The sequence below is a fragment of the Brassica rapa genome, chromosome A03, assembly GCF_000309985.2.
Source record: "Brassica rapa cultivar Chiifu-401-42 chromosome A03, CAAS_Brap_v3.01, whole genome shotgun sequence".
Taxonomy (NCBI): domain Eukaryota; kingdom Viridiplantae; phylum Streptophyta; class Magnoliopsida; order Brassicales; family Brassicaceae; genus Brassica; species Brassica rapa.
The window spans coordinates 3,498,394-3,562,403 of NC_024797.2; the positions used below are offsets into that span (position 1 = coordinate 3,498,394).

General features: G+C 35.7%; 20 protein-coding genes, 2 non-coding genes and 1 pseudogene across 29 annotated transcripts; 13 read left to right on the forward strand and 10 right to left on the reverse strand.

Moving 5' to 3' along the window:
- The first annotated feature begins 7,069 nt into the window (after positions 1–7,069).
- On the forward strand, positions 7,070–9,787 carry LOC103856266 (transcription factor MYB56). The gene is made up of 3 exons (XM_009133363.3): positions 7,070–8,197; positions 8,493–8,936; positions 9,411–9,787. Exons 1-3 carry the CDS (start codon positions 7,864–7,866, stop codon positions 9,572–9,574), a joined length of 942 nt encoding a protein of 313 aa, XP_009131611.1. The 5' UTR covers positions 7,070–7,863; the 3' UTR covers positions 9,575–9,787.
- A 351-nt stretch (positions 9,788–10,138) lies between these two features.
- LOC103856267 (peroxidase 57) lies at positions 10,139–14,042 on the reverse strand. Its single transcript, XM_009133364.2, has 3 exons — positions 12,127–14,042; positions 11,227–11,675; positions 10,139–10,712 (listed from the first exon to the last, which is right to left on the reverse strand). Exons 1-3 carry the CDS (start codon positions 12,322–12,324, stop codon positions 10,427–10,429), a joined length of 933 nt encoding a protein of 310 aa, XP_009131612.1. The 5' UTR covers positions 12,325–14,042; the 3' UTR covers positions 10,139–10,426.
- A 271-nt stretch (positions 14,043–14,313) lies between these two features.
- Positions 14,314–15,462, reverse strand: LOC103856268. Its single transcript, XM_009133365.3, has 3 exons — positions 15,209–15,462; positions 14,684–14,945; positions 14,314–14,594 (listed from the first exon to the last, which is right to left on the reverse strand). Exons 1-3 carry the CDS (start codon positions 15,347–15,349, stop codon positions 14,530–14,532), a joined length of 468 nt encoding a protein of 155 aa, XP_009131613.1. The 5' UTR covers positions 15,350–15,462; the 3' UTR covers positions 14,314–14,529.
- Positions 15,463–15,594: 132 nt separating this feature from the next.
- LOC103856269 (50S ribosomal protein 6, chloroplastic) lies at positions 15,595–16,206 on the forward strand. The gene has a single exon (XM_009133366.3). The coding sequence runs from the start codon at positions 15,681–15,683 to the stop codon at positions 16,020–16,022; it is 342 nt and encodes a 113-aa protein (XP_009131614.1). The 5' UTR covers positions 15,595–15,680; the 3' UTR covers positions 16,023–16,206.
- Positions 16,207–16,768: 562 nt separating this feature from the next.
- On the forward strand, positions 16,769–22,253 carry LOC103856272 (microfibrillar-associated protein 1A). 2 transcript variants are annotated; one of them, XM_033287158.1, is made up of 4 exons: positions 16,769–16,884; positions 20,096–20,142; positions 20,326–21,543; positions 21,877–22,253. In XM_033287158.1, the coding sequence occupies exons 3-4, from the start codon at positions 20,366–20,368 to the stop codon at positions 21,986–21,988; spliced, it is 1,290 nt and encodes a 429-aa protein (XP_033143049.1). In that variant the 5' UTR covers positions 16,769–16,884; positions 20,096–20,142; positions 20,326–20,365; the 3' UTR covers positions 21,989–22,253. The 2 variants fall into 2 exon arrangements, with proteins under 2 accessions (XP_033143049.1, XP_033143050.1); XM_033287159.1 differs by having other exon boundaries at positions 16,785–16,887; positions 20,098–20,142.
- Positions 22,254–22,727: 474 nt separating this feature from the next.
- LOC103856273 (AT-rich interactive domain-containing protein 4B) lies at positions 22,728–28,375 on the forward strand. Of its 3 annotated transcripts, XM_009133374.3 has the most exons (4): positions 22,728–22,906; positions 23,295–26,282; positions 26,619–27,829; positions 28,113–28,375. In XM_009133374.3, exons 2-3 carry the CDS (start codon positions 23,343–23,345, stop codon positions 27,816–27,818), a joined length of 4,140 nt encoding a protein of 1,379 aa, XP_009131622.1. In that variant the 5' UTR covers positions 22,728–22,906; positions 23,295–23,342; the 3' UTR covers positions 27,819–27,829; positions 28,113–28,375. The 3 variants fall into 3 exon arrangements, with proteins under 3 accessions (XP_009131622.1, XP_009131618.1, XP_009131619.1); XM_009133370.3 differs by having other exon boundaries at positions 26,619–28,322; XM_009133371.3 differs by having other exon boundaries at positions 22,783–23,108; positions 26,619–28,322.
- Positions 28,376–32,036: 3,661 nt separating this feature from the next.
- On the forward strand, positions 32,037–36,455 carry LOC103856274 (5-methyltetrahydropteroyltriglutamate--homocysteine methyltransferase 1). The gene is made up of 11 exons (XM_009133375.2): positions 32,037–32,220; positions 32,799–33,164; positions 33,265–33,352; positions 33,701–33,828; positions 33,919–34,310; positions 34,394–34,557; positions 34,641–34,721; positions 34,816–34,982; positions 35,062–35,167; positions 35,294–35,544; positions 35,634–36,455. The coding sequence occupies exons 2-11, from the start codon at positions 32,815–32,817 to the stop codon at positions 36,202–36,204; spliced, it is 2,298 nt and encodes a 765-aa protein (XP_009131623.2). The 5' UTR covers positions 32,037–32,220; positions 32,799–32,814; the 3' UTR covers positions 36,205–36,455.
- Positions 36,456–36,964: 509 nt separating this feature from the next.
- Positions 36,965–37,787, reverse strand: LOC103856275 (auxin-responsive protein SAUR19). The gene has a single exon (XM_009133376.3). The coding sequence runs from the start codon at positions 37,391–37,393 to the stop codon at positions 37,115–37,117; it is 279 nt and encodes a 92-aa protein (XP_009131624.1). The 5' UTR covers positions 37,394–37,787; the 3' UTR covers positions 36,965–37,114.
- A 264-nt stretch (positions 37,788–38,051) lies between these two features.
- Positions 38,052–38,689, forward strand: LOC103856276 (auxin-responsive protein SAUR21). Its single transcript, XM_009133377.3, has one exon. It carries the CDS (start codon positions 38,217–38,219, stop codon positions 38,499–38,501), a length of 285 nt encoding a protein of 94 aa, XP_009131625.1. The 5' UTR covers positions 38,052–38,216; the 3' UTR covers positions 38,502–38,689.
- A 274-nt stretch (positions 38,690–38,963) lies between these two features.
- Positions 38,964–39,035, reverse strand: TRNAW-CCA. Its single transcript has one exon. It is a non-coding gene; the product is annotated as a tRNA-Trp (tRNA).
- A 60-nt stretch (positions 39,036–39,095) lies between these two features.
- LOC103856277 (auxin-responsive protein SAUR21) lies at positions 39,096–39,791 on the reverse strand. The gene has a single exon (XM_009133379.3). The coding sequence runs from the start codon at positions 39,545–39,547 to the stop codon at positions 39,269–39,271; it is 279 nt and encodes a 92-aa protein (XP_009131627.1). The 5' UTR covers positions 39,548–39,791; the 3' UTR covers positions 39,096–39,268.
- Positions 39,792–40,146: 355 nt separating this feature from the next.
- Positions 40,147–43,210, forward strand: LOC103856281 (auxin-responsive protein SAUR21). Of its 2 annotated transcripts, none has more exons than XM_009133382.3 (2): positions 40,147–40,216; positions 42,738–43,210. In XM_009133382.3, the coding sequence occupies exon 2, from the start codon at positions 42,753–42,755 to the stop codon at positions 43,029–43,031; it is 279 nt and encodes a 92-aa protein (XP_009131630.2). In that variant the 5' UTR covers positions 40,147–40,216; positions 42,738–42,752; the 3' UTR covers positions 43,032–43,210. The 2 variants fall into 2 exon arrangements, with proteins under 2 accessions (XP_009131630.2, XP_033143059.1); XM_033287168.1 differs by lacking the exon at positions 40,147–40,216 and adding an exon at positions 42,435–42,610.
- On the forward strand, positions 40,163–40,707 carry LOC103856278 (auxin-responsive protein SAUR21). The gene has a single exon (XM_009133380.3). It carries the CDS (start codon positions 40,226–40,228, stop codon positions 40,517–40,519), a length of 294 nt encoding a protein of 97 aa, XP_009131628.1. The 5' UTR covers positions 40,163–40,225; the 3' UTR covers positions 40,520–40,707.
- On the reverse strand, positions 41,333–42,142 carry LOC103856279 (auxin-responsive protein SAUR24). Of its 3 annotated transcripts, none has more exons than XM_033287167.1 (2): positions 42,059–42,142; positions 41,333–41,924 (listed from the first exon to the last, which is right to left on the reverse strand). In XM_033287167.1, the coding sequence occupies exon 2, from the start codon at positions 41,890–41,892 to the stop codon at positions 41,602–41,604; it is 291 nt and encodes a 96-aa protein (XP_033143058.1). In that variant the 5' UTR covers positions 41,893–41,924; positions 42,059–42,142; the 3' UTR covers positions 41,333–41,601. The 3 variants fall into 3 exon arrangements, with proteins under 3 accessions (XP_033143058.1, XP_018513010.1, XP_009131629.1); XM_018657494.2 differs by having other exon boundaries at positions 41,333–41,977; positions 42,059–42,137; XM_009133381.3 differs by having other exon boundaries at positions 41,333–41,982; positions 42,059–42,128.
- Positions 43,211–43,564: 354 nt separating the features above from the next.
- On the reverse strand, positions 43,565–44,142 carry LOC103856282 (auxin-responsive protein SAUR21-like). The gene has a single exon (XM_009133383.3). The coding sequence runs from the start codon at positions 44,090–44,092 to the stop codon at positions 43,814–43,816; it is 279 nt and encodes a 92-aa protein (XP_009131631.1). The 5' UTR covers positions 44,093–44,142; the 3' UTR covers positions 43,565–43,813.
- An 834-nt stretch (positions 44,143–44,976) lies between these two features.
- LOC103856283 lies at positions 44,977–46,840 on the forward strand (annotated as a pseudogene).
- Positions 46,841–47,265: 425 nt separating this feature from the next.
- On the forward strand, positions 47,266–47,967 carry LOC103856290 (auxin-responsive protein SAUR21). Its single transcript, XM_009133393.3, has one exon. The coding sequence runs from the start codon at positions 47,532–47,534 to the stop codon at positions 47,793–47,795; it is 264 nt and encodes an 87-aa protein (XP_009131641.1). The 5' UTR covers positions 47,266–47,531; the 3' UTR covers positions 47,796–47,967.
- Positions 47,968–48,011: 44 nt separating this feature from the next.
- Positions 48,012–48,083, forward strand: TRNAW-CCA. Its single transcript has one exon. It is a non-coding gene; the product is annotated as a tRNA-Trp (tRNA).
- Positions 48,084–48,660: 577 nt separating this feature from the next.
- Positions 48,661–50,367, reverse strand: LOC103856289 (eukaryotic translation initiation factor NCBP). The gene is made up of 6 exons (XM_009133392.3): positions 50,098–50,367; positions 49,758–49,853; positions 49,550–49,654; positions 49,396–49,473; positions 49,135–49,254; positions 48,661–49,059 (listed from the first exon to the last, which is right to left on the reverse strand). The coding sequence occupies exons 1-6, from the start codon at positions 50,221–50,223 to the stop codon at positions 48,928–48,930; spliced, it is 657 nt and encodes a 218-aa protein (XP_009131640.1). The 5' UTR covers positions 50,224–50,367; the 3' UTR covers positions 48,661–48,927.
- A 145-nt stretch (positions 50,368–50,512) lies between these two features.
- LOC103856288 (5'-adenylylsulfate reductase-like 7) lies at positions 50,513–52,807 on the forward strand. 2 transcript variants are annotated; one of them, XM_009133390.3, is made up of 4 exons: positions 50,513–50,927; positions 51,801–51,985; positions 52,064–52,188; positions 52,274–52,807. In XM_009133390.3, exons 1-4 carry the CDS (start codon positions 50,751–50,753, stop codon positions 52,651–52,653), a joined length of 867 nt encoding a protein of 288 aa, XP_009131638.1. In that variant the 5' UTR covers positions 50,513–50,750; the 3' UTR covers positions 52,654–52,807. The 2 variants fall into 2 exon arrangements, with proteins under 2 accessions (XP_009131638.1, XP_009131639.1); XM_009133391.3 differs by having other exon boundaries at positions 52,076–52,188.
- Positions 52,808–53,982: 1,175 nt separating this feature from the next.
- Positions 53,983–55,982, forward strand: LOC103856287. Its single transcript, XM_009133389.3, has 2 exons — positions 53,983–54,931; positions 55,641–55,982. Exons 1-2 carry the CDS (start codon positions 54,260–54,262, stop codon positions 55,755–55,757), a joined length of 789 nt encoding a protein of 262 aa, XP_009131637.1. The 5' UTR covers positions 53,983–54,259; the 3' UTR covers positions 55,758–55,982.
- Positions 55,983–56,291: 309 nt separating this feature from the next.
- Positions 56,292–56,947, reverse strand: LOC117132546. Its single transcript, XM_033287169.1, has 2 exons — positions 56,648–56,947; positions 56,292–56,568 (listed from the first exon to the last, which is right to left on the reverse strand). Exons 1-2 carry the CDS (start codon positions 56,801–56,803, stop codon positions 56,476–56,478), a joined length of 249 nt encoding a protein of 82 aa, XP_033143060.1. The 5' UTR covers positions 56,804–56,947; the 3' UTR covers positions 56,292–56,475.
- Positions 56,948–57,255: 308 nt separating this feature from the next.
- Positions 57,256–58,382, reverse strand: LOC103856286. The gene is made up of 2 exons (XM_033287170.1): positions 57,389–58,382; positions 57,256–57,298 (listed from the first exon to the last, which is right to left on the reverse strand). The coding sequence occupies exons 1-2, from the start codon at positions 57,541–57,543 to the stop codon at positions 57,256–57,258; spliced, it is 198 nt and encodes a 65-aa protein (XP_033143061.1). The 5' UTR covers positions 57,544–58,382.
- Between the last annotated feature and the right edge of the window lie 5,628 nt (positions 58,383–64,010).

Consider the following 64,010-nt stretch of genomic DNA (forward strand, 5'->3'; position numbering starts at 1 on the left):
CAAGGTCATTAAAGGTTTTTGGGACGGCAAGAATTGATGGTGGAACCATTTTTTTGCTCGAGTGTTTTGAAGTTTTCCTTGATAGTGTGAGGTTGATGTTGATGGAATAATGAGTTTTATAGAGACTTTCTTGATGTAAAACTATACATTTTTATTTTTTTTTGTTTAATGTGGTATTTCCATTTTTATATAGTTTACTATCATTTTAAAATAGATGTACAATTTAAGATAGATGTTTAAATCTTAATGTACTTTTTCCATTTTTTAAAATGTTTATTTCCATTTCTTATATTTTTTATTTACATAATATCTATATTTTATATTTTAAAATAGATATTTAAATCTTAATGTACATTTTCCATTTTTTTAAATTGTGTATTTAGTTATATTATATATTTTACATTTTAAGATAGATGTTTAATGCTTCATGAACTTTTTCCATTTTTAAAAAAAATTGTGTATTTACTTATTATTATATATATAATTCATATATTATATATTTACATTATTTACTTATTATTTATTTTCCTTTATATGTATTTCCATTTCTTGTACTTCTTATTTACTTAATGTCTCTATTTTACATTTTAAGATAGATGTTTAAATCTTAATGTATGTTTTCCATTTTTTTTTTAAATTGTATATTTCCATTTGTTATACTTTCTACTTACGTAATATCTATATTTTAAATTTTAAGATATATTTTGAAATCTTAATTTAATGTTCCATTTTTTAAATTGAGGATTTACTTATATTATATATTTACTTAATATTTATTTTTCTTTATATTGTGTATTTCTATTTCTTATACTTTCTATTTACTAATAATTTTATAATTTAAGATAGATTTACATTTTAAGATAGATGTTTAAATACTAATGTAATTTTTCCATTTTCAAATTGTGTATTTCCTTTTCTTATACTTTCTATTTGCGTAATATCTATATTTTACATTTTAAGATAGATGTTTAAATCTTAATATACTTTTTCCATTGTTTTTAAGTTGTGTATTTCTTTTTCTTATACTTTCTATTTAATTAATATCTATATTTTACATTTTAAGTTAGATGTTTATTATTTAATGTACTCTTTCCATTTTTTTAAATTGTGCATTTACTTATTATTGTATATATAATTCGTATATTAATATATTTATAATATTTAATTATTATTTATTTTTCTATATATTGAGTATTTCTCTTTCTTATACTTTATATTTAGTTAATATCTATATTTTATATTTTAAGTCTTAATGTATTTTTCCATTTTTAATGTAAAACGGTAATATTTAATAGAAGAACTTGGACAAATAGTCAAATAGTTATATTTATGTTCTTTATTTTTTTTACAAAATGGTAATGTTACATTATGGAGATAAGCCGTTTTTTTCTAGTGTAAAATGGCAATCTTACATATGTTTAATGTAGTATTTTCATTTTTTATGTTGTATATTTACATATTATTTATTATTTTCAAAATTATATATAATGTTTTTTTTTTACAAAATAGTAATGTTACATTATGGAGATAAGACGTTTTTTTTTAGTGAAAAATGGTAGTCTTACATATGTTTAATGTAGTTTTTTCATTTTTTATGTTGTATGTTTACATATTATTTATTTAAAATATAAATGTAAAATGGTAATCGTACATATGTTTAATGCAGTTTTTCCATTTTTTATGTTGTATGTTTACATATATTTATTATTTTCCAAATTATATATAATGTTTTTTATTTTTTTTATAAAACGGTAATGTTACATTATGGAGATAAGCCGTCTTTTTTCAAGTGAAAAATGGTAATCTTACATATTTTTAATGTAGTTTTTCCATTTTTTATGCTGTATGTTTACATATTATTTATAATTTTTGAAAATTAGTAATATTAAAATCTAAAACTATATTTTATGCCACGTGACATCTTTCGGGAAAAGTTTTTTTTTTGCTGATGTGGACGCTCTATGGAACCTCAAAATGTCAATTTTATTAGTATCTTTTTTATAAAACGGTAATGTTACATTATGGAGATAATCCGTCTTTTTTTTTAAAGTGAAATATGGTAGTCTTACATATCTTTAATGTAGTTTTTCCATTTTTTATGCTGTATATTTACATACTATTTATAATTTTCGAAAATTAGTAATATTAAAATGTAAAACTATATTTTTATGCCACGTGTCATCTTTCGGGAGAAGTTTTTTTTGCTGATGTGGACGCTCTATGGAGCCTCAAAATGTCAATTTTATTAGTATCTTTTTTATAAAACGGTAATGTTACATTATGGAGATAATCTGTCTTTTTTTTAAGTGAAAAATGGTAGTCTTACATATCTTTAATATAGTTTTTCCATTTTTTATGCTGTATATTTACATATTATTTATAATTTTCGAAAATTAGTAATATTAAAATGTAAAACTATATTTTTATGCCAAGTGTCATCTTTCGGGAAAAGTATTTTTTGCTGATGTGGACGCTCTATGGAGCCTCAAAAGGTCCCTTTTATTAGTATAGACTAGTAATTTGTTAGTTTCAGAACGTGTAAAATACTGTACTGTATAAGACTTTAAATTGATGATAAATAAATAACTTTAAACGGAAACATATCGTTTAAACTAAAGTAAACACTAGATATCCTAATACCCTATTTAAAATGATACTTTTATAAAACATCAATGATTCAATGGTGGTAATTAAAACGGAGAGTTTGGCTAATTGTTCAACTTGTTCAACTTGTTTAGGATTTTTTTCTCTCGACAGCGACTCTCTAAAGCAAAACTCACCACAGCTCTGTTTTCCTCCGGTAGCGGCGTCGGAGCCGTTGCCGGTGGCCCCCTCTCCCCTTTATCTTGTTTTTTTCTTGCCTCTTAAGCTCCTCAAACCTCTCTGTCCGATATGCTAAGACTCTAAGAGTCGATCCACCATCAGATCTTCAGATCCGGGACGCTGGTGATGGCTCTGTCAGGTGGTCGGCTTCCTCCGGAGTTGCGGTGAGGCTAAGGTGGTCAGGATGTGGCGAGGTCGGCTTTTACGGTGGTTTGATTCAGATTGACGTTTTTCCCCTTTGTTCGATCTGGATCTAGCCGGAGCTTGCTGGCGCGTGCTTCACTGAATCGGCTCTCCTGACACAGATCTGTTCGGATCTTTGTCTGTGTGGTGCGGTGGTGGCGGCTCTGTCTCCTCCGCCTTGGCGTCTTGGTGCAGGAGGAGTCTTTCTACTCCGCTCAGTTCGGACTTCGACGGTAGTTTACCTTCAAGGCGTGCGTCGGTCTCGCTTCCTCCGGCGGTGTCGTTTGAAGTATCCGACGGTGCGTGTAAAGTAGCAAGCTTGGTGGCGCGTGGAGTTGTCTGCGCTTTGGCGTCACTTCTTGTGTGGCCAACGTCGCACCGTTGGCTACGGTTTTGAGTGAAGAACCTCCCTCTTGTTCTAAGAGGTGGAGTGCGTGGACATTAGTGGTGCTTCGTGAGTTTTCGGAGTCTTCCTCTCTGTCCGTGGCGATGTACTTGGAGTGTTGTCCTTCCCAGTATCGGAGTCTGTCCTTGCAAGCTTCGGTAGGATGCCTTCTTTCTTCTTACTGCAGGTACCGCTTCGACGAGACAAGGCAGCTACAGTTCAACCGGTCTTGTTAGGTGTTGAGTGCTCACGCCTTGGCGTCCAGTCCGGTTGGTTCAGCTATGAACTCTCGGGTCTTTTCACTCAACTATGCGCTTAATTCAGCTGAGATTGCGAGCGTGAGGAGATCATCAAGATCCAGCTACTCTGTTGATGGCATAAGATGAACCGGCAACCAAGGAAACTTGGTGAACGCTACCCTCGAATGCTTTCTATCAACGGTTGAGAACGGGGATTGATAGTCTAAAGATAACTGAACTATTTAGCGGATTGCGCCGGTTTAGAGGTGGTCGAGCGAAGCTAAAGATGTTTAGTTAGGTGTAGATTTTTGTTCAAATCATGTTTGTAATCACAGTTTGAATTGTCCGTATTAGGTTTTGATGTTTAGTTTAATTTCCGTAATCCGCTACTAGTTGTCTTTGTAATTTCTGTCACAAACTTGAAAACTTGGTATAATATTTAACATTTTACCAAAAAAAAAAAATTAAAACGGAGAGAATAATTCTATTTTTCGACTTGGGAATCATTCTGGTGTGGATTAGTTGCCGATCACTGCCGTCAACTTTTGACTAATGTTTATTTTGATTTATACTTTTGCATACATTAAACTATTTACATTGGACTAAAGTATTGGTGAGTGCGTGGACAATTAACTACTTCGATAATGACGTTCAATATAGTCAGTAAGGTATATATATAACCTCATTAATTCGCAAAAAAAAATGTATTTTATCATAACGAATTACTATATATATTCACTCTGATGTAATATGTTTCTATGCCACAAGTGCAATAGACCAGCTAACAACTTTGACATTATTTACAATTAACTTATACAAAGAGAAAGACTTTATGTCATTACCTCATGAGATAAAGCCTTAAATTCCTCAAATTAGTTAAAAGTGACCTCTTTATTATTAATGAGGAAACTTTCTCTAAGTGAGTGTAATTAGTGTAATTTCTCATGATTACTCAAACTTTAATTATATGATTTGTAGTTTCGAATTATCATATCTCTGTTTCTACCTTTTGTTTTATTATGGTTCTGTAAAAAGATTTGTTAGGCTACTAAGATAATATTTAGTCGATCGGTTTGTGATACCATGGTTCCTAAACATATCTTTATTGATCCATTTTGTAGTTTTATCTTTCATATTAGTAATTATTTTTACCCCATGTATATCAATATTCCAAATTACAGTTCCAAAACTTTCATGGTCATTGGACAAAGTTATTCCATGGTCGAAATTTTTATTTGTAAAATGTCATGAAACAAGTTTCTGAGTACTAGTATTATTCAAGATTAAAAAAAAAAGTTGAACTGGTCCATAACGGTTCAAGGATTTCTTTGAACTGGAAACAGAATTACGTGACACATGTTAGGTAGGAACACGATCCGCTCGTGTGTAACAGTTCATGATGTCGTCATTCCAGGTCGATACTAGACTCTCTTTTTTTGTTTGTTGTCAGCAGAAAGATTTTAAAACTAGCGAAACCGTTCCCATAACCGAAACTCACATAAAACAAGACACTATACTTTTCTTTTCGTTTCTAACGTTTCTTTGTACTATGTTTATTTTAGTCTTTGTTTTTTTGTTGAATTTAATTCCATGTTGGGTTTCAGTTACGGATTCCCCTCCGTTTTAATATTTCAAACGTACTGTTTTGGTTGCATACTCGTTCTAAACTGCTACAAAGTTATGTGGATTATGAAAATTTATATACATTAACTTATAAAATTTGATCATAACTTTTTAGATTGGTACAAATTTTTATGAATTTGTATGACCTATTTTCTATCATTTTTTTGTAAAGTAAAATATATATATATATATATTTTTTTTTTCTTTTAAATCATACAACATGATTATTTATTTTTTTCTTTCAAATTAAAATAATAATAATAGTGATACATACAAAATTAGACAATTTTCTTAAATAGTTTCTTTTAAGATCTATACTATTAAAAGGGAAGTCCTAAAAAATCTACTTAAACAAGGTTGTTGGACCCTTTCGTTAGACTATTAATATTTTGGTCTTACTTTAAATTTAGACTAACAACATATTACTATATATTTCTCTAACAATAATATAGTCAATACTTTTATTTTAAATCATATGGAAACCTTAGAAAATCTTAAATAATAGTTATTTAATATTTAATAACATGAGCTATTGGTATATGTGTAGTCCAACTATTTTAATATAAGAGAGTAAAATATTTTATTAATCATTTAAGAGAAATATTATACAAAAAATATATATAAATATGCTAAAACATAAATATAAAAATTAAATTTAAATAAAATGTAAAACAGAAAATATACCCACCCTTTAAAGGCGGATCTGAATCTAGTGTTTCATTAAAAATGCAAAATTTTACCCCTTGATTTATATATATATATAAATAATAAAAATATTTTTTTAATTTCGAATTATTTGTTTTTAAATTCAAATTTTTTATAATTTTCTTAAAATAATTTTCGATTTTTTCATAATTTTGTCAAATTATCTTTTAAAAAAATTCAAAAATGCTTTTTGAAACTATTTTAATTTTTTTTTTAAATTCAATATTCATAAATATAATTATATATTCAAAAATGATAAAACAATAGAAAATAATTATATATTCAAAAATGTAAAAATATATAAAATGTAATGAATTATAGTCTTGGTCATATAATTTGGATAAACTGCAATAGATGTTTGGTAAGTATAACTATTTTGTTTTCTAGTTTTTTTATTACATGGATTTTGAAAATCACATGGATACATATGATATTTTGAAAGTTGAGTCTTATGAGTAAAAATAAATAGAATTCATCTCATAATAATACTAGATTTAGTTAGAATTAGAAAAACAATAATAACTAAATTTTTTGAATAACAATGGATTTGAATGAATTTTAAAAATTCTTAAACCAATAACATTAGATTCTATTAAAATTTTAAAATCTAAAAACCAATAATAATGAAATCTCAAAATTTTTAAAGTTAGAATTCACTTACCAATAACCCCTACAATTAAAAAATTAAGTTAAGTATTTTCTCTAAAGATAATTAAATTATTGTTTTGTGTCGACGACATATATATCAAGAATAGAGTCAGATAGTTGCAAAAGAAAAAAATTGAGTCAGCTGTGGCGCATAAAAAGACTTGCACTCAAATATGTGACCATGCAGTTCTAATATATAACGAATTCCTTGAAACATGCGAGTATATAATATATTATATACACATTTATAAACGTTATAGAGAAAAGAGAAACTGAGAAAGGCAATTTATTTCTCGCCCTTTAAGATATTTTCTTGCTTTGTGTCCGAAACAGACAAAAATTGATTATGTTGTTTTCCCCGAAATTAACTCAAACACAGACGTTCGTACGATGAACACGTGCAATATATGTATGTATGTATGTAATGGTAGAGCTACACGAGCGGTTCAAAAATGTTTTTGGAGTTTCCGAGACTGTTGAGCCTGTGGGGCCTATAGTCATCGAACCCTCAACATGCACGAGCGGTTCTCGTTTTGCATGCAACAACACCACACGTACCCACCGACTTTTTCAAAGCCTTACTTTTGCACGTGTGGAGAGAGTGTGTACTAAATTTTCGTATCATGTTAACCGAAATTTTCGTTTTAAGTAGAAAATAAGATATTGATGAGAAAAAAGTGAGCATAAGTTCTTTCTAATGTATAATTTACAAGAAAAAATTTTAGCAAGCAGCTCCTAAAGATATTGATGAGAAAAATTTCATACTGCAAACGAATTTTCAAAACCCCCAACGACTAGAAGTATAGTACTTAAAATGACAAATCGTACGTAAATTATGAGGTCGTCCATAAAGATTATAGAAAATATAACATTTGATTAAGTGTAATATGTGATAAAAAATTTCCTCTACACCTTTTGGTATGTGAATAAACCCGCTATTAATTTTCTTTTGTCTCAAGTGCTTTAAGAATAACAACTTAACGTCCATTGTTATACCAAAAAAACTTAACGTTTTATTGTTAAAGTATTCTTATCTATTTTTTTTTCGAACAACAAAGTATTCTTATCTATATGATGTAAAAAATAGTATATTATTAACTTGTAAATAAATGTCACACAAATTTCAATAAAAAATAGAGAATCTATCTTTCCTCTTCCACCATATAAACAGTGGAAAGCCATTCAATTGCTCTCACTCTTTCTCTCATTCTTGGTTTCTTTTCCTTTAATCCCTAGCCCCAGAAAGAAAGAGAAAAAATGGATCCAAAACTCATTGAGAAAGTTCTAACAGGTAACAAAACCATCAAGCTCTCAAGAAGATTTGAAGAAGCAAACAACTTCGGATCTCCACCAAACTCGCACACTAACCTCTCTCTCGCTAGAAACCATCTCCACAACAAATCCTACTCAGTCTTGGAGAGGGGTGAAAACGAAAATAGTTTAAAAAGGAGGGGCAATAATGGAATGAACAAAAAATTATGCTCAAGAGGACACTGGAGACCAACAGAAGATGCTAAACTCAAGGAGCTTGTTGCTCAGTTTGGTCCACAAAACTGGAATTTGATTGCTCACCACCTTCTTGGTAGATCAGGTACATTTATTTATCTGCTTATCATTACTTTCACTTTCTCTCAAAAAATTCCGTGAATGTAAGTATTTATATATTTTTTAGAATTGGATGAAATTAATTTTTGTAACAAAAAGTCCTGTTTTTTATTACAAATAAGTAGTTTTTCCACTTGACAAAAAGAAGATTTTCTCCAAAATTAATGATATTGACATTTTTTTAATGACTAGGTAGGAGCTAACGTCAGTGACATATTTGAAATTAACTAATGACTAATTAAGTTTTTAAAGGGTAATTAATTTTGCGTATTTGATTTTAGGCAAGAGTTGTAGACTGAGATGGTGTAACCAATTAGACCCAAGGATTAACAAGAAAGCCTTCACCGAGGAAGAGGAGTCTAGGCTTTTAACTGCTCATCGAGCCTATGGCAACAAGTGGTCTTTGATCTCACGTTTCTTCCCGGGTCGGACCGATAACGCCGTCAAGAACCATTGGCATGTCGTCATGGCTCGACGGACTAGAGCAAGTGAACGACAACAGGCTCTTCATGCACCGTCAGGAAACGCAGAAATGACGGTCTTGTCTGTGTACCGCTATAATCGTGGTGGGTTCTTCGGTAGGGTTGCGGAGGGTACTTTGGTCAACGAAGCAGATGACGACGATGGTTCAGCTGTCTCTACTTGTACGACCGAGCTCTCTCTCACTCCGCCTTCTTCAACTCACCAGCCACGCTTCTTGCACGACGATAATACCCTTGCATCAGGTAACAATTTTATGTATTTGTTTGCTTGCTTTTTATTACGTTAGTACTTTGTCTGTTTTTAGAAAGAAATTATCTTATGACATTCTTGAGATATGAAAAGTATAGAAACTTTTTTTTTTTGCAAAAGGAAAAGTATAGAAACTTGGAATGTTTTTTTTTTCGTGTTTTCTTGAGAAGCGTTTTCGTGAATCTAATTATCATCGATTATGATCGACTTATATACTTTAATCGATATCACTAAATGATAATTTGGCATACATGCTATACAACCGACAACGAGTGACCACTTCGATAATTTTCATGTATATGGCAATAATGCCAAATTTGAATGACAATAAAGAAAGAAGCAGTATTTTACATCGTAATAGTACCTATATATTAATATAAGAAACTATAGTACAATGTCAAGCTGCTATTTCAATACAACAAATTCACGTGGGGGTTAATAAGAAAATTATTTTGATAATCTTACAGGTAAAGATGGTCAGTGTGTGCAGAGAGCAGAAGTAAATGGCATATATAGTAAAAAGATGGACCATCAAAATCACCACACAACCACAGTCAGTGAAAGGGAGGTGGAGATGAAGACGAAGAGTGGCTTTTACTTCTTTGATTTTCTTGGAGTTGGAGCTTCTTAATTAATTATATGAAGAATTAGGGTTCATGTTAAGGGAACTAATTGTGCGATAAAGAAAATGGTTTAGTTTCTTCTGTTTCACCGGGTTATTTCTAGCCATGTTTGTTTAAATTTGAATTTGAGCTTTCGAAGAAGTTAGCTAGGGTAAGAGGGAGGGGGAAATCAAAAGCTCTGCTGCTTTACTAATTAAGTACTATCATTAACCCATTACAAAGCCTATATTTCTTAATACCCACCAAAATGCCCCTTGTCTGTTCGGCTTGGTTACATGATCAAATAGCTACTCTCAGACATGGCATATTCACATACTTCAAAATGTTCAACCAATGGAAGGGAACAACTAAAGGAGTTTTAGAATTCTGTAAATTGTGATGAAAAAATGGATACTATGTTATCATGCAAAGAAGTATGGTGCAGTTGTTCACCTGAAGGATGATAGACCTCAAACTTCTATCGTCACTTTGCATTGGAAAGTAGAATCAAGACCACAAACTTATCTGCCTTGCTTTGTGTGGGACCTCTTAATCTTTCATTTATTTATTGTAATTGCATTGCAAAACAAACAAACCAAATATTGAATTTTTATATATGTTTAATGATGACAAAGATACTTGACCAATATTGTCAATGCCACAAAATAATCGCATGAGAATAAGATACATCCTCCATATTAGACCAGCATATAGTTATGTTTTTCGAGAATTAAAACCGTAAATCCAATCCACGAAAAACCTTATTTAATCAGAAAAACCCAACAAAACAAAAAAATATTTAGAAACACAAATAAGATTTGAAACAATATGTTTCATATATTATAATGATCTCCACACTTGGTAGTAATTCATCAAATTCATTAGTTGAATCTCCTGCAGTTTCTCCTGATTTGACCAGCACTACCGGTAAGCACATCAACGGCTCCCATCTTTATCATTGCTCTAACAAACTGACGTTTGAAGTAAGCATTGTTGTTTGCATATCGAGCCACAACACCACGAGTCTGTCGGTCTGTCGCGAGACGCTGGTCAACCTGAAACACTCCTCTCTTTTTACGGAGCTGCTTGAAGAATTGGTTGTCGAACCTTAGTGGAGTCGACTGGTCTAGAGAAGCTGTCGCGCTGTTTGCACATGTGTTCCTTAAACTACATTACAAGAACACATTATGATTAGTATTTCTATGAGTTAAAATAATAATTTTTGTTTTGCATGCAAAACTAGCTTAAGTTACTTTTCAGGCAAACGTGCCAAACTAATTGATCAAAGAAAAACATGCAAAACTAATTTGCTAAAGTTTTCATGGAAAATTTAGTTTTCTAACTTTAATGAAAAAGATGTCCTTCAATTAAAGAACAACTATTTTATTACTTTACATATATATTATATAATGTCAACCACAGAAAATTACATATTTTAAAAATAATTAAAACTGGGTACATCTTGAAGATTTCAGAAGTTATAAAATTAACATTTTTCAACAATTAAACTGCTACATAACAGGATCAAAAAAATTAAAATCTTCTCAAAGTTAGAATTATGCTCCTTCTTATGTAATTTATTTATATTTTCAATAAATTCAATCTTTAATTTATTTCTTGTCAATACACTAAACTTAGTTATGGTGGGTAAATGATTGAACTGAGCTGGTTTAAAAAGTACCTGGAAACCAAAGCTGGGTCCATGGCCGGGTCAGGTCGTCCGGTTCCTTGGAAATTCGTGAACCTGTCACTGAACAGACCACAGTTTCCCTTACCAACGGTATGTGCACCTATAAGAGCCACAGCGTCGAACACGTTCATCCCTTTGTCCGTAAACAAACTGACGGCTCCGGCAACGGAGATTGTTGGACCCGGAAGGGCGACGTCAACATCGTTTGAGACCAAACCATCGCGCCTTCCCGTGGGAATGCTGTAGCTCGGGCCTCCGGCTAAGGCCACGGAGTCACGTGTCGCTAGTGTGATGATGTCAGCGCATGAGACCGTGGAGGGACATGCGGCCTCTAGCTGAGCCTTGATCTGGTCGATGAGGGCAAATTCTCTAACGCTTCCGTTTGGTCCGGCCGTTTTCTCAGAGTTGGGTGCGTCAATGAGAAGGGAAGCGTCGCAGCCCTACGAAGAACGAACAAAAAATATTAAAATAAGGTTAGCCAGACTAAACGATATGATATGAATCTTGTTGTAAACAAATGCGAATAAAACTCGAGAAAAACAAAAATAATTAGAAAGTAAAACTCGATTGAGGTAGGGTGTGTATATTAATTGTGTGAAAAAATAATTTATAAGATCTGTATTTATATAATATCCAAACCTTGACATTTTCTTAACGAAAACTTCTTTATCTACAAAACGTTTTTTCTGTTCTTAAAAATTATACTGTTTCAAGATGTAAAACACTTCCAAAATCAATAAACCTCGTACACATCATATTATGATAATGTTCTTTAAAATTCTCACTTTATATACAAATATGTTGCTTCCGAACAAACTCATTATCAAAATGTTGACATATAATTTATTGAATATGTTTGAGCCATATCAAAATGATATATTAAATTCTTACCCTAACGAAACAGTCGTGGAAATGCATACGGAGCAAAGCGGCTGTGACGGTTGGGTCAACACCAAACCGTTGGCGCACAAGATTGCGTACGATGGTCTCGGCTTGAGGGCATGACCGGCTATAAAACCCGACCCGTAGTTGAGCAAATGCGATCGGGAAAATAAAGAAAAGCACAAGAATAGAAGAAAACTTCATCATTTTTGTAGATAAGAAGTTTTTCTTCTAATGGAAGGAATTGTAAGACATTGGAGATCAACCATAACGTATATATACTAAGAACTCAACCGACGTGAGAACAATTCAAATTTATAAAATTAATATATCTCTTCATATGTGCCGAATACATGTGAAAGTCAAAGGTTATAATATTATTGAGAGAATTAAACTTTTTCAAAGACGTGGGAGCAACTTTGTGAACATTCCTTTGCTATGTTATAATTTTTTTTATACTTTATATTACATGCTGAAAATTTGATCCAGCTAAGTAGATAATAGTATAAGTGTAATTCATTACATGGTCGATAAGGTGGCAGTATCATCGTAATCTATATCACTTTCAGTTTTTCTTTGCCGATTTCGATTTTCAAAGAGGTCAATAGAAATAAAGATTTATTTTAAATGATATATATGATAGTAAGTACTAGGAACGGATTTTCTTTAAAACCATTTGGCTTTAAATTTAGTCTAAACTAATTGTATGTATATATTAATAAGACAATTATATGATGATTGAGAATGATTTGATGGACATACAACAGATTTAAGTTTTAGGCATTACCGTTAATTGTATCTGTTTCATTTAATTTTAGTCAATGGCACATGTACAACAACCGAATATAATTGCACCAGACCAACTTATGAATTGAGGCAATATTTAATTTCTTAAAACTCTTTTTAATGGATTTTGTTCTAATGAAAAGACGACTAGTTAACGAATATATATACATCAAAGCATACATACCACAACAAGTGTTCCATGTCATGTACCCACAACAATGCTTAAATTTTGGATCGGGGATGTTGTATCATGAATATTCTTATACAACTAAAAATCAGTGTAAGCGACTGAAATGAGATATGAAAATGTTAAAAACAGAAAGAAACTTGTTACTGAGAAAAGCGACAATGAGGTTTGGGAATAGTATTATTGATGCTTACATTATATGATTGTCATTATTAATTCAAAGCCGGTTTCGTGGCGAGTTGTGTTAAGAAGCTGTCACGGCTCAGATGATTTGCTTGTAATGATCTGATACATTATGTGAACTCGTTTTTTCAAAACTATGTGCAAGTATATAGTAGTTTTAGCTGAAATATTTTGAGTTAGCTAAAAATACTTGCACTTTGAATAATGTGATTTCAGGAAATTTACATCGAGAAGAGGAAATTTAATTATACAAAAAACGAGTTCACTTACAACAAAGTTCTTCATCTTTTCTTTTCTGAATTGTATATGGTTTGGATGGCTAAACCGAGTAACAGTTGTATATGATTGTTATGGTCCAAAAGGTCCAAAATTTATCTCCTTGGGTTCAAAACCTTTTTTTATGATTTTTTACAAAACTTCTCGACCTAAAATGCAACTGGTGCAATCTCTGAATATATGATCCATCCATAAGGATTTTACTCCTTTCAGCTGACTCTCAATGCTTTCATCATCCAATACTTCGGGGTAATATCTCACTATCAAATTGGAGGAAGAAGAATCAAAACGGCTTTAGTATGTTACCTCAGGGGAGAGTTTCTTGGGCTGCTGCAATGATGTGTATTGGGTTACTATGTAGCTTATTCTGAGGATCCATATAGCCATAACTCTTACAACACAATTCCAAAACATATTATGCGACAAGATATAGAAAAGACAAAAAGACTAGCTGAGTGCGAGAGAAAGAACATGAAATAACATACACAAGAACATATCAAATTAATACAAGAAAATACCTTTTTATTGCTTTTCAATTTCACTGTGGCTTTTTCAAGCTTGAGAGTGGATGTTCTTCAGCTTCCTATGCAAAATGCACTTAGAGAAAGAATGTACATACATAAGTGAAACGACGACTGATTCAATTCTCATCCTAACTCTACTTTACTTTCTTTCCCTCAGTTTTCATTGTCTATATCTGAATGCATAAACAATCAAAATAGCAATAGAAGAGAGAGGGATAACTTCTGATTTAGTCACAGCCATTTAGGAGATAATTTTTTATACAACAATAGAAAGATGAATTTAGTCTTTTACAAGATTGTGGACTACATCAGTACATGAACACAAATCTATATATGGAACTGACAAAGGAAGGATTCTGCAACCAGAACAGAGAAGGCACAACATATAAAAGTGGCAAAACAAGAAAAACGAGGACAAAACCATGATTAAAAAAACAAAGTGAAACTTGGGGGTCATCATTGCCCTACATGACCACGCCCGCCACAACTTTTACACATAATGTTACCACTTCCACCGCAACCTACATCAAAACAAACAAATTGGTTAATACATAACAATATATAACTTGAGCAAGATAAGAAGAAAGAAAAGCAAGATAAGAGAATTGACCTAAGCAACGGACTTTAACAATGATGCCCTGGCTCTCCATAATAGAGTCAACGTACAAACCAGTTCCAGAGCAAGTGGCACAAAGCAATGCACCTTTCGCTTCACAACAAATGCAACGCTTATTATCACCAATCTCTCTCTCGGACATGGATAATCCGACAGGCTCATCGATGATCTCTTCCGGTATGGGCTTGTCGTAACAGAACATTGACTCGAGACTGCTTAATTGTCTGTTCACATCTCTTTTTAAACATGACTCAGCCTACGGAACCAAAACAAACAAATATCCTCAAATTTAACAAAATTATTCTTAACAATGCTAGTACACGTAATCATCATCGTTAAACAAAGTCATGATATATAGAATCTGCATCATTTCAGATGCATATAATTCGAATAACTACTCAAAAGCACTGAATGAATAGCCGTTGATAATACAAGTAATAAATTTGTAATCCTATTGAGTTTCCATGTGAATGAAACATAAATCTCAGCAGAAGGAGATAGAGAAGGAGAGATATTAACCTTGAGAGACGAAGAAGGAGGAGGAAGAGAGCACACTTTTACGCGGGAACCGAATAATCTAGGAGAAGGAATCACGCGTCGAGTTCTTCCGCCAGCAAAACTCGGTTTCGCCGGAAAAGTAAAATCTAAAGCGGTATTCATCGTCGACGAGAGCGAGATTTTGAAATCGAATAGAGAGATGAAGAAGGTGGGTGATGATGATTAGCTTTGGAACCATCGCCGGTCATAGGTCTTGTTGTTCGTGATAACCGTCCGGTTATCTAAACCGGGCCTATAAACATCGCTACTCATAATATGAATTAAACCGAACCTATATGGGCCGTTGTAAATATGGGCTATATCTTCCAATATTCAAGGGCCCAATAGAAACTTCAATAAATCGAAAACATGGAGAAGATATGGTCTTCTCTAATCCGAAGCTAGAGGCTCTCATACTCACTTCCACTGCAGCAGAAAGAGATAAGACGAAACAATGTCTGTGTCAGCGATCTTTGGCACCGGAATCGCCACCGTCGCTTCTTCTCCTGCTCTCCGCCAGTTTCAGGTTCCGAAACTGGGAAACGGAGAAGGAGTGGGAGGAGGATTGGGGATGGTGATAGAGTGTTCGTCGAGGCCGCAGAAGAAATCGACGGCTCATCACAGGAAGACGAGGCCGAAGAAGACGCAGCCTTGGGACATTAAGAGGAAGCCCACCGTTTACGCTCCTCTTCCTCCTCTCCCTCCGGATTGGTCTCCTCTCGCTCTTTCTTCCGACGACGGTGGTGCCACCGCCGCCGTCGCAGGAGATTTGGTTTCAGGCGGTGCCGCCGCCTAGTTATGAGTTGTCTACTGTTCGGGTGTTGGAACCTAGTTGAGAAGTCATGTTGCTATCTGTTTCTGTTAATGTGTTTCTTCAGTTTTTCATTATGTCTGTTTCTTCTTATTGACTTGTCTGAACGGTGTATGAATGGACCAAACTGCGAATTTTTAAAGCTTCAAGCTTTTTCCTCTGTTTTTTGGTATTAGTTAATAAATATCTCAGCTTTATGCCCATCACCGTGTAGTATGGAATTGATGAAATGAGAGGAACATGAAGACCAAACACTAAATCAAAGTAGATAAGGAGCAGTCACAGTATGACAGTCGCATAATTTTTGCTTTGTGGTTGCTTGATCGCAGAAACCTAGGTCTCATCATGGCCATCTATGTGCTATTCAGTATTTGCTTGCATAAAAAAAGCACTTATTTTTGCTGGTTAATTCTTGCCGTAGTAGCAATTTGTTACCTCAGGGGTTGCTAATCAAACGTAAGAGTATAGGCATTTGTTCACTCAAATGATCTGTTAGCTGGAACAGTTTTGGTTACTAAAACAACAAACAATGGGAATGGTTTTGAATAATGAAGAATTTGGTGGTGATTACATGAGCTGGACTTGGACTTGCAACAGAGTTTGCCTCCGGGAATGGAAAAAGCATTTTAATAGTTAAACCATTTTCAGATCGAGATGTTAAATTGAAGGCCCAATATAAACACACATATTTTTAAAAGGCCCATTAAAGCCCAGTAGAGCTTCTAATAGTATTCGCGTGGCATCGTGTTTTTTAGTTATCGTTCTCCGGTCCAGAGACCTCCTCCACCGTCTACTCCCTCTCCGTCGCGCCACGATCCTTAGGGTTTCTGTCGCACAGTTTCGTTCGGATTTGAGACAGTAGGTATAAGTGTAACCGATAGATCCGATCCAGAAGCTCACCGCAAGCTCGAGAACCGGTAAATCAAAGTCTAGAAGACGACCACGAAGGAAGAAGGATCATCCCGAAGAACAGAGATTCAATGGTGAATGATGATGAACATGATGATAGAGAGAGTTAGGGTTTAAGAAGATTGTTTTAGTGTTTGATTGATTATTCCCAAATGGGTAAACGTTTACATATAGTGTTTACTAAACCAAAGCTAAACCAGAAAGCTAAACCAAAATGCATAAATGAAATATCTAAACCGGAATTAACCATAATTCCTGTCACAATACTTCCTCCTTCAGAACATCCTTGTCCTCAAGGATGATAAGAACTTGGTGCCGAAACCATCATAATATCTCTGTTGATCTTGCTCTGCTAACATCTCTGGTGGTCTTTGTGGATGAAATACTTCACCGACACAAACTTCAGCAAACCAATGATTAAAATAACCAATATTACCAGCCATTGAAGTAAGCTCCAGCTTTTGTACCTCCCTGCAGTATCTGCTTTGTTCCAACTTAATCTTGAGAGCCTGTTGTTGTGTCTCATTCCTGTCTCTCTCTTGTCTCTTATCGTTGTACTTGAATATCCAAGCTTTTGACTGAAACATCGCAATAGTTCTTCGGACTTCAACGTGAGATGATACAACCTCTTCTCTTGCTTGGCCAGTGGTGCCACAACTTGATACATCCTCATTTCTAGTACCAGCAAATAATGATGTTAAGATCTCATCCCTTAGCTCTAGTTTTAACCCTTTGAGTTTCTTCTTTATTTTCCTGAACTCTGGAGGCCGTGGCAATGATCCATAGAACAACAGAAGTGACATTATGTAGATACATATAATTGTAGCTTCATGATATCTCTGTCTCCGTAACCTCTGATCAGATAAGAAAGCTTGAGTGTGGCTCCATTTCCATTGTACTTATGTTTCTCAGTAACTAGGAAGGAATCATCAAAGCTCCATGTGTTCGTAACTGGCGTCATCTCCTTTGATATACAAATGACAATATCCACGTGTGGCTGTGTCAACTTAGTGCATCGCTGGCCTTGAATACAACTTGGCGAGGTAACCCTTTCACCAAAAATCAGCCATCTTGATGAAAAGAACCTTACTCTTTTCTGCCATGTCCACAACCTTAGAAACCAGCCACTGCAAGCTTGACAAGTCTGTTCTGGAGGATACCATTTCCACTGCAAAAGGAACTCAAAGAAGCTACAGTGTCGGCTCTGTTTTGTTAATAGACTCCAGACAGAAGCACTAAGAAAATATTCTTGCATCATGTGCCTTAACACCAACCCTTCAACCTTAACAAGATCACAACTGTCACAGTATTTATTTCTCCACCAGTGACATATAGAAGGAGAGCATTTGAACATCCGGGTTGCTAAGCTCAGCTTCTGATCGTGTTGTACTCGAACTTGTGACAGCTCTTTGTTGGAATGAGCAAGTACACTCTTAAAGTTGTTAAGCAAAGGATGACCCGAGTCTGTTGTAGCGCTATCTGAGAATGAAAGCTTTCTTGTTTCCTGTTTATTCTGTTGAGACAAAATTTGCAAAAAACACTGCTTCAGCATAGTCACACAGCTACGGTGTGCATGATTCTCTTGATAAACTGGATATCCAGACTTAGTCTCCTGCTCCCGAACTGAATATGCATTCATGCAACAACTTGGGAAGAGCACAATGTGATCCGTAGTGATTTCCAGGCATGAAAACGATTCCAATAGCCTAGATCTCCATTTGTGCTTCAAGTGGAACTTTATATCAGCAAGAGTAAGCTGTCTCAAGCCTAAAACTAGCTGTGGCCTACTGCAAGGCATAACTGGTTCCGGAACGTTCAGTAACGAGTTAACGTCTGACGCTGCCTTCTCCAATGACCTGAACTTCTCTAGATTTTTCAGTGAACTCTTCTCATCAAGCTTTATCATCACTGAACAAACCAACTCTATCATGTGAAGCCATCTCATCATGCTTATAGATGCAGAGCCTACAACTGTCAGACCACATGATTTCCTCATCTCTTGTATAACCATATCATCAAAGCTAATATCAAACGGAGGCGTTAAGATCGCAAGAGCAAACGTAGCTTTTAATCCTCCACGCTCCCATACACGTCTTGACTCTTTAACAAGCAGTGACATCAGTTTCTGATACTTACAAACATTGGTTGCTAGCCTAATCCATGTTTCAAGACTAAGATCAGAAAGTACCTTGAAGCTCTTCCTCTCATTCACCGACTTAGTTTCTGCCGATTGAATGAACATCTCCAAACCATTTCTAAGAAGGTTTCGTGTGGGTAGGTACTTGTCTAAGCAGTTCCATGAAGTTGGCTTGGCAATAAGCCCACCTGGTTCCCATACGCGATCAGCCACTTGAGATTTCTTGCCCACCATGTGTTCGATGTTATTCCCAAGAGAGAAACTCATGTTTTCTTCTGCAACACTTTTGTTTTGAGCTTCTTTTGGATCTGCAGCATAAACAACCTGTAAATCTGAAGTCAAACCCTCCAACGATTCAGAGAAAGAATCTGGCTTCATCACAGTTTCAATAACAAGTTCATCAGAGTCGGCCAAGCTTTCTTCAACCATGGGTTTGTGGTCGCTTTCAGTCACGACAGGTTGGTCGTCACTTTCGATCATGAGAATCTTCACCCCTTTGTGCTTCAAATCATGATGACCAGGCGTGTCTCGTTCTTCACAAAAGATACACAACCCATTTGACATCCTCTCTTCGATTTCTTCACAGGAATACTTCAGAAGGGTCTTGCTTTTTCTTGCCTTGGGTTTGTAGTTGAACGATGGAGCCTCCATCGCAGCTATTGTCCGAGAACCGTAAGGCTCTGATACCATTGAGACAGTAGGTATAAGTGTAACCGATAGATCCGATCCAGAAGCTCACCGCAAGCTCGAGAACCGGTAAATCAAAGTCTAGAAGACGACCACGAAGGAAGAAGGATCATCCCGAAGAACAGAGATTCAATGGTGAATGATGATGAACATGATGATAGAGAGAGTTAGGGTTTAAGAAGATTGTTTTAGTGTTTGATTGATTATTCCCAAATGGGTAAACGTTTACATATAGTGTTTACTAAACCAAAGCTAAACCAGAAAGCTAAACCAAAATGCATAAATGAAATATCTAAACCGGAATTAACCATAATTCCTGTCACAGGATTTGAATTCCCCTCACTTTCGCTCCATTTATCCTTCTCCAAATTGGTAAGTTCCGTTTATTTCTCTCGTCAATTTCTCCCAGAATTGATTTATCTACGTGTGAGAATGTGTTTCTGTGCTCACGCTAGATTCAGAATAAGTTTGAGGTCGTATACCTATACGCACATACATATCATTGATCTCGATTTATTACAAAAAAAAAGCTTGAATCAGATCTTTTTTTTGCAGAAACAAATAACCGAGTTTGATCACAAGCCCAAGTGCGAAGATGTCTGTTACAGCGGGAGTGAGTGAAGCTGCACTTGCCACACGTGCCAAGCTACGAGGTGGAATCGGCCAGACCAAAGTGAAAAGATACTGGCCCGGTAAAGCTCCCGAGTGGGCCGACGAACCCGAGGAAGATGAGGATGTCAGGATGCAAAAGGTTGATGCTTTAGATCGAAAGCATGATGATTTAGGTGTTGCTAGGAAAGACGATCCGAGACTACGTCGTTTAGCTCAGACTAGAGCTGAGAACCGTGAAGAAGTCAGAGCTGATCATCGGCGTGTGAGACAGGCTGAGATTGTATCTACTGAAGAGGAAGAGTTGAGGAATCAAGAAGAGGAAGAAGATGAGGATGCATTGGAAGAGAGGAGGAGGAGGATTCGCGAGAAGAATCTCAAAAGAGCTCAAGAGGAGGCTGACTTACTCCCCGTGGAGGAAGAAGACGAGGTGGAGGAGGAAGAGGATGAGGAAGAGGAATCCGAGTACGAGACTGATTCTGAAGACGACATGCCCGGTATTGCAATGATCAAGCCTGTCTTTGTACCTAAAGCCGAGAGAGACACTGTTGCAGAGCGTGAGAGGCTTGAAGCCGAAGAGCAAGCTCTGGAGGAGTTAGCTAAGAGGAAGCTCGAGATGAGGAAGCTCGAGACGAAGCAGATAGTGGTGGAGGAAGTGAGGAAAGACGAGGAGATACGCAAGAACATGTTACTCCAAGAAGCGAACATCGGAGACGTGGAGACCGACGACGAGATCAACGAGGCCGAGGAGTACGAGGTTTGGAAGACGAGGGAGATCGCTAGGATCAAGAGGGAGAGGGACGCGAAGGAAGCGATGCTGAGAGAGAGGGAGGAGGTTGAGAAGCTGAGGAACATGACGGAGCAGGAGAGGAGAGAGTGGGAGAGGAAGAATCCTAAGCCTTCGTCAGATAAACCGAAGAAGAAGTGGAACTTTATGCAGAAGTATTATCACAAGGGAGCTTTCTTCCAAGCGGATCCTGATGACGAGGCGGGATCCGTGGGGACTGATGGTATATTTCAGCGTGACTTCTCTGCTCCGACGGGTGAAGATAGGTTGGATAAATCGATTTTGCCTAAAGTCATGCAAGTCAAGCACTTTGGTCGCAGTGGGAGGACTAAATGGACTCACCTTGTCAATGAGGATACAACAGATTGGAGTAACCCGTAAGTCTTTTTTTCTTTTCTTACATTTTGGTTAGTCGTAGGCTTCTGAAGAACTGAGTTGATTAGCATTTGAGTAGAAACATTAAGCTGAGAACTGAACTGAGTTATGTTAGGGGCAATCTTGTGTCTGTTTATTCGTAGATGGAGCTGTAGATTGTGAATTATTATGGTTAGTCATAGGCCTCTGAAGACTGACTTGATTAACATTTGATTGGGAACATTAAGCTGAGAACTGAACTGAGTTATGTTAGGGGCAATCTTGTGTCTATATATTCGTATATGGAGCTACATATTTTGAATGATTATGTTTTGACGTTATGAATGATTGTGCAGGTGGACTTCTAATGATCCTCTACGCGAGAAATACAACAAGAAAATGGCAGGCATGAATGGTCCTATTGAGAAACCAAAGGGGAGCAAGAAGATGAAAGATTGGGAGAAATAAACAGCATCAAAATCTGTTCGAGTTTAAGCCAAAACTGAAACAAAGTGGTATGTTCTAGTTAAAAATAAAAAGAATCTTGCTCTGTCATCGCCGAGAACTTTATCTAAATCGCAGTAATTAATTAATATTTGCTTTGTTACTACTCCTGGACAAGAGACATCTGGGTGTAGGAGCGTCTTTTGTATTGGGATCAATCAAGATAACTTTTTTATGATTCTGCTTGTATCACGAAAGCATTTCTTATTTTCATATAACATTCTGAATACATTAAAGAATCCAGAATTTTGTGTCTTGACCTCATCAAGATCAAACCCAACTTTCTAACTTGCACAGTTGCACCATGTCACATTAAATCAGCACAGCAGATTCACCGAGGGCGAGGTGGTCCAATGGAATGAGCAACTAACTAGTGTAGCCAGTCTCAAAGGCACGTGAAAAAGAATGGCATCACAAACCATGACCAAGAGTCTGGTATCATGGTCAGTGTTGGCTTCAGAATTGAGGGGAGCATTGAAATGGAAGCTCATTTAAGTTCTCGTTCAAGTATTTGACCAAACAGACTCCCTCACCAATCAACTTCTAGATACAATAATACAGACAATCTTTTGTTGCGTGCTTCTAGTCTTCTACACAACTAATCAAATCTGTATTTTTCTTTATAATTAATTACAAAGAAACAAACTATGTTTAGTATGATTATTAAAATAATAAAAAGGAATAATTGTAGGAAAAGTAGGGACGCCACCACTAAGGAACCAGCTTAATAACAAAAGAGCCCAACGAAGAATTGATCATTTGGTTTGCTGTAAAGAAAGCCAAAAACAGAGCCCACTCTTCTTCGTCTTCATCGTCTCGTCCCTATAGTCAAAACCATTTTTTGATTCTCTCTCTCTCTCCCCAATTCAACTTCCCCGTAAGGTACGTCTCCGACTTTCCATGCCTTCCCCACGTCTCTCTCTCCCCCATTCTTTTTTTTTTTCATTTCATTTTCCCTGTCTACGTCATGACTCGTTTAGGGCGGCTAACGAACTGATGAAAAATTGTTGTAACTATCGGATTTGATTCTCTATTTTCTCCACGATCTGTACCTGGTGATTGAGCTCACCAATCACAGATTAGGGTAATCTTCGATTTATCGATCCGATTTGGAAATGATTTACCTTTTATCGGTCTCGTGTGCGTTAGATCCGATCTTAAATGTTGCATGTGATTTGATCTGAAAAGTTTCTACCTTTGAATCAAAACTCTCATTAAATACGATCAAAGTTGCTAACTTTATCTTTAATTTGAATGTTTGTTCTTACAGAAACAACCTGGAGAAGAAGAAGAAGAAGAAGAGGAAGAAGAAAAAAACATGATGAGTGATCGGTCGGAGCTCAGAGTCCACCTACGGAGATCGTTTGACATTATGATCAAAACCTCCTACAGATGGATCTGCGACCATCCCTTCCTCCTCGGCTTCGTCGCGTTTTTGTATCTCCTCCACAGAACCTGTCCTCTTCTGTTCTCCGCCTTGGTGGTTGCATCTCCCGTTTTGGTATGCACTCTGGTTCTGCTTGGGACGATTCTGAGTTTCGGAGAGCCGAACGTACCTGAGATCGAGAAGGAGAAACCGGAGACTGTCTACGAGGCTGCTCCTTTTAGAACCGAGGTCTCGAGGGATCCTTTTTCTACTGTTGTTGAGAGAGGTGGTGGCGGTGGGGAGAGTTTTAACGTGGAGAGGTTCCTGGGGAGGGAGAAAGAAGAAGAAGATGTGGTTTTGGATGGGAAGGATGTTGCTGATGGTTTAGTGGAGAATCTGTTGAGCGAGGTTGATGACGATGGGAGACCTTTTGATTATAGGCCTTTGGTTGATGAGACTCTTGATGAGGTGAAACGTGGTGGTACTCATGTGAGGTTTGAGGAGAGAGCTTTTGTTGTGGACGTGGATAAGAAGAGAGATGGGGTAATTGGAACTGAACAATCATTAGATGCAATGATGGACGAGTCAAAGGAAGATCAGATGGATGTATCTCCGGTTTCCCCTTGGAGGCCGATGAGGCACGAGGAGGACGAGGATGATGATGCTGATGACTCGCTGGACTCTGGTTCAGACGGTGCTGAAAGCTCTTCGCCTGATCCTTCTATGACTGACATCATCCCCATGCTTGATGAGCTTCACCCGCTTCTACACATGGAGAATCCAGGTCGTGGTGCTGCGGATCTTGATGGATCGGATGCGGCTTCGGAGGGGCCGCATAGGAGTAGTAGCGATGAAGGGATGGAGTCTGATGTTGACAGCGAGAGTAATGGAGAAGAGGGAGATAACGAGAACGAAGAGGAAGAGGAGGAGGAAGACGAGGATGAAGAAGAGGAAGAGGAGGAGAAGAAGGAAGAGAAGGATGATGAAAGCAAATCAGCTATCAAGTGGACAGAGGCTGACCAGAAGAATGTTATGGATCTTGGAACTCTCGAGCTTGAAAGAAACCAACGGTTGGAGAATCTTATCGCCAGGAGAAGAGCTCGCCACAATATGAGAATGATGGCTGAGAAGAATCTGATTGATTTCGATAGTGCTGAGATTCCCGTTAATATGCCGCCAATCTCAACTGCAAGGAATCCATTTGATCTTCCGTATGATCCGTATGATGATATGGACATACCTGGCTCTGCTCCGTCCATTATGTTCGCGAGGAAAAATCCATTTGATTCTCCATTTGATCCAAATGAAGAAAAGACAGACGTCAAGGGTGAGGGTTTCGAGGAAGAGTTATCTTCTCAGCAACCGAAGGATCAAGTGTTCAGAAGACATGAGAGTTTTAGCGTTGGTCCATCGATGCTCGGAGGTCCCAGGCATGATAGGCTGCGTCCTTTCTTTGTGCTGGAGAGATTAGCAAACGAGGGAACGAGCTATTATCCATATGAGAGGCAGCTCAGTGAAGTTAGTGAATCAAAAGTCAGTTCTGTTCCTGATACTGAATCTGTGTGCACAATCCTTGAGGATGACGAAAAGAAGGTGGATGAACAGGATGCTGATAGAGATACAGAAAAGGCTTCTGACCGTGATGAAGAAAAAATGCATTCGGCTTCTGACCATGATGATGAAGAAAAAAGCCGTTCAGGCTCTGACCGTGATGAAGAAAAAAGCCATTCTTCTGAAGATTCCGATTCTGATGAACAAGGTGATAGCAGGAATCTTCATCATGATGTGGCTGAGATAGTACTGGGAAGTCCAGAAGCACACCATGAGGAATCAAACGTGACGGACGGAGAAACTTCTGATAAGTCGAAACATGATAATGAAGAGGATTCCAGTGATAGTGATTCGTCCTTATCAGAGACAGAAGAAGAGACAGGGGAACCTAGTGAGAATGAAGCAACGATGGTCACTGAGGAGAAAGTTGATCTTCATGAAGAATCAGAAGCTTCTTCTTTTGGAGGAGGATTAGAAATCCATGTTCCAAGAGGGGTGGATGATGATGATGATTATCACCGTGATCATGATGTAGCGCCTGCTTTCATTACTGCACGCCCCTCGCTGGAGGACTTAGCAGCTCATGATCTTAGTGTGGACGACCATCACGTAGAGCCTGTTTACGATACGAGTCCTCGTTCTGGCAGTAGGTTCCCATCGTTTTCTTCGGTGTCGTCTGATTACAAACCAGATCTTCCTGAAAAGAGTGTGGAAGAAGTACATGAAAATGCAGACAATGAAGGTGAAAATGCGGAGATTCATTCCACTCCTGGTGAGACTGAGAGAAGTACAAGGGAAGTAGGAGAGAGTAGCTCACATGTTGCAGGAGAGGCAAACCTTCACATTGGGGAGCTGCATGAGGAAGTGAAAGAAGTATCTTCAGGGATGCTTGAACAACATCTCCCAGTTGAGCATACATGTTCACCTGATGTGGTACATGACATAGCTGAAACTTCTGTTAACAGATCAGTATCTGAAGGGATAATGCACGAGGAAGAGGATAAACAAAAAGATGAAGCAATTCTTCAAACATTCAATGCCGACATCCCAATAGACAGTTACTCCACTTTGTCTTCTGGAGCAGTTGAGTATGCTGAGACGCATTCATTTAATGACGAAGACGTTCAGCAGTCGGAGCAAGATTCAGTTCAGTCATCAGTTTCTGATGCCAAGGAAGAAGCACACCCCAACCAAACTATGGATATTGAAGTAGACTCTGTGAATGCTAGTACTCAAAATGTGGGATCTGAAGAAACGACTCCTTATGAATCAGATAGAGAACTGACCTGGTCTGATAAATCTGTGGTAGAACAATCATCACCTGGACCTGGTGAAGATCAAGTAAGTCATGAAACTTATCTTCTCTCTTAGATGCACATCACTACAACATTTATCAGATGAGTTTAGTATACGAACTTCTACTGCTCTCCTCTAAGCTTAATACTCTATGTGATGATACTTAACATCATAACCTACAAGATGAAAGAGATAATATACGATCAATTACTTGATGATACTTAACTTGTTTCTTATCCTCATGTCATATTTAACAATTGTATTCATCTAGATTTGTGGTTTCTTAGCTGGAATTGGATATAATACCTTTTGTTTCTTTGTTCTTTCTGCAATTTGCTAAGCAAGAGATCTGTTTCTTACCGTTGTGCTGCGTTATTGCAGGCACCAGCTCGTGCAGCTCCTGTTAGTGTGGTCTTTTCCAGAAACATCACTTTCCACGAGTATCATGATGCTCCTGAAGATACAGCCGATTTATCTTGTTTGACATCTGACACATCCTCATCTCCAGCAGAGTCTCCCGAGTACAAAACACCTATGGTTGGTGAAGGCTCAAGGGCGGAGTTCTTCCAAGAGACTGTTTACGACGAGCTTGACCATGTGGTGGAGCGGTTAGATCAGCTTACAGATTTACATGCAATATCTGAAACTCCTCCTGAAGTTATCAACGAAGAGGCAGACGAGATCAAAGAGATTGATGAAGGATTGTTGTCTGAACTCGACACGATTGGAGACTTCAGTGTTAAGGAAGTTGTGACAGATTCTGAACCTGGGCCATCTTCGATAGGATCAGAGACTGCCAACGAACTGACGGAAGCTCTGCCTGTTCTGGAAGCGAGATCGGTTGAAGACATAGAATCTGCTTTCCAGCAGATCAATGAAGGATCTGAGGTTGAGGATGTTATTCTTCCTAGTACCGTTCAAGACCAGTTGGCTCAAGAAAATTATGGAACCGAGTCAGATTTGACAGTTGTGGAAGCTACATCGAAGGATGATCTAGATACTGCTATGAACCAGGCTGTTGAAGAGAGCATGGGCAAGCAGCCAAAGTCACCAGAGCCAGAAGGTGGGTCTGGAGATGTCAAGAGTGCAGTAGAAACCGAATCATCAGGGTCTTCAGTTGAAGAAAGGTCTCTTGATGAGACAAATGTTCATCTGAACAACACACCTGTGAAAGAAGAAAAGAAAGAGGAAGAGGAAAGTAGACTGAAAGAGGAGGGAACCACATCCGATGTATCGTCTATCGAAACTCGATCACTGGAGGAAATCCCAAAACCTTCTGAACCAAAAGAGGAGATGGCCATGGAAGTAATCTCTGAAAGAGTGGTGAATCCTACAGAAAATGTAACAGTCAGTGATGAAGTTGTGACTGAGGAAGCAAAAGCTGAGACCTCAAGCAATGCTGATGCGATTGTACAGAGTCATGATTCCAAAGAAACTCCGGAAAGTTCAGGGGAAAGCATTGCAGAGCAAAAAGAGAAGACAGAGAAGAAGAAGGAGAAGAAGAAGAAGGAGAAGAAGAGTAAGTCCAATTCTTCAAGCTCGAGCTCGAGCTCAAGCTCTAGTTCAAGTGACTCAGATTGAAAGATCGAAGGGTAACACATCTGAACTCAAGTAAATATATGTTTGTTACGTGGTAATGATAGGCACTTCTGGGTTTTGTGTTTTTTCATCAGACTGTGTGCTCTGTTTTAAGAGGGGCAAGAAGAAGCCGCTAATCTTTTTTTTTTGTACCGAGTTTTCTCTTCTTTGCTGGTTTTTGTGCGTCTGCGTTTTCCTTCTCTCCTATTTCAGCTTTCATATTTATTGATTCGATTGATTTGTATCTCTTCATCAGACTGTGTGCTCTGTTTTTGGTTTGTGACTTGAAATATGCAGCTCTATAAATTGGATTGTATTGAACATGGGAAGTGAGAGCTGAGAAAATGTATTGCTGTTTGGATTTTTCTTTGAACGTGTTGAGTTTGAGTTACTAGTAGTGTAAGCACTGTAATCTATAAGAGTGGACTCTACCTACTACCTAACAAGGGTTTGGCTTTTCGTTTTCATTGTACACTCGCCTGTTAACAAGAAGCCTTGTGATTGAGATTCAGGTGAATGATTTCTGAATTCTATTTAAGGTGAATAATTTCTGAATTCTATTATCTTCTTTCTGAATCTTGAGATTATTCGAAATTGCTTAAATTAACAGCTTTCAAGACAAATGATGATGTATACGTATGCCTATCATTATTAACTCACATGGCTAAAAGCATACCTTTATCACAAAAGCTTATAAACCAGCAATAAGGATGTTTTTGGATCTTGTGATTCGTTTATTATTTTAATTATACGATCTACCAAACTCAAGATGACGTAAAAAAAAGTGAGATATACTAAAAAAATATGGTTTTTATATGTAATTTTCACAAATACGCGTACGGGTTAATTCAATAATTTCATAAAATACATCACAAAACTTCTTTTTGCGTGTGAGCTGAATCAGCTGATTACTCCTGTTTAGGATTCAAAACAATAAAATGAAAATAAAAAATGATCATTCTCATTAAATGCTCGTGTGAATGTTGCTATTTTTATAATGGTAGATCTAGTTCTAAATCCACCGACAAACCAACTTAAGGATATGCCTTGTTACTTGAAGTCTCATCTCATGTAACTGATGTTCAACTTATTTGCTGTGATTGACAATTACTCGTAAAATAAACAGCGCAGAATACAAACATACTAGGTAATAACCCGCGCCTTGCGCGGAATGTGATTATTAGTTTTGTTATTTTTAATAAAAACACATTAAATCTGTTTAATCTGGATATCGGTTCGGTTTTAAGTTATTTTTTGGTTTTTAATCTTCTAAAATATAACCATTATTTTAAATTAATATTTATTTTGGTTTGTTTTGTTAGAATGTTTGATTTTTTAGTTTTTTGGTAAAAATCAAAAATTACTATTATTTATTTATTTTCATGTTATAAATTTTAGATAATCGTCATGTCGAACCAATGGTTTCATATCATAGTTTGTAAGCGGATAAGAGATCAAGAAAAAAAAAATTATTAAGACAAATCATTTCACTACAATTTGGTCGGTAGTGAAAGAATCATTAAGAAAAAAAATAGTTCAACTTTCAAAAAAAAAATAGATACTTTAGTGGTGGTAAATACTTATAAAGTGCTCACATTAAGGTGCACATGTATATGTATGTAAAAGTATATAAGAATAAATGACAAATATATAAAGATATTGTTAATTAATATTGAATGACATTTTTGTTCTAAATAATACATGAAAGATAAAATTAAAATTAATTAAAAATTATAAAGGCCTTGACTTTAGTGAATTTTTTTCATATAAAGAAAAATCAATTGTATTCGTAAATAGAGGTGGACACAGATCGAATATCTGGGTATTTGGAGGCATTCAAGTCGATTTAATCTTTAGCCACATGGATAGTCGGTGACTCTGATAACCGAAATGATTTAGAATTTTAAAGAATATCCTATTTGATCTGTAAATAAAATAAAATTTATAGAATAATTGAAAAATTTAATAATAACATTTTATTACAAAATAAAATATTATTTAACTTTTTAAACTTTAATACCTATTATAATAAATTTAATTCATAAAATATTGTAAACTTATATAAACTATAATATATATAACATATATATATATATATATAATTCTGTACATATATGTATATATATGCATATAAAATATCAAATTTGATATCCGTTCCTAAAAATATTGGAATTTGTGATTTGTTTTTTTTTAATTGTATTTTAGTAACTGATTTAGAGTTACGGATATCCATATTTTTTTGTTCAAATCAAAACGGATTACGAATCGAATCAAAATTTAGAAATATTTTGCCTGACTTTATCCGTAAACAATAAAAATAATATATATATATATATATAGTTTAGATTTTGATTCGTTATTTGTTTTGATTCGAAATGAAAAATTTAAAGTTTTATTGGAACCATGCATATGAGTTTTATATTAAAAATATAAAGTATATAATGTGAACACATTTATGAATATAGTGTGAACGCGTTAGCATATTTATTATCAAATCATTGTGAGGCTGCCACGTGTCTATTATAGTGTGAATGCATTTATTACAATGCTTCTCTTTTAATATATAAGGGATAATTAACCTATAGTTTTTATCCATATTCTGTCAAACACTCTTCAGTAAACATTTGGTTGACGTTGATTAAGGAAGAATCACTACTTTGTCGACTGAATTGTCGGTTTGGAGCAGCATCACCATCTTCCACATTTTATTATTTTTTAAACTCGAAATACACACCTACACAGTTTCGGATACAAGAGAATGGTACTCAAAAAGTCCAACCTAGTTCTTGAACTTGGACCATACTCACGACTCCCTCTACAAGAGCTTATAAATTAATAAAGTAGTGTATGTGCTATGGTTAGACTTCTATAAACAAACATTGAACTACATGATAAAATTAAGGATCAATGATTGGTATGAGAAAAACCATATCGATCCCACTATGCATATATTTCTTAGACTACTAGTATGTGATATGGACTTTTAGTCCTTCGAATGTCCTAACGCAAGCTTGAGAAACAGTGAGGTTCTTAAGATGTCTATACAAAGTTTATTTTGCAAGCGTCAAAGTTTTTTTGCTTATCATTAATATTCAAGATTTAACTTCATAAAAACATAAAGAAAATTCAAAATAGGATTAGAAGGAAAAAGTAACATGTAATTAAGGGAAGCGATGAAGATAATATAAGTTAAGAATCAATATATGGTGGCCAAATCATCAGCAAACAACAACATCAAGACCACTCATCACTTTGCTTATGAATCTTAAACAATTACATATATATTGTGGGGCCACAATCCTTCTCCACCAACTATAGTCACCAACCCTAATATTTTTCTCGGCCAGTTCTATAAAAACATAAATATCATGATTATGACTATTGTATTTACTAAATTGAATGTTAATGAAAACTAACCTAAAATGTATTTTTAGTAGTCAAATTATGGGAATTTATTTTTTATTTTATCAAAAATAGTCAGCTTCAACCTCCACATTGTTTCCAAAACGCTGCCGAGCACGAGCAGCGCTCAATGTCGATACTCTTCGTACTGAATGCTAAACGCCGTCGTATTTAGCAGAAACTTCACTGTGAAATGTGAATCCCCACCAACCTCCGTGGGTCCCATGCCACCTACTAATCGCTCCACGCACACCACCAACTACTCCCCTTCACGTTTTAATTCTCTATTTAATTTCTTAATACGACTAACTAGATGATTAGAATTTACTACAGTAAAAATAAATAGATTGATCTTTACTAATCCAAACTACTAATACAAATTTGAAGCTAAGATATTTCTGTTAATTAGTTAAGATATTATCTAAAGATCCGTTTTAGTGAACCATATATTACTTTGTTCATATTTTTAAATTTCAAGCCAAAATACATACGCAACTAAAATACATTGAAGAACATAAATTACTAATAATTTTTTAAAACTAAATTTTATATGAATTTATTTTATTTAGTATTCGAGTATATATATGATTCAATTATAAATAATATGTGGTGAGGGAAACAAATAAAGAAAATCAGTGAGTGGTTTTTTTTACATCAAAACATATTGTGGGAAAATAAAATGAAAAGGTGATAGCTATGTTGTAGTACTGATAGAATCGTATTTACTAGCTTTATTCATACTTATTAATTTTCTACACTTATATTTGGTAAGAAAATATATTGTAGGAAAATAAATAGCCGTAAAAAGAAAAGAAAAGAAATAAATAAATGATAAATGCCGAAAATATCAACCACCAGATCTAGACAATAATGCAGAGAGCCCAACGATCTATCATTATTTGTTTTTGCTATAAATAAACTCGCAAGCCCACTCTCCTTCCTCGCCTTCTCTTCTTCGTAGCCAACCCTTTCTTCTCCTCTTCTCCGATTCTTCCTCCGTGAGGTACGTCTCCGAGTTTCTCTACCTTCCCTACGTTCTCTCTTATTTAGCTAGCGTCCCCTTCGTTATTCATTTCGTTCTTCGTCTCCACGTTGTTATTGTTATTACTACTCTCTCGACTGTGATTAGAATATTCGATTTATCCACGATCTGTTTGTTCGTACTGTGATCTAAACGGTGAGAGAGCTCATCAATCACAGATCTGAGTTTCTAGTGTTATTCGATTCGTAGATCTGGTTTTTGGATCTGATTTGCGATCTATTGAAAATGATCGTTGTTATGAATATGAGCTCGTGTGTGTGTTAGATCCGCTTTAGAACCATCTCGTAGTGACGAATGCTGCATGTGATCTGATCTAAAACTTTTCAAATTCCACTCTGAAGTAGACTCGTCTCGTTTATCTCAATCATATAATACGACAAAAAGCTGCTACACTTTTCGATTTTTTTTTTTTTTTGCGTACACGTGAACTGTTGTTGGCTGCTTTCTTGGAGTCAGTAACTTAGCCTTATTATTATATATATTAATAAATCTTTTATTTAAATTTGAGATATTAATCTTGTTTTTATTGTTTGATGCAGAAAAAGAAAATCAAAAATGGCGTCGCACATTGTTGGATATCCTCGTATGGGCCCCAAGAGAGAGCTCAAGTTTGCGTTGGAGTCATTCTGGGATAAGAAGAGCACTGCTGAGGATCTTCAGAAGGTGTCGGCTGATATCAGGTCGGGTATCTGGAAGCAGATGTCTGAGGCTGGGACTAAGTACATCCCAAGCAACACCTTTGCTCACTACGATCAGGTTCTTGATACCACCGCCATGCTCGGTGCTGTTCCACCTAGATACGGTTACACCGGTGGTGAGATTGGGTTGGATGTTTACTTCTCCATGGCTAGAGGAAATGCCTCTGTTCCCGCCATGGAGATGACCAAGTGGTTTGACACCAACTAGTGAGTCTCGAACCCTCTCTTGTGTCCCTTGCAGCCACATTGTTGGTTGAGTTTTGTTTTTTGAGTTGTTGACTAATGTAATGATGTTTTATTGATGCAGCCACTACATCGTCCCTGAGTTGGGCCCTGAGGTTAACTTTTCTTACGCATCGCACAAGGCGGTGAATGAGTACAAGGAAGCTAAAGCAGTACGTATCATTCTTCACTATTATCCATCTAGTTATTTTGAAATTACTAAATTTACTATGCTCTAGGATTATAGGATTAATTTATTGGAAATAGTAGGCTTAGGTTCTAGGATTTAGCGTTTGAACTTAGATTCATTGATTGGTGTTTCACAGAGGATACTAATGCTTTAAGAATATACTCACTTGCATATTCACAAGCCACATTTGATAGAATTGCTTGAAGAAATTAATTCGACTGTTGTTGGCTTTTGTACACCACTACACCTAGAGTACTTTCTTGGTTTTCTGCTAATTGTCTTTGTACTGCTGTTTTAAAGTTCTGATCTTATAAACTTGATGGTTATGCAGCTTGGTGTTGACACCGTCCCCGTACTTGTTGGCCCTGTCTCTTACTTGTTGCTCTCTAAGGCTGCCAAGGGTGTAGAGAAGTCATTTGACCTTCTTTCTCTTCTCCCCAAAATTCTCCCTGTCTACAAGTAAGAAATCACTTCTTTTTTAATCTTTATTTAAGTTATGAATGATCCTCTAACTTGCCACTGAATATTATGACTTTAATTTGTGTACAGGGAAGTGATCACCGAGCTTAAAGCAGCTGGTGCCACCTGGATTCAGCTTGACGAGCCTGTCCTTGTCATGGATCTTGAGGGCCACAAACTCCAGGCCTTTACTGGAGCCTATGCTGAACTTGAATCAACTCTATCTGGTTTGAATGTTCTTGTGGAGACCTACTTCGCTGATATCCCTGCTGAAGCATACAAGACCCTTACTTCGTTGAAGGGTGTGACTGCCTTCGGATTTGACTTGGTTCGTGGCACAAAGACTCTTGATTTGGTCAAGGCCGGTTTTCCTGAGGGAAAGTACCTCTTCGCTGGTGTTGTTGATGGAAGGAACATCTGGGCTAATGACTTTGCTGCGTCTCTCAGCACCTTGGAGGCACTTGAGGGTGTTGTTGGAAAGGGTAATATTTCCATCCAGAATCATCCACCCAACAACAACCAATTATTTCAAGTATTGATGTATTATCTTTCTGCATTGATGCAGATAAGCTTGTGGTTTCAACCTCCTGCTCTCTTCTCCACACCGCCGTCGATCTTGTCAACGAGACTAAGCTTGACGATGAAATCAAGTCATGGATGGCCTTTGCTGCCCAGAAGGTCGTTGAAGTGAACGCATTGGCCAAGGCTTTGGCTGGTCAGAAGGATGAGGTATTCTTGACTTAAATTTTATCCACCTGCTTCTTTATTGGATCGTTGAATAATCTGCAATTTAATATTGTATTTTCTTTCAGGCCCTTTTCTCTGCCAACGCTGCTGCTTTGGCTTCAAGGAGGTCTTCCCCAAGAGTCACCAACGAGGGTGTGCAGAAGGCTGTAAGTTTGACGTCAAAGCTCAGCCATGTTCACAGTCACTGATTTGTTTTTTAATCTTTTATTAATCGAGGTGGTTTATGATTCTTGTTCTCAGGCTGCTGCTTTGAAGGGCTCTGACCACCGTCGTGCTACCAATGTTAGTGCTAGACTTGATGCTCAGCAGAAGAAGCTCAACCTCCCAATCCTGCCAACCACCACCATTGGGTCTTTCCCACAGACCGTAGAGCTCAGGAGAGTTCGCAGAGAGTACAAGGCGAAGAAGTAACTCTCCTCAATTTAATCCCTGGCATTTCCTTAAACGGTATGATACTAATGGTTTCACTTATCTCTCTTTAATTAGGGTTTCTGAGGAGGACTACGTTAAGGCCATGAAGGAGGAGATCAAGAAAGTTGTTGACCTCCAAGAGGAACTTGACATCGATGTTCTTGTCCACGGAGAGCCAGAGGTGGGCTTTTCCTTTTAATTTTCTATGTTATTGACTGAACCGCGAAGTGGAGAGCTGACAATGCAAATTAATTTTTGGTAGTCCTTGTTAATGTTTCTGACGTGACATGTTCCCACTATTTTGTAGAGAAACGACATGGTTGAGTACTTCGGGGAGCAGTTGTCTGGTTTTGCATTCACTGCTAACGGATGGGTCCAATCTTATGGATCTCGCTGTGTGAAGCCACCAGTTATCTACGGTGATGTGAGCCGTCCCAAGGCAATGACTGTTTTCTGGTCCGCAATGGCTCAGAGCATGACCTCTCGCCCAATGAAGGGTATGCTTACCGGCCCTGTCACCATTCTCAACTGGTCCTTCGTCAGAAACGACCAGCCCAGGTACATACAAAACCTTTAGCCTGAAACGAACACAGTTTACAAGAAAGAGAACGAAGTCCCTAAAACATGTATTTTAAATTACTTTGCAGGCACGAAACCTGTTACCAGATTGCTTTGGCCATCAAGGACGAAGTCGAGGACCTTGAGAAAGGTGGAATCGGTGTCATTCAGATCGATGAGGCTGCACTCAGAGAAGGACTACCACTCAGGAAATCTGAGCACGCTTTCTACTTGGATTGGGCTGTTCACTCCTTCAGAATCACCAACTGTGGCGTCCAAGACAGCACCCAGATCCACACTCACATGTGCTACTCCCACTTCAACGACATCATACACTCCATCATCGACATGGATGCTGATGTCATCACCATTGAGAACTCCCGATCTGATGAGAAGCTCCTCTCTGTGTTCCGTGAGGGCGTGAAGTACGGTGCTGGTATTGGTCCAGGTGTCTACGACATCCACTCCCCAAGAATACCATCTTCTGAGGAAATCGCAGACAGAGTCAACAAGATGCTTGCTGTCCTTGAGCAGAACATCCTTTGGGTTAACCCTGACTGTGGTCTCAAGACCCGTAAGTACACAGAGGTCAAGCCTGCCCTGAAGAACATGGTTGATGCGGCCAAACTCATCCGCTCCCAGCTCGCCAGTGCCAAGTGAAGAGAATCTTGAAAAAGGGATGAATGATTTGAACAAGGAAACGAGTTCTTTTTTTTTATCTATAATGGTTGTGTTTTTGTTTGGGTTGATTACTTTTTAAAAAATATTTTAGTCGAAGTTAGATTCGATGCATATGGTTTTCTTTGGATTTGCTGCAATGTCTGTTTTCTTTTAATCTCCTTTATTTCTCTGATGGAATGTCTTTTTGTAAGGTCTCTTGAAAGGAAATAAATGATCGATTCTTATACAAATATTGAACTGTTTCTAAATAAGTATTCGAATTTGAAGTACAACTAATCCTCCTCATTGACGTCAAATGCAATGTACATCCTCATTGATGTCAAAATGCACATAAATTAGATGACGTTTCAATGTATTTGCTTATTACCAGATGTTATTGATTGAAATGTGTTTTAAGTATTATTAATGATGTTTATGTTTCAATTTATGTGTTAAATTAAAAAATGCCAAATAACAAAAATGGAGGGAGCATTTTTTCTTGAAGCTGCTGAAACTTTGAATTAAATAGAATACACAAAAGTTTCAGTGGAGAAAAAATGTGTACATAAGGGATGAACTAAAACCCTGGCAGATCTAATCTGCGAAGTTTCTCAAGTACATCAATGTAGTCCTCACTACTCATGAGGGGTGAACAAAACCCAGCCAGAACTGTTGGACCTTAAACCCTCTCACTGTTAGAATTTATGAGTATGCCTTTTAAAATTAGATTGTCTTTTATTAATATTATTGTAAAAAAAAATTTATACTTTTGATGTAGAAGTTCTTTTAAATTCATTATAAAATTAAATTTATATTAACATGAATCATGTTGTATGTTGTGTACATAGCATAAAATTGCTATCCTCTATCTACAAGGAACAAAATCTATCTCTAACTCGAAGAATAATCATCACTGAAGCCGAGAAGTCACGTTGATGAAAGTATCTTCAGGACAAGGGATTGTTAAGCCACCCATTGGATGAGCGAACCCAAATTCTTCTTCAGATTTGCTCAGAAGAGCTTGAAACGAAGGTTGGCTCAAGTATGAGATTGGCACCACAAATCTCTTCTTCTGGCTCTCTCCTACATACACCGCAAGAAACCCTTTTGGTGCCGATGAGGTCGCCCTTTTGCTTGTTGTGGCTCCAAGAATCTTCTTGGCACCCAATAGATTTCTTACGAAAGCCATTTCTTGTTTCTCTTTTTTTATGAAAGTCTGAATCCTTTTGAAGCCTTTGAAGATGTATGAAAAAGATTCAAGTTACTGGAATAATGCTTGTGTGTTGGTTGATGATATGGAAAGAATCGGTAATGTTATGTGTATATATAGAAAGATCAATGAATAACTTTGAACTTCTCTGAAACTTGTGGTCTTGAAGAAGTGGACAAACTAGATCAGAGTTTCACATGGTTTTGTCTTTACAGCCTGGAAACTAATTGAGTGTGGGACTAGAAAATAAAAATGAAATGCGATTCACAAGGGCTTGTTTTCTCAATGTTTGTTTAGATAAGACATATGCTATTGTCAATAATAAAGACCAGTATGTTTCTGTTCTTCATGTTCTGTGGTGATCATATTTTCACATCTCTGCGGTCTAAATATATTTTAATTAATGAGAATTTAAAGTGAGGACATGAAGTTTCTCAACAGCAGAACAACAAGTCTCTGTCACAGGTTAAGTTGTTCTTTGATTACATCCACAAATATGATCACATTTATACGTAAAAGATTGAATACTTAATTTCTTCTGTTCATTTATTATACAGACATGAGAAAACAAAGAGTTAAAGCACGTTAGCTTTCATTACTTGTCTTCTATCATATCTAAAAAACAGAACCATGTGATTAGAGTACATGTCCCATTCTTTCAATGGTTCTAGTGCGGTTTAAAGTCTTTCATCAATCTATATATACATCTTAAGGCAGAGAACCAACTCTTCAATACAAACCTTCAATCTAAGCAACTATCCATTTCTTAGAAGCTTCAAATTTCAATTTAAAGACACAAGAAATGTCTTTGTTTAGAGGTCTCTTGAGTGCAAAGAGGATTATTGGCCTCTCTGTAGCGGCTACAAGCAAAAGCACAGTTTCAGCGCCAAAGGGGTTTCTTGCGGTGTACGTTGGAGAGAGACAGAAGAAAAGATTTATAGTTCCAGTCTCATACTTGAGCCAGCCTTCTTTTCAAGCTCTCCTCAGTAAATCTGAGGAAGAATTTGGATATGACCATCCAATGGGTGGACTAACGATTCCTTGTCCTGAAGATACCTTCATCAACGTGACTTCTATGCTTCAATGATGATGTTCCAGAAGAAGAAAATACTGACATTAGTCAGAGCTAGAATCATTCAATGTACATATGTTAACTGTTTTCCTTATTCAATGTGAATATGACCATTTGAAAAATGAAGTTCTTTGATTTATTCTCGTTGATGATATGAATCGTTGGAGATATCATATTATAATAATAGTTTTGTGAATGAAGTATGAATCCATCTTTTAAAATAAAACAGGAACACATGACAACAGAGTTTCTTAATGTTTTGTTTTCCAAGATAAATGCATGTGAAACCAAAATAAAAAACAATGAAAGCTAACAAGCCTCTTCTTCAAACAGAGAACAATTCACGGACGATTTCAAACCGGATCTAAGAGTTTCGGTTAAGTGAAATTAGATTACCAAACCAAGAGAGTTTCCAAGTATAAAGCAAAAGACAAAACCGGAGGTAAAAAAAAAAATTCCGGATAATGTTCGGGAGTTTGAACCCGACGTGAATCGAACACGCAACCTTCTGATCTGGAGTCAGACGCGCTACCATTGCGCCACGGATCCGGATGTTATAGAATCTGACTTGTATAGTTATCACATGATTTGTTATAAGTTCTTCAAATGTATTATGATCGTTCCAAAATGTATTCACATGATAGTGCCTATTGCATAAAAATGGCACTCACTTTCTAAACTTTAGAACAAATATTTGAAGAAGAGAGAGAAAAAGGTCATCTATTTACAATGAATGTCGATTTCTATAACTCCCATAACAAAACTTGATAGTCAAGTAATCATCACTGGAACCGAGAAGTCACATTGACAAATGTATCTTCCGGACAAGGAATCGTTAGTCCACCCATTGGATGATCAAACCCAAACTCTTCTTCAGATTTACCGAGTAGAGCTTGAAAGGAAGGTTGGCTCAGGTATGAGATTGGCACTACATATCTCTTCTTCTGACTCTCTCCTACGTACACCGCAAGAAACCCTTTTGGTGTCGCAGAGGTTTCCCCTTTGCTTGTTACCGCTCTAAGAATCTTCTTTGCACCCAGTAGACTTCTCATCAAAGCCATCTCTTTCTTTAAAGTTTGAAATTCTTTTTGAGGCTCGTGAAGATTTATGAAAAGATTAAAGTAATTGGATATATTGCTTGGTTCTTGTTAATGATAGAAATAATAGGTTATGTGTATAGTATATATAGAAAGATCAATGAATGAGTTTGAACCCTCTTTGAAAATTGTTGTCTACAATTGTGTGGGACAGGCTAGAACAAAGCACCACATGGTTCTGTCTTCACCGTCTCAAAAAGATGCATTAATGCAATTTGTCTACTTGGATAATCGCCATAGTCAATTCACAAGGGCTTGGTTTCCAAATGTCTGTAATCCTATTTTTAAATATAATCAAAGAACAACTTGAATGGTGACACAGACTTGTTGTTCTGTTGTTGAGAAACTTCAGGTCCCCACTATTAGTTCTTATTAAATCCATTAAGACTACGTAAATGAGAGAATAAGACATATAATCAACCATAGAACATGAAGGACAGAACCATGTGATCTGCTCTAGTCTGTCCCACGATCCAAGACCACAAGTTTCAATGAGAGATTTTAACTCACTCATCGATCTATCTATATATGTACACATTAGCCATTCTTTCTATCATCAACCTAAAGCAAGCAATCCAATAACTTTAGTATTTTCATACATCTTCCAAAACATCAAAAGAAATCAAACTTTCAGTTTAAAAGATGGCCTTGGTGAGAAGTCTATTGGGTGCAAAGAAGATTCTTGGCCGCTCTGTAACAGCAGCTTCTACGAGTAAAAGAACAACCTCGGCGGCACCAAAAGGGTTTCTTGCTGTGTACGTAGGAGAGAGCCAGAAGAAGAGATATGTGGTGCCAATCTCATACCTGAGCCAGCCTTCGTTTCAAGCCCTACTAAGTAAATCTGAAGAAGAGTTTGGGTTTGATCATCCAATGGGCGGCTTAACAATCCCTTGTTCTGAAGATATATTCATCACAGTGACGTCTCGGTTCCAATGATGATTATCCAAACATATTGTTAGTCTAGTTAGATATAGACTTTCCCTGTAGATAGATGAGATTTTTTTAACCTCTTTATTGTTTAAAGAGTTATTCTATAATCTTTTGAAAGTGAATGTTATAGACACGATAATGATTCATGTTAATACATTTTGGAGCAACCATTCAACAAGAAAGTGCGACACCTATCTGATTCTTGTTTTTTTCTTCTTCTCGTCTTCTTATTTGATCATTACTTTTGGTGTGCCTCTGCATACTACTGTAATGACATGTGTTTTGATATTTATGAATATGAAGAAAAACTCACTAGAGAATCATTACAGAGAATGAAGAACATGTTGCATGTCCTACAGTCAATCCAGATTTAACACATCTGAATTACACAACCATCTGAAACACACAATCATGTGAAACTCTGTTCTCTGTACTCAGTATAACGTATCTTGGCTCCAACATAATGTTATTGTTATAAAACAGACCTAACCAGTCTTTGTAAATAGATATACACCTTTTTCTTTTACTTCTTCAGAGAGTTTGTTGCAGCGTGTGTAAAGAGTTAACCGAATGATTATTATCTTATTTATAGCTTTTGTCATTTGATCCAATGAATCCAAAATCACTGAGCTGTTCAAACCATCTGTCTTAAGGGAGGTTATCCTCTGCAGGTCAGCGACCTCGGGGTAATTTGATTGTGTAGTGAGATCACTGGGATGGTAATCTTCATATTAAAAGATAATTTGTCATAAGAGAAGAATCTTAATGAAGAAAACATCCTCCCCGTATAATGGTTTGTGTCTATCAGAAACAAAAACATGTATGGGTCTCATAACATTCACGTGCTACAAATATAGATACATAGACAATTGTGAATGCAAGAATGATGACAAATTTCTCAGAAAACTTTTTGCAATTTGTGTAAATGAAACCATGGTCTTTACATAGAAATATGGCATAAAACATTTTGAGTTACGTAACCTCTTGAAACAACTCTCTTTGACAAAGAAAGAGGAAAGGGTTAACATATATACATTGAATGATTCTATCTCTAACTAATGTCAGTGTTCTCTTCTTGTGGAACATCATCACTGAAGCGGAGAAGTCACGTTGATAAAGGTGTCTTCAGGACAAGGGATGGTTAATCCACCCATTGGATGATCATATCCAAACTCTTCCTCAGATTTACTTAGAAGAGCTTGAAAAGAAGGCTGATTCAAGAACGATACTGGCACAAGATATCTCTTCTTCTGGACTTGGTCTTCACCAACGTACACTGCAAGAAACCCCTTTGGCGCTGAAACTGTCCTTTTGCTTGAAGCCCCTACAGAGAGGCCAATGATTCTCTTTGCACTCAAGAGACCTCTGAACAAAGCCATTTCTTGTGTCTTTAAATTGAAATTTGAAGCTTCTGAGAAACAAATAGATGCTCAGATTCAAGGTTTGTATTGAAGAGTTGGTTCACTGCCCTAAGATGTATATATAGATTGTTAAAAGACTTTGAAACCACCTTAGAACCATTGAAAGAATGAGACATACGCATACCTCTATTCACATGGTTCTGTTTTCTAAGATATGATGATAGAAGACAAGAAACGAAAGCTAGCGAGCATTATCTCTTTTGTTTTCTCATGTCTGTATAATAAAAGAAGAGAAGACATGAGTTATTCAATCTTGTACGTATAACTTGTCATGTGTGATACATATCTGTGGATATAATCAAAGAACAACTTAAACTGTGACAGAGACTTGTTGTTCTGCTGTTGAGAAACTTCATGTCCCCACTTTAAATTCTCATTAACTAAATCTATTTAGACCACAAAGATGAGGGAATATGATCACCACAGAACATGAAGAACAGAAACTTGCTGGTCTTTATTATTGACAAAACAAATGTCTTATCTAAACAAACATTGAGAAAACAAGCCCTTGTGTATTACATATGGAGTTTGTTTTAGTTTATTGTCCTACATTCAATTAATAATCTTATCACCACAAACTGCATTGACCTATAACTTTTTCAAGTTGGTTCAGACAATACCATGTGAAACTCTGCTCTAGTTTGTCCCATTGTTCAAGACCACAAGTTTGAGAGAGGTTCGAATTCATTCATTGATCTTTCTATATATACACATAACATTACCGATTCTTTCAAAATCATCAACCAGCAAACAAGCAATATATCCAATAACTTGAATCTTTTCATACATCTTCGAAGCTTCAGACAAAGAAACTAGAAATGGCTTTCGTGAGAAATCTATTGGGTGCCAAGAAGATTCTTGGAGCCGCAACAAGCAAAAGGGCGACCTCAGCGGCACCAAAGGGGTTTCTTGCGGTGTACGTAGGAGAGAGCCAGAAGAAGAGATATGTGGTGCCAATCTCATACTTGAGCCAGCCTTCTTTTCAAGCTCTTCTGAGCAAATCTGAAGAAGAGTTTGGGTTCAATCATCCAATGGGTGGCTTAACGATCCCTTGTCCGGAAGATATCTTCATCAACGTAACGTCTAGGCTCCAATGATGATGATCAAACATATTGTTCTTCTAGTTAGAGATATACTTTGTTCCTTGTAAATAGAGGATAGTTTGTTTTTTTCCTCTCTTTCTTCCCGGAAGAGTTCTAAAATTTGAAAGTGGAATACAATTTTTTATGCTATAAACACAGCATAATTCATGTTAAAGTAATTCATTTTTGATCAATCATTGAAAAAGAAAAATCTCATTACAACTTAAAGATAACCCAAGTTAAAATCATGCTCCAGTTCACATTTCCAAGGGAATGTGTGGATCCTCAACTTTCAATAATCAGTCCTTAAAACATGTTTTACCATCAGTCTTACCGCTCACGTAACTGTGAAAAAATGATTTAATATATCAAATCTCAAAGACCGGAATGTTTCTTGTTCTCTTGAAATGGTAAGGTGATAGACACTTGTATTTTCGTTACTTCGACGAACTGACTTAAACAGTGAATATCTGTTCACAATCAATCAGCCAATTCTTGAATAATATATGAAAAGAGCAACATGGTAAACCTGTTAGTGTAGACAAACATGTTTCAACTCATTTCATTGATTCACACTCGAGCAATCCAAGTTTTCAAGATGAATTATATTTTTAAAAACCTTTCTTCAATTAGCATAGAACACTTTTACAACAGAAATTTCATTTACTTTGAGCTTTGTAACCTCTTGAACAACTCTTTTTCTCAGGAAGAACGAGGGAAAAGGTTGACCTATTTACATTGAATAATTTATCTCTAACTCAGGAGTAGACAACGTTAAATCTCTCTATCTCCTCGGATCATCTTCCCTTTAGCCCAGAAGTCACGTTGATGAACGTATCTTCAGGACAAGGAATGGTTAAGCCACCCATTGGATGATCAAACCCAAACTCTTCTTCAGACTTACTGAGCAGAGCTTGAAACGAAGGCTGGCTCAAATATGAGACAGGAACTATATATCTCTTCTTCTGGACCTGGTCCTCGCCAACATACACCGCAAGAAACCCTTTTGGTGTAGTGGCCATCACAGAGCGGCTTAAGATCTTCTTTGCAGCCAAGAGTCCTCTCATTAAAGCCATTTCTAGTCTTTGAAAATTTTAATTGAAGATGTGTTGAGGATAAGAAGTTAAGTTCTGAGAGTCAAGCTTTTGCACTACTTGGTGATGTGAAGAATTGGTTCTGTTTCTGGATGTATAAATAGATCAATGAAAGAGTTGAAACCACCCTGGAATTAATGAAACTGTGGTCTAATACTACGAGCGTGGGACATGCAAGAACAGAGTTTCACATGGTTTTGTTTTCAAGATATGACAATCAATGAAAGCTATTCAAAACATTATATGTATTTCACAAGGGTTTGTTTCCTCAGTGTCTTCATAATTTATAAAACTGAGATATTGCAGTCTTCTCTCTCGTCTATAATAAACCGTTAGCAGGTTTTGTTTCTTAATGATGTAGTGGTAGTGTGGGACCTTCAGTAGCGTACCAAGAGAACAAGAAGGACACAATAATTTTCAAAGGACATGATCCCATGGAGTGAAACTTTAAATTGATTGAAAGGTAAGCGAGACTAACCTGTAAGGCTGTCACATTCATGTGAATATCTTTGCCAAAACCTAGACAAACAATCCCATCCAGTGAAGAAACCTTAGCTGATCTCACCTCGCATATCCAAAACACACATCTCACTCTATAGATTTAGTTTCTTTCTTGTCACCATTGTGGTACATATAAAGCTCTACCCACTATAGACTAGTGTAACATTTCTCTTTGCATTTTTTAGCCAGTTGTTAAGCTCCTAATGTGCAATGAGCATATGTCTAAAAGATGAGATAGTGACGGTGTGTGTCACATGAACTGTCTTTAATTCTAAAGAACGCCGATCTGTTCATCGGACGGTCATGATCGAAACAAGAGAGAGAAGGCACGTGGAGTATATATACAAAGTCAAATAAAAATGCTTCCTTTACGCTCTCTCTCCACTCTCTCTCTCTCTCGCTAACGAACGCCATGGACGAGACCCAAATCGCCTCCCTCCTCAAATCATCCGACCTCTTCCCAATCCCTCAAAGCCTCAAACTTTCCTACGGAACAGCCGGCTTCCGCGGCGACGCAACGCTCCTAGCCTCCACCGTCTACAGAGTCGGCATCCTCTCATCTCTCCGCTCCCTCAAGCTCGCACCCTCCACCATCGGGCTCATGATCACAGCCTCCCAAAACAAAGTCTCCGACAACGGCGTCAAAGTCTCCGACCCATCCGGCGGAATGCTCTCCCAGGAATGGGAGCCCTTCGCGGATCAGATCGCCAACGCTTCTTCTCCTCAAAAGCTCGTAGCTTTGATCAGAGAGTTCGTCGAAAGAGAAGAGATTTCAATCGGAGACGGTAAAGGAGAGGTGTGGTTGGCGAGAGATACTAGACCTAGCGGTGAAGCCCTCCTCCGAGCTGCTGAGATCGGAGTCTCCTCTGTTTCGGGATGCGTCGCGGTTGACTACTCCTCAGCTGCATTGGATGGTTAGAGCTAAGAACAAAGGTCTCAACGCAACGGAGAAGGCTTACTTCGAGAGTCTAACGACGTCGTTTAAGTGTTTGATTGATTTGATCCCTTTTAACAAGAGTAGTAGTAGCAAGTTGGTTTTAGACGGTGCTAATGGTGTGGGAGGGGAGAAGATGGAAGTTTTAAAAGGGTATTTACGTAATTTAGATATCGAGATTCGTAACACGGGGAGAGATGGTGGTGTGCTTAACGAAATCGTAGGTGCTGACTTCGTTCAGAAGGAAAAGGTTGTGCCTTTAGGGTTTGGGGTTAACGACGTTGGCCTGAGGTGTGTTAGCTTCGACGGTGATGCTGATAGGTTAGTTTACTTTTACGTTTCTTCTGGTGAGAAGAAGATTGAGTTGCTAGACGGTGATAAGATTCTCTCTTTGTTTGCTCTCTTCGTCAAAGAGCAGCTAAACGTTCTTGATGATGGGTGTTGTCGTCTTGGTGTTGTGCAGACGGCTTACGCAAACGGTGCGTCGACGGATTACTTAAAAGGTTTGGGGTTAGAGGTTGTTTTCGCGAAGACTGGTGTGAAGCGTTTACATAAGAAGGCGGCGGAGTTTGATGTTGGGATCTACTTCGAAGCTAATGGTCATGGGACTATACTCTTCTCGGAAGATTATGTTTCGTTGTTAGTTGACAAGCGGAAGGGTCTGAGTGAAGGGTCTGATGAGTACAATGCGGTTTCTAGGCTAGTGGCGGTGAGTAAGCTGATTAACCAAGCGGTTGGTGATGCTATAAGTGGGTTGTTATTGGTTGAAGTGGTGCTGCGACATATGGGGTGGTCGGTGCAGAAGTGGCATGAGCTGTATAAGGATCTTCCTAGCAGACAGGTTAAGGTTGAAGTTCCGGATAGAACAGCGGTTGTGACCACGAGGGAAGAGACCGAGGCGCTGAGACCTTTGGGGATACAGGATGCTATTAATGGTGAGATTAGGAAGTACAAGCGTGGCAGAGCTTTCATAAGGCCATCAGGTACAGAAGATGTTGTGAGAGTATATGCAGAGGCGTCGACACAAGAGGATGCTGATTCTTTGGCTGATTCTGTGGCTCAGCTTGTCAAAAGCTTCCTTGGTTCAAGCTAAAGCTTCATTTGAGTTCTGTTACTTGAGAGTTACTTTTTGTTTCTCTTGTAGCTCTTCTTTGTTTCCAATAAAGTTATGAAACTGGAATGTATCTTCTTCTCCTGGAATAGTACAAGTGAGAGATTGTTGTTAAGGACTCAGTACCCACGTACTTATAGTAAGATCATAACAATGGTGTACTTGAAAAAAGTTTATGCCTTAATCTCTAGCTTAAGAAGGGAACTTAGCACATGCCTTTGTCCTCCTGTCTTATCTCTCAGCAACTTTGTCGCCGACTGTGACTTCACACGAACCAAAACACTGACCCCTCTAGTGGAAGATTAATCTTTGTTGAATTACAACTATAATGTGTGATCATATCTGTGTATATAATCAAAGAACAACTTGACCTGTGAGAGAGACTTGTTGTTCAGTTGTTGAGAAACTTCAAGTCCCCACTTTGAGTTATTATTAATTAAAATACATTTAGACCACAGAGATGAGAGAATGTGATCACCATAGAACATGAAAAACATAAACTTGCGTGTCTTTATTATTGACAATAGCATATGTATTATCTAAACAAACAGTGAGAAAACAAGACCTTGTGAATCGCATATGGAGTTTGTTTTTAGTTTATTGTCCTACACTCATCAAATCAAGTTGCATTAAACTAAACTTTTCCAAATGCTTAAGACAGAACCATGTGCAACTCTGTTCTACTATGTCCCACGTTTCAAAGACCACAAGTTTTAAAGATTTTTCAAGAGAGGCTGCAACTCATTCACTGATATATATACACATTACCCATTCTATAATTCATCAACCAACAACAAGCAACACAAAAACTTGAAATATTTTCATACATCTCTTCAAAAGCTTTTAAAAATATTTCAGACAAAAAAACTATAGAAATGGCTTTGGTGAGAAGTCTCTTCAGTGCAAAAAAGATTTTTAGCAGAGCAACCTCGGCAGCGCCAAAAGGGTTTCTTGCGGTGTACGTAGGAGAAAGCCAGAAGAAGAGATATGTGGTGCCAATCTCATACCTGAGCCAGCCTTCGTTTCAAGCCCTACTAAGTAAATCTGAAGAAGAGTTTGGGTTCAATCATCCAATGGGCGGTTTAACGATACCTTGTCCTGAAGATACTTTCATCAATGTGACTTCTCAGCTTCAATGATGATTGTCTACCATTTTTGTTCTTTGAATTAGAAGTAGGCTTATTCATTGTATATATATGAATCTTTTCCGATAATGTTGAGTTCCTTTGTCATTTAATCGATACGATCATGGCAATACATGTTGTATCAATCTTTGAAAACGTAATACCACAGCACTGAACCGTAACTATAGTTTAATCTTGTCTAATAAATATAAGTGTGGCTTTAAAGCATCCGGATCCGTGGCGCAATGGTAGCGCGTCTGACTCCAGATCAGAAGGTTGCGTGTTCGATTCACGTCGGGTTCAAACTCCCGAACAATTATCCGGATATCTTTTTTTGTCTTTCGCTTTTGCTGCGTTTAATCCATTCCACTCATTTGGTTCGGTAATCTAATTTGTCTTAACTGAGGGTTTTACTTCCGGTTCGAATCTATTTTTGGCTCTTAACCAATAAACATTTCAATTTAATCCAATCAACATTACATCAATTACTAAAATAAAGAACCGATGGAAGGAAGCTCATGGGAAAGGTAATCTAAGAGCGGTGGCTCCTTTTTTAATATCTAAAGAGATTTGTATGCTCCAATGTCACTCACTATGTACAAAGTAAGCAGTAGAAGTTTAAAGGTCAAATCTCAATAGTAACCATTGTATCTAGTTTTCATTTAGTTGTCTCGTCAGGTATCCACCACCACCGTTCTTAGGTTCATGCTGTGCTCTATTGATGATGATATGAAACAAGAATCATGATCTCTTGGCGTTGTTAACGTGCAGAAGGACACTAGCTTCGCAAATCAACAGGAAAGTAGGCGAACGAGTTCTAAATTCTAATATATACATATTGAAACTGTATATTGACTTACTGTTGGAGACGCAAGTCATAAAAATGTAAAACCAGTATGTGAGCTCAAGTTTTATTTGAATCATTATAGTTTCAAACAACACTGCAAAGTGCAAACCATTTGAAGGTCACAACAATATCTAGAAACAAGAAAACGATATGATTACACACAAGTAGAGAGGATTTTCAATGCTGAGATCGTAAGCCATTGATACTACCGGAAACGGGGGTTCAGTCCATACGTCTTCCCAGGTTGCAAGAGAGCTACCCAAATCTTTCTCCACATCACGTGTCAGACTTTGAACCTATCTATCCTCTCATCCATGTGTTCCTGTAAGAGGAGTTGTCGCGAAGAGAAGCATCGTGTGGCTTGTATTCCATAACATATGAATGAGGTAGCTTCAAGTGCCGCTTGATTGAGTCTCTCAAACCCATCACCGCCTGTTCACGGAAGAGATTGCACTGTCTAATTACCAGCCAAAAGAGAGATCTTATAGTGGATAGTAGTTTTCTCACCTGATGATCAGAAGCATTGCGATTCCACACACTAATAATGTCCTCGTTGAAGCGGACACTCAGTACTGCCCCACAGATATTGTCAGCATCATCAAGCTGGTCGCCTACCAACGCAAGAAGCTGAAGAAAAACAAATAAATCGAACAGGGGCATACAGAAACATGAAAGTGGACAACTTAGGGAAAAACATTTACAAAAAGGTTCCTTTTGAATGATGTCAATGCTCAATAGAAGTGCCAACCACAAGAAAAACAAACTAACCAGATCCTCCCAGAAGCGAGCAGAGACAACTTTGGAGAAACGTATGATCCACTTTCCTCCATTGCAGTTGGCAGAATCCTGATGGAGATGAACTTATCTTAGGACATGCAACTTTTGATGTGTATTCCTATAACATATGGAAACACATACGTACCTCCCACAAGGGGCGAATGCCATCTTTAAAGAAATGAAGATCTGTAGGACTAGGCAAGAGAGAAGAACGAGCAAGGTGACAGTAGCATGCCCAAAACCCTTCAACCTAAGTAACCAAAATTTATATCTCAGTAAATCAACAAGATAAGAATGCAAAACAGTTTCAAGAATGTTACTTTCATTAGAAATGTTTTCGAGCTGCTGCTTACCGTGCTGAAATCAACAATCTTCTTAATGTTATCCTCGTAAGAAGTCTGGCTCCTGACCCCTGGTGTTCGCCGGGTGTACCAAATCGCAAACTTGTACTGCAAAAAAGTTTCCAAAATGAAAACAAAATGTATACTTTAACTTAAGCAGACTCAAAAAAGTTAGCAAAGATCTCATATTCTCTAAAATCACTATCGAATCATCTATTGCAAAAACCTAAATTTCACAAAAAAAACCTCAAGAAATATAGATTCAGAATAGGAAACTTCGATGCAGCAAAGTTTCAGCTAGGATCAGATTCAAATTTAGAATCAAATGGATGTAAAGAATTAGAGGACGAACCCGTAGAGGGTGAAGACCAGCTTTGAGGTCGCGAGAGTAGCGTTCATCGGAAAAAGAGTCTGACTTTATGTTCTCCATGTTTCCAGATTCTCTCATCTCCTCGTCCCTACGCTCCGCAATCTCCATTTTTTGCTCGATTTTAGTAACTTCAGGCGTTCGGCTTCAAAGCCCTAAATATCTCTAACCAAGGAGGAGGAAGAAGACAGAGCGTGTAAGAGGAAGAACCTTTTGACTCTACTTCTCTGGTCAAAAGTATTACTAATGGGCCTATTAAGTATAACTAATGGGCCTTAATTGGGTTTCGTTGAATAATATGTCAACGTAATTGACTTTGGCGGGTCCGATCTGTTATTTCCGCAACCAAAGAAACAAACAAGTGGCAGGCAATAAAAACTTTACGACATTCTCCCCGGATCTGAGACTTCCCCTTTTAGATATTTTCAGACAAGTTTTTTTATCTCCTGTTCTTCTTTTTTCAATTTTTTTTTGTTCTTCTTGCCGTCGTTGTAACCTTTGTTTCTCTGTATCATTTGCTTCAGCATTTGTGCTCTTGTCCTTAATCGGTGACCCTAATCAAAGCTTAGCGATTTAGGAAATTCGATCTCTCTCTTTTGCCCTAGATTTAGATTTTCTTTCTTCTTGGTCATAAGTTAATGAATTTCCGGGTCTCCATGCTCCTCCTCCTCCTCTGTGTGATAGCTGGGACATGCTTACCTTCCCGGTTGGCTTCCTCCGTTGACGTTTGCGATCATCATGATGAACTCGAGGTGTTCCGATGCGGAATCGAGAGAAAGTGTCCTCTTTTTCTCTATCCCAGACCTCCTTTAGAGGTACGTTATCATTTTCTACTTTAATGTTCCAGATATTTGTTTGATAGAGGATAGATATGTTTGATGAGTGTCGGGCTTGTTGCGTTTCTGTCTTAAGAGTTTGATTATGTGCTTCGAGTAGAATAAGCTGCTGCTGCGTAGACTTACCATCTCTTGAAGCTCAGATTATAACTCTTGGACTAGTGTGATATGCAATGATTCAACTTTTGCTTGCTTTGTCATGTCTCTGACAACACGTCTCTTTTTCAAAAAAAAAAAATTTGTTGTAGCTTTAATTTAAGAGAAACTGTAGGTTCATACAAGTTCACACTATTCTTAAGAAAAACGGTATAGGCCTTGTAGATTAGCTTCACTCATGCTTAACCTTTGCCCCACTTTTAACTCGAGGTCTCTGATTGTCTTTTTCACTTTTCAAATTTTTATGAGCTATTATTCATAAGAGAGGAGATCTTTTAGTGGTCTACCTGCAGTTAAATTGCCCTTAGAAAAATAAATTGTTAGCTGGAGTAGAATAATCAACTTAAGTCGTTGGATTGTTCAGGAGGGACAAGTCTAAATAACTATTATGTCTTTTTGACTTATCATGATCACACTGTCTTGTTTCTTTAATATTTAGGATCTCTTTTTTCTCAAGACCGCAATATACTTAAATGTTCAATGCATTCCCTTATTTGTGGAGCAACGAGTTACCAACAGAATTCAAACATGTCCTTTGCACAATATTAGGTTCAAAGTCTTAACTTTTAAATGAACCAAATGTGACATAGCGAAATTAATAAACGTGTGTGTTCTTATCCATATGGGTATGGACTTGGATGTGGGCTTGATTTTGTATCTTAAAAAGTATCTAAATTTATGTTTCTGGTAACGCAGGTGGATGGAGACTTGCTAGACAGACTCGTGGATGTACATAACCATGGAAATGCTTATACTTCCATACTATTTTATTCCCCTCGGTGCCCGTTCTCAAGTTTAGTACGCCCAAAGTTTGAAGCTCTGAGTTCAATGTTTCCCCACATAGGACACCTGGTTGTTGAGCAATCTCAGGCTTTACCATCGTACGAACCAACTTCTGCTATAGAGTATTATTTTTGGCATCTTCTTAGGTCCTTGTTAACTGATCTCACTATTGGCAGGGTCTTTTCTAGGTATGGTATCCATAGCTTGCCTTCAATCCTGATGGTGAACCAAACACTGAAGATGCGATACATTGGTCCAAAGGATCTTGCATCCCTAATTCAGTTTTACCAACATACAACAGGTAAGACCTGAAGGCATGGACAAAACAATCAGTTCAAGTTCTGCTGTAGTAAGCTCATTTTCGTTGTATCTCTCTGGCTTTACAGGTCTTAAACCCGTTCAGTATGTGGATGAAGCTGAACCTAACTTGATCAAATGGCTACACAACGGTTCATCTATCAGAGAGATAGCAGAAAGAGATCCATATTTGGTACTTGCACTGATGTTTCTGTCTTTGAAACTGGCAATTTTGATCTTCCCCATCATGGGAGCGCGCTTGAAAACGTTATGGGCAGCTCATGTTCCGCATCTGAGCTTGGGAATACTCGGTGAGACTAGCCTGCTCTTTGGCCGTGCGCTGCACATGATCGATGTGAGGAGGCTGTGGATTAAACAGAGGCTTACCAAAACAAGGGACTTCCAAGAAAGAGCAAAGAATGCACTTGCATCTGTCTCGCTAGGGAAATCTACTTCACATTCAGCTTAAAAGGGTACTACTGATGAGCTTAGTTTAATTACTTTTCTTTTTGTGGACATGTTTTTTTTTTCAACTTTGGAGTTCTTGTCTCTGTATGTAAATCATGTTTTGCTTATTTGTGAATATTAATCTTCCGTTCTTGAATATTCTTGTTCTCGTTCCACTTCGTTTTCCTTACACATTTTTTCTATATGGATTGATATATCAACGGTCTGGTTTAATTGGTGCTAGAGGTTGACACTTGGGTCGGTATTATATGTGAAAGAAACCTGTCGACTTGTGGATCACTCTGGTTCACATGTTGAAGTTTTGTTTCCATGTCGTTTTTTGCGTATGTGTGTAGAGAGTTGAATCGTTCTCTTAAGATCTTTTCCACTTGGGAATCTTTTTCAGTCAACAATATGCAATTCTGAATCTATTTTCTATAATAGTTTTATGATGGCTTGCGATTTAGCTTTAACTAAAGGTTAAAGTTAATTTCAGCTTTAAACTGATTTATTTTAAAGCCCAAAATCAAGGGAAGTAACCTCCTGATTCTCCCATGTTTATAAAGTAGGCAACAGAAGACAAAAGCAGAACAATAAGGTGAAGCAAAATAAAATATAACAAATGGGGTTGGTAAAAAAAACTATGGGAAATTAAGTCAATAACACTAAAAAAAACTATGATTCACTAAAATAACCAAAATTCCACTCTCTCTCCTACTTTCTCTTCCTATCTCTCTCTACTCTCTTTCCCAAAATCTAATTTCCAAAATTTTTTTGCTTATTTGACAAATAAGCCCAAAAAACTAATAGATGTTAGTGTTTGGTAGATTTAAAATTATCTATTTAAATTTTGTATTATAGATATTTCAAAAGTGTAATTCAATGTATTTTTCAGTAATGAAGTTTTTAGTTCACATTTATAGATGTACTGGTTTTGTGAAAGAAGACTTCACCCAAAATTTTCTACCATCTCTTCCTGTAATTGCAAGGAAGCAACCTCCAGTACTGTCCTATTATCCTCTTCTCGCTTGAAAAACAATTTAAATATGTGACTTGTATCACACGTAATCTCTGCTTCCTTTTTCATTGGAAGTGTTAACTACAAAAGTTTGTTAATGTACTTGAAAGTTTTAGAAACTTATTCAAAAATACGAAAGCTTATACTTGAAGTCTCTCGTCTTCTCTAGTCCTCTAGAAACACGTCTCAATCTATAAATTCAAAACTACCATCCAATTTTTATTAGTAGAACTTAGTACTACTGAAAGATTCTTCATGTCTAATTAAAACATGATTTGATCACTGAATATTTTTCTTAAAACCAATGGTTGAGAAGTAATCTCGTCAAAGAAGACAATCGATACTTCTTAACGTGGGTCCAAAAACAGTAACATCTTCTTTTGTCACTTCATGTGTAAATAGATAGCTCTAGAAGACTTTACCTCAGCGCCCAAACCTACAAAAAAACATTTAAGTACATCTACAGTTTCACCTATATTCTTTTAGTCTCTTCTTCTTTACTCTATTAAAGGATCTAGAAACCTCCTTCACAACAAAGAGAGAGTGTGAGAGAGAGGTCTCTCCCAAAACAGATCTTTTTTTACTTGTTTATTTTTCTTACTCGGAAGGGATGGATCTAGAAGATTGGGAACTACTCCCCAAAGATCCCTACAAGGGTCTCGATCATGAAGAGGATCATGAGGCAGCGATGAAGATCATTAGAAATACCGAAAACAACTTCGACATGGAGGATTACTTCATCTGCCCAACACAAGATTCTGTCGGAAAAACAGTCCATCGAAGAGTGGTCCCCACTCAGCTCCTCCATGTTCCCGTAACTTGGGAACCCGTGTCCACCGTGGACGACACAGACCACAAGAAGAACCAGGACTCTGTTCCGTCTCCGAGGATAACCTTCAAAACAGAGAAGGAAAACGAATTTGTCGACATGAAAGTAGACTTACCGGAGAGGTGCACAAGTCCTCTGCCTCTGAACGATGAGAAACACTCTGTCTCGGGAGGAGAGTACCATGATGAGATGGGAACAGAGGTTGAAGAAAGTGGTGGCTTGAGGCGCAAGAAAGAGGTTGATTGGGATGAAAATGAGAACATATGTGGTGAAAGAACGAATCTATGGAAGATGAGTCTTCATGGAATAGGAGCTATATGCTCATTTGGTGTTGCTGCTGCTGCAGCCACCCTCTGTGTCTTCTTCCTTGGACACAACAATAGCATCAAAGGTTGCCGGAACAAGAATAAGAACCAGATCCTCAGGTTTCAGATTTACTCTGATGATAATAAGGTAAATATTTTAATTTTTAATATATGATTCTGAATCCATAGCGTACTGTTAAAGAACCAAGTGCATCTTAGGTTAGTGGTGCTTTTTACCAGATATCATTAGTTTCAATTTCAAATTACATTGAATCTTGTTCCATGAATTCAAATTAGAAAATGGTTTGAGATTTTGATCTTTTGGATATATTAAGACTATTTACCAATGATTATTAGGTTTGGTATGCTTCTTTCATTAGTTAAGTGTTTAAAGGTCAAATTAACTTACACAACTTTACTTTGTTAAACTGGAACCTTTTGATCTGAAAAGTGGTTTGTGTCTTTGATTCGACCAAAGTGATAAGGATGGTTTTGGGCGGTGTTGGCTAATTACGTGTCTAAAGTGAATGAACAATAAATAATTGTAGAGAAGATACTTATTTTCTCTTTACACGTTTTGTGTTTATCTTTTCCTGCGTCAGTGTCACACTAGAATCCGTTTTAGAAAACGTCATTGTTCCTTAGACGTTAGAGATATTTTATTTGAGATCGAGCTGGTATAGATTAATGGGAGATTTATGCATGTAAGAACACTAATCAACCATCTAAATTAGTCAAGGAACAGACTCTTTCTTCTTTTAAATTTCCAAACTCGTTGTGATTGTATGACTGTTTTTGAAGTTAATTTATATGACTGAATTCATACTTTCTAATTATATTATGTTACACTATTGCAGCGAATGAATGAAGTGGTGAAGCATGCAACAAAGCTAAACGAAGCAATCTCTGTGATGAAAGGTCTTCCAGTGGCAAGAGCTCAGATATCTTTTGGAGGATACTATGATGCACTTTGAGATCACAAGCCATATCTGTTTAGAATAATAAAAACATCAGATCCAAAATGTCTAGTGCTGTTTAAATTACCAAACAGGCTCTTATATATACTGTATGAATGTAGGAAATTCAATAAATAATGTTTATAAATTCTACATTGTTTTTCGAATGTAAATTTTGTGAACGATGATGTACACGAGATTATACAATTACTGATTGGTTATAAAATCGACCATGCATTAAAATGTTCCTGATATGATCAAAGTGTATAGTTCCTACGAAGTGACTATTCCTTATAAAAGCTTTTTTCTTCCCTTCCATGACTCAATATCTAAGTGCCTTAATTCTTGGAATGCAGTGTAAACATCAACCGGTGTAACCTTCATGAAGATGCCATGAAGTATCATTTACAGCTGGTCTACATGTGGAGTGTGGTGGTTCTTGTAATCTTGTGGTAGTGGCTATGTGGGTTGGCTCCAATTTAGCTAGGCATGCTCACCCTCCTCTACATGTCAATTTTTATGATCTGATGATTGAATAGTAAAGAGAAGAGATTGGTTGAAAGTTAGTACAAACTTTTGATTAATTTTGTTGCCAGATTTACAAACACAAGTATCAAAATTACAAAAAAATTCAGGGTGAGTATTAGAACAAAACAGAGGGTTACTTTATGAACTCATCTAAACATATAATATGAACCTTCTTCTTTAACTTTCTGCACAAGGAAGACATTTTGAACTAAATCGCTTTCTCGCTCATCAGCTTGAGATTCCTCCAAAGGTATTTGCCGCTGGCCATGTCGACGAACACCCAGAACCCTTTCTCCATCTTCTGCTTAAAATCGAATGAAATAAATTAGAAAAAAACCCAGAAATTTAGAAAACCAGAATTCTCAATGGAAAGCAATTACCTTTTTGAAACAGAGTCCTTGTTTCTCATTCAATTCGACCGGTGAGCCGTCGTCGTCGTCTGAGATGATTTCAGGCGAAGAGCTCACCGTCTTCCACGCGAAATATCCGGCGAGAACCGCAGAGAAGAACACCAATAGGAATCTCAACGGACACATTATTATCAAGAAGGAAAAGGAAAATGGATTTGATCTCAAGGAGTCAAAGAAGAAACGTTGAACAATCTTTAAGGGTTCGTGGAGATTCTGGGAAACGAAAGAGAAAGCCAAAGAAAGGAGAAATTTAAGGAGCTGAGAGATTTACATATGAAAATAATTAAGACGCACATGCTGTATATTGCTTGTTTATTGCAATTTTTATGATCTGATGATTGAATAGTAAAGAGAAGAGATTGGTTGAAAGTTAGTACAAACTTTTGATTAATTTTGTTGCCAGATTTACAAACACAAGTATCAAAATTACAAAAAAATTCAGGGTGAGTATTAGAACAAAACAGAGGGTTACTTTATGAACTCATCTAAACATATAATATGAACCTTCTTCTTTAACTTTCTGCACAAGGAAGACATTTTGAACTAAATCGCTTTCTCGCTCATCAGCTTGAGATTCCTCAAAGGTATTTGCCGCTGGCCATGTCGACGAACACCCAGAACCTTTCTCAATCTTCTGCTTAAAATCGAATGAAATAAATTAGAAAAAAACCCAGAATTTAGAAAACCAGAATTCTCATGGAAAGCAATTACCTTTTTGAAACAGAGTCCTTGTTCTCATTCAATTCGACCGGTGAGCCGTCGTCGTCGTTCTGAGAGATTTCAGGCGAAGAGCTCACCGTCTTCCACGCGAAATATCCGGCGAGAACCGCAGAGAAGAACACCAATAGGAATCTCAACGGACACATTATTATCAAGAAGGAAAAGGAAAATGGATTTGATCAAGGAGTCAAAGAAGAACGTTGAAACAATCTTTAAGGGTTCGTGGAGATTCTGGGAAACGAAAGAGAAGCCAAAGAAAGGAGAAATTTAAGGAGCTGAGAGATTTACATCATGTCTCTCCCTCTCACCGCGTTTCTGAATTTTTCAGCAATAGGGAGGAACATGACTTGGTATTCCGACATATTTAATAAGTCCACATTTTATAAAACAACCCCGATATTTTTTATTATTTAAAATAAGTCCTTAAATTCTATGAAATTATCTTAATATGAAGAAATTTCTGAACTAAATATTCTAATTACCAATTAGAAAGAGTAGTAGATATCAACCAAAAAGGATTTAAACAAAATTTGATAGATTGAACTGAAAAATAGAGGGTGTGTTTGATATAAACATCCAAAAGTAAAGAGGTCTATGTGTAATCGTCACTATTTATGGGGCAAAATAAGTAAATAGATATAAAAGTGGGGAAAGTGAACGAAAAGATATATATAAGAATGGGGAAAAGTCTACAAGGGGATGACTTCAACAACCTCTTGTAAACTATTTGTATCATGTTCATGTATGACTGATATAAGTTTTGTCAACGCGACGCAATTATAGAATTGACAATAGCTCTTCATACAAAGTCTCAAGTCGTTTTCTTGCGCATCTTTGGGATTGTGATTTATTTTAAATAAAACCTATTGATCACCAATAGGTTGTATTTTTAAATAATTTTTTCAAAACCTGCAATTTTAAGAAATTTTCTATTTTTAGAGAAATATTGTAGATTTGGGTTTGTGGTTTAGAAATTAAGATAACAAGAATATTTGTGGATATTTGAGTATTCTTTCAGAATTATTCATCAATAGGTTATATTTTTAAATAATTTTCTCAAAAACTACTATTTTTGGAAAGTTTTCATTTTTTTGAGAAATATTGTAGATTTGGGTTTGTGGTTTAGAAATTAAGATAACAAGAATATTTGTGGATATTTGAGTATTTTTTCAGAATTATTCATCAATAGGTTGTATTTTTAAATAATTTTTCTCAAAACCTGCTATTTTTAGAAAGTTTTCATTTTTAGAGAAATATTATAAATTTGGGTTTGTGGTTTAGAAATTAACATAACAAGAATATTTGTGGATATTTGAGTATTCTTTCAGAATTATTCATCAATAGGTTGTATTTTTAAATAATTTTCTCAAAAACTGCTATTTTTGGAAAGTTTTCATTTTTTAGAGAGATATTGTAGATTTGGGTTTGTGGTTTAGAAATAAACATAACAAGAATATTTGTGGATATTTGAGTATTCTTTCAGAATTATTCATCAATAGGTTGTATTTTTAAATAATTTTCTCAAAAACTGCTATTTTTGGAAAGTTTTCATTTTTTAGAGAAATATTGTTGATTTGGGTTTGTGGTTTAGAAATTAAGATAACAAGAATATTTGTGGATATTTGAGTATTCTTTCAGAATTATTCATCAATAGGTTGTTTTTAAATAATTTTCTCAAAAACTGCTATTTTTGGAAAGTTTTCTTTTTTAGAGAAATATTGTAGATTTGGGTTTGTGGTTTAGAAATTAAGACAACAAGAAGAATATTTGTGGATATTTGAGTATTCTTTCAGAATTATTCATCAATAGGTTGTATTTTTAAATAATTTCTCAAAACTGCTATTTTTAGAAAGTTTTCATTTTTTAGAGAAATATTGTAGATTTGGGTTTGTGGTTTAGAAATTAAGATAACAAGAATATTTATGGATATTTGAGTATTCTTTCAGAATTATTCATCAATAGGTTGTATTTTTAAATAATTTTCTCAAAAACTGCTATTTTTGGAAAGTTTTCAATTTTTAGAGAAATATTGTAGATTTGGGTTTTTGGTTTAGAAATTAAGATAACAAGAATATTTGTGGATATTTGAGTATTCTTTCAGAATTATTCATCAATAGGTTGTATTTTAAAATAATTCTTTTAAAAACTGCTATTTTTCGAAAGTTTTCATTTTTTAGAAAAATATTGTAGATTTGGGTTTGTGGTTTAGAAATAAAGATAACAAGAATATTTGTGGATATTTGAGTATTTTTTTCAGAATTATTCATCAATAGGTTGTATTTTTAAATAATTTTCTCAAAACCTGCAATTTTTAGAAAGTTTTCATTTTTTAGAGAAATATTGTAGATTTGGGTTTCTGGTTTAGAAATTAAGATAACAAGAATATTTGTGGATATTTGAGTATTCTTTCAGAATTTTTCATCAATAGGTTGTCTTTTTAAATAATTTTCTCAAAAACTACTATTTTTGGAAAGTTTTCATTTTTTAGAGAAATATTGTAGATTTGGGTTTGTGGTTTAGAAATTAAGACAACAAGAATATTTGTGGATATTTGAGTATTCTTTCAGAATTATTCATCAATAGGTTGTATTTTTAAATAATTTTCTCAAAACCTGCTATTTTTAGAAAGTTTTCATTTTTTAGAGAAATATTGTAGATTTGGGTTTGTGGTTTAGAAATTAAGATAACAAGAATATTTGTGGATATTTGAGTATTCTTTCAGAATTATTCATCAATAGGTTGTATTTTTAAATAATTTTCTCAAAAACTGCTATTTTTGGAAAGTTTTCATTTTTTAGAGAAATATTGTAGATTTGGGTTTGTGGTTTAGAAATTAAGATAACAAGAATATTTGTGGATATTTGAGTATTCTTTCAGAATTATTCATCAATAGGTTGTATTTTTAAATAATTTTCTCAAAACCTGCTATTTTTGGAAAGTTTTCATTTTTTAGAGAAATATTGTAGATTTGGGTTTGTGGTTTAGAAATTAAGATAACAAGAATATTTGTGGATATTTGAGTATTCTTTCAGAATTATTCATCAATAGGTTGTATTTTTAAATAATTTTCTCAAAAACTGCTATTTTTGGAAAGTTTTCATTTTTTAGAGAAATATTGTAGATTTGGGTTTGTGGTTTAGAAATTAAGACAACAAGAATATTTGTGGATATTTGAGTATTCTTTCAGAATTATTCATCAATAGGTTGTATTTTAAAATAATTTTCACAAAAACTGCTATTTTTGGAAAGTTTTCATTTTTTAGAGAAATTTTGTAGATTTGGGTTTGTGGTTTAGAAATAAAGATAACAAAAATATTTGTGGATATTTGAGTATTCTTTCAGAATTATACATCATTAGGTTGTATTTTAAAATAATTTTCTCAAAACCTGCTATTTTTGGAAAGTTTTTATTTTTTAGAGAAATATTGTAGATTTGGGTTTGTGGTTTAGAAATTAAGATAACAAGAATATTTATGGATATTTGAGTATTCTTTCAGAATTATTCATCAATAGGTTGTATTTTAAAATAATTTTCGCAAAAACTGCTATTTTTGGAAAGTTTTCATTTTTAAGAGAAATATTGTAGATTTGGGTTTGTGGTTTAGAAATAAACATAACAAGAATATTTGTGGATATTTGAGTATTCTTTCACAATTATTCATCAATAGGTTGTATTTTTATATAATTTTCTCAAAAAATGCTATTTTTGGAAGTTTACATTTTTTAGAGAAATATTGTAGATTTGGGTTTGTGGTTTAGAAATTAAGATAACAAGAATATTTGTGGATATTTGAGTATTCTTTCAGAATTATTCATCAATAGGTTGTATTTTTAAATAATTTTCTCAAAAACTGCTATTTTTGGAAAGTTTTCATTTTTTATGAGTATTCTTTCAGAATTATTCATCAATAGGTTGTATTTTTAAATAATTTTCTCAAAAACTGCTATTTTGGAAAGTTTTCATTTTTTAGAGAAATATTGTAGATTTGGGTTTTGGTTTAGAAATTAAGATAACAAGAATATTGTGTGGATATTTGAGTATTCTTTCAGAATTATTCATCAATAGGTTGTATTTTTAAATAATTTTCTCAAAACCTATATTTTTGAAAGTTTTTTTTTTTTAGAGAAATATTGTAGATTGGGTTTGTGGTTTAGAAATTAAGATAACAAGAATATTTGTGGATATTTGAGTATTCTTTCAGAATTATTCATCAATAGGTTGTATTTTTAAATAATTTTCTCAAAAACTGCTATTTTTGGAAAGTTTTCATTTTTTTGAAAATATTGTAGATTTGGGTTTGTGGTTAGAAATTAAGATAACAAGAATATTTGTGGATATTTGAGTATTCTTTCAGAATTATTCATCAATAGGTTGTATTTTTAAATAATTTTCTCAAAACTGCTATTTTGGAAAGTTTTCATTTTTTAGAGAAATATTGTAGATTTGGGTTTGTGGTTTAGAAATTAAGATAACAAGAATATTTGTGGATATTTGAGTATTCTTTCAGAATTATTCATCAATAGGTTGTATTTTTAATAATTTTCTCAAAAACTGCTATTTTTGGAAAGTTTTCATTTTTTAGAGAAATATTGTAGATTTGGGTTGTGGTTTAGAAATTAAGATAACAAGAATATTTGTGGATATTTGAGTATTCTTTCAGAATATTCATCAATAGGTTGTATTTTTAAATAATTTTTCTCAAAACTGCTATTTTTGGAAAGTTTTCATTTTTAGAGAAATATTGTAGATTTGGGTTTGTGGTTTAGAAATTAAGATAACAAGAATATTTGTGGATATTTGAGTATTCTTTCAGAATTATTCATCAATAGGTTGTATTTTTAAATAATTTTCTCAAAAACCTGCTATTTTTGGAAGTTTTCATTTTTTAGAGAAATATTTTAGATTTGGGTTTGTGGTTTAGAAATTAAGATAACAAGAATTTGTGGATATTTGAGTATTCTTTCAGAATTATCATCAATAGGTTGTATTTTTAAATAATTTTCTCAAAAACTGCTATTTTGGAAAGTTTTCATTTTTTTAGAGAAATATTGTAGATTTGGGTTTGTGGTTTAGAAATTAAGACAACAAAAATATTTGTGGATATTTGAGTATTCTTTCAGAATTATTCATCAATAGGTTGTATTTTTAAATAATTTTCTCAAAACCTGCTATTTTTAGAAAGTTTTCATTTTTTAGAGAAATATTGTAGATTTGGGTTTGTGGTTTAGAAATTAAGATAACAAGAATATTTGTGGATATTTGAGTATTTTTTCATTATTATTCATCAATAGGTTGTATTTTTAAATAATTTTCACAAAAACTGCTATTTTTGGAAAGTTTTCATTTTTTAGAGAAATATTGTAGATTTGGGTTTGTGGTTTAGAAATTAAGATAACAAGAATATTTGTGGATATTTGAGTATTCTTTCAGAATTATTCATCAATAGGTTGTATTTTTAAATAATTTTCTCAAAACCTGCTATTTTTGGAAAGTTTTCATTTTTTAGAGAAATATTGTAGATTTGGGTTTGTGGTTTAGAAATTAAGATAACAAGAATATTTGTGGATATTTGAGTATTCTTTCAGAATTATTCATCAATAGGTTGTATTTTTAAATAATTTTCTCAAAAACTGCTATTTTTGGAAAGTTTTCATTTTTTAGAGAAATATTGTAGATTTGGGTTTGTGGTTTAGAAATTAAGATAACAAGAATATTTGTGGATATTTGAGTATTCTTTCAGAATTATTCATCAATAGTTGTATTTTTAAATAATTTTCTCAAAAACCTGCTATTTTTGGAAAGTTTTCATTTTTTAGAGAAATATTGTAGATTTGGGTTTGTGGTTTAGAAATTAAGATAACAAGATATTTGTGGATATTGAGTATTCTTTCAGAATTATTCATCAATAGGTTGTATTTTAAATAATTTTCTCAAAACTGCTATTTTAGAAAGTTTTCATTTTTTAGAGAAATATTGTAGATTTGGGTTTGTGGTTTAGAATTAAGATAACAAGAATATTTGTGGATATTTGAGAATTCTTTCAGAATTATTCATCAATAGGTTGTATTTTTAAATAATTTTCTCAAAAACTACTATTTTTGGAAAGTATTCATTTTTTAGAGAAATATTGTAGATTTGTGTTTGTGGTTTAGAAATTAAGACAACAAGAATATTTGTGGATATTTGAGTATTCTTTCAGAATTATTCATCAATAGGTTGTATTTTTAAATAATTTTCTCAAAACCAGCTATTTTTAGAAAGTTTTCATTTTTTAGAGAAATATTGTAGATTTGGGTTTGTGGTTTAGATATTAAGATAACAAGAATATTTGTGGATATATGAGTATTCTTTCAGAATTATTCATCAATAGGTTGTATTTTTAAATAATTTTCTCAAAAACTACTATTTTTGGAAAGTTTTCATTTTTTAGAGAAATATTGTAGATTTGGGTTTGTGGTTTAGAAATTAAGACAACAAGAATATTTGTGGATATTTGAGTATTCTTTCATAATTATTCATCAATAGGTTGTATTTTTAAATAATTTTCTCAAAACCTACTATTTTTTGAAAGTTTTCATTTTTAGAGAAATATTGTAGATTTAGGTTTGTGGT

What these genes read in the sequence shown, in the direction of transcription:
- LOC103856266 (XM_009133363.3), top strand. Translation starts at nt 7,864, where the DNA reads ATGGATCCAAAACTCATTGAGAAAGTTCTAACAGGTAACAAAACCATC. An exon ending in CCACCTTCTTGGTAGATCAG is followed by an intron (nt 8,198 to 8,492) that starts GTACATTTATTT and finishes ATTTGATTTTAG; the next exon opens with GCAAGAGTTGTAGACTGAGA. An exon ending in CGATAATACCCTTGCATCAG is followed by an intron (nt 8,937 to 9,410) that starts GTAACAATTTTA and finishes ATAATCTTACAG; the next exon opens with GTAAAGATGGTCAGTGTGTG.
- LOC103856267 (XM_009133364.2), bottom strand. Translation starts at nt 12,324, where the DNA reads ATGATGAAGTTTTCTTCTATTCTTGTGCTTTTCTTTATTTTCCCGATC. An exon ending in TCCACGACTGTTTCGTTAGG is followed by an intron (nt 11,676 to 12,126) that starts GTAAGAATTTAA and finishes CGTTCTTCGTAG; the next exon opens with GGCTGCGACGCTTCCCTTCT. An exon ending in GACCCAGCTTTGGTTTCCAG is followed by an intron (nt 10,713 to 11,226) that starts GTACTTTTTAAA and finishes CTTGTAATGTAG; the next exon opens with TTTAAGGAACACATGTGCAA.
- LOC103856268 (XM_009133365.3), bottom strand. Translation starts at nt 15,349, where the DNA reads ATGAATACCGCTTTAGATTTTACTTTTCCGGCGAAACCGAGTTTTGCT. An exon ending in CTCCTTCTTCGTCTCTCAAG is followed by an intron (nt 14,946 to 15,208) that starts GTTAATATCTCT and finishes TTGGTTCCGTAG; the next exon opens with GCTGAGTCATGTTTAAAAAG. An exon ending in TGTTAAAGTCCGTTGCTTAG is followed by an intron (nt 14,595 to 14,683) that starts GTCAATTCTCTT and finishes GTTTTGATGTAG; the next exon opens with GTTGCGGTGGAAGTGGTAAC.
- LOC103856269 (XM_009133366.3), top strand. Translation starts at nt 15,681, where the DNA reads ATGTCTGTGTCAGCGATCTTTGGCACCGGAATCGCCACCGTCGCTTCT.
- LOC103856272 (XM_033287158.1), top strand. Translation starts at nt 20,366, where the DNA reads ATGTCTGTTACAGCGGGAGTGAGTGAAGCTGCACTTGCCACACGTGCC. An exon ending in ACAACAGATTGGAGTAACCC is followed by an intron (nt 21,544 to 21,876) that starts GTAAGTCTTTTT and finishes ATGATTGTGCAG; the next exon opens with GTGGACTTCTAATGATCCTC.
- LOC103856273 (XM_009133374.3), top strand. Translation starts at nt 23,343, where the DNA reads ATGATGAGTGATCGGTCGGAGCTCAGAGTCCACCTACGGAGATCGTTT. An exon ending in CTGGACCTGGTGAAGATCAA is followed by an intron (nt 26,283 to 26,618) that starts GTAAGTCATGAA and finishes GCGTTATTGCAG; the next exon opens with GCACCAGCTCGTGCAGCTCC.
- LOC103856274 (XM_009133375.2), top strand. Translation starts at nt 32,815, where the DNA reads ATGGCGTCGCACATTGTTGGATATCCTCGTATGGGCCCCAAGAGAGAG. An exon ending in AGAGAGTACAAGGCGAAGAA is followed by an intron (nt 34,983 to 35,061) that starts GTAACTCTCCTC and finishes CTCTTTAATTAG; the next exon opens with GGTTTCTGAGGAGGACTACG. An exon ending in TTGTCCACGGAGAGCCAGAG is followed by an intron (nt 35,168 to 35,293) that starts GTGGGCTTTTCC and finishes ACTATTTTGTAG; the next exon opens with AGAAACGACATGGTTGAGTA.
- LOC103856275 (XM_009133376.3), bottom strand. Translation starts at nt 37,393, where the DNA reads ATGGCTTTCGTAAGAAATCTATTGGGTGCCAAGAAGATTCTTGGAGCC.
- LOC103856276 (XM_009133377.3), top strand. Translation starts at nt 38,217, where the DNA reads ATGTCTTTGTTTAGAGGTCTCTTGAGTGCAAAGAGGATTATTGGCCTC.
- LOC103856277 (XM_009133379.3), bottom strand. Translation starts at nt 39,547, where the DNA reads ATGGCTTTGATGAGAAGTCTACTGGGTGCAAAGAAGATTCTTAGAGCG.
- LOC103856278 (XM_009133380.3), top strand. Translation starts at nt 40,226, where the DNA reads ATGGCCTTGGTGAGAAGTCTATTGGGTGCAAAGAAGATTCTTGGCCGC.
- LOC103856279 (XM_033287167.1), bottom strand. Translation starts at nt 41,892, where the DNA reads ATGGCTTTGTTCAGAGGTCTCTTGAGTGCAAAGAGAATCATTGGCCTC.
- LOC103856281 (XM_009133382.3), top strand. Translation starts at nt 42,753, where the DNA reads ATGGCTTTCGTGAGAAATCTATTGGGTGCCAAGAAGATTCTTGGAGCC.
- LOC103856282 (XM_009133383.3), bottom strand. Translation starts at nt 44,092, where the DNA reads ATGGCTTTAATGAGAGGACTCTTGGCTGCAAAGAAGATCTTAAGCCGC.
- LOC103856290 (XM_009133393.3), top strand. Translation starts at nt 47,532, where the DNA reads ATGGCTTTGGTGAGAAGTCTCTTCAGTGCAAAAAAGATTTTTAGCAGA.
- LOC103856289 (XM_009133392.3), bottom strand. Translation starts at nt 50,223, where the DNA reads ATGGAGATTGCGGAGCGTAGGGACGAGGAGATGAGAGAATCTGGAAAC. An exon ending in CTCGCTTCTGGGAGGATCTG is followed by an intron (nt 49,255 to 49,395) that starts GTTAGTTTGTTT and finishes GTTTTTCTTCAG; the next exon opens with CTTCTTGCGTTGGTAGGCGA. An exon ending in GCAATGCTTCTGATCATCAG is followed by an intron (nt 49,060 to 49,134) that starts GTGAGAAAACTA and finishes TTCCGTGAACAG; the next exon opens with GCGGTGATGGGTTTGAGAGA.
- LOC103856288 (XM_009133390.3), top strand. Translation starts at nt 50,751, where the DNA reads ATGAATTTCCGGGTCTCCATGCTCCTCCTCCTCCTCTGTGTGATAGCT. An exon ending in ATCCCAGACCTCCTTTAGAG is followed by an intron (nt 50,928 to 51,800) that starts GTACGTTATCAT and finishes CTGGTAACGCAG; the next exon opens with GTGGATGGAGACTTGCTAGA. An exon ending in GTTTTACCAACATACAACAG is followed by an intron (nt 52,189 to 52,273) that starts GTAAGACCTGAA and finishes CTGGCTTTACAG; the next exon opens with GTCTTAAACCCGTTCAGTAT.
- LOC103856287 (XM_009133389.3), top strand. Translation starts at nt 54,260, where the DNA reads ATGGATCTAGAAGATTGGGAACTACTCCCCAAAGATCCCTACAAGGGT. An exon ending in TTTACTCTGATGATAATAAG is followed by an intron (nt 54,932 to 55,640) that starts GTAAATATTTTA and finishes ACACTATTGCAG; the next exon opens with CGAATGAATGAAGTGGTGAA.
- LOC117132546 (XM_033287169.1), bottom strand. Translation starts at nt 56,803, where the DNA reads ATGTGTCCGTTGAGATTCCTATTGGTGTTCTTCTCTGCGGTTCTCGCC. An exon ending in AAGGACTCTGTTTCAAAAAG is followed by an intron (nt 56,569 to 56,647) that starts GTAATTGCTTTC and finishes GATTTTAAGCAG; the next exon opens with AAGATGGAGAAAGGGTTCTG.
- LOC103856286 (XM_033287170.1), bottom strand. Translation starts at nt 57,543, where the DNA reads ATGTGTCCGTTGAGATTCCTATTGGTGTTCTTCTCTGCGGTTCTCGCC. An exon ending in AAGGACTCTGTTTCAAAAAG is followed by an intron (nt 57,299 to 57,388) that starts GTAATTGCTTTC and finishes AGATTGAGAAAG; the next exon opens with GTTCTGGGTGTTCGTCGACA.